The following is a 66,225-nucleotide window of genomic DNA, read 5'->3' as shown; positions in this document are numbered from 1 at the left end:
AGAATGGAAGTTTTTTTTTACTGAATGGGACATCCAAAATGTTCATTAGAATAAAGAAAGTGGGATTTTCAATATTAAATATGAACAATAAAACATTGAATATAAACAACATACCTGCTCAGTGGCCTTGTAGTTAGAGTGTCCACCCTGAGATCGGTAGGTCGTGAGTTCAAACCCCCGGCCGAGTCATACCAAAGACTATAAATATGGGACCCATTACCTCCCTGCTTGGCACTCAGCATCAAGGGTTGGAATTGGGGGTTACATCACCAAGAGTTGGAAATGGGGGTTAAATCACCAAAATGATTCCGGAGCGTGGCCATCACTGCTGCTCACAGCTCCCCTCACATCCTAGGGGGTGGAACAAGGGGATGGGTGAAATGCAAAGGGTAATTTCACCACTCCTAGTGTGTGTGACTATCAGTGGTACTTTAACTTCAACATATGAACATCGCTCCTCGATAGACATCTTTTTTATCATTTCCTTCCTTACCCTTTGTAACTGAGCTATACTGTGTGGAACAATTTCCCATGTGGATCAAGAAAGTTTGTCTAAGTCTAACATGGCTCCTCCATAGACATATTTTACAATCAAGCAAAACACAACAAAAATGTAACAAACAGCAAAATATGAATGCAAAGCGTAATAAACACCTACAATATGATATATTATCACTATTATGCAGAAATTTGTTGTAAAAATTAACTTCAGCATCTGTTCCTGACACATGCGTTTCGGGTTAGCTGCCCTGAAAACAAACCCCGCCCACTCTGCTTTGTTCTTGATTGAGCTGCTAAATGGTAAATAGGTTATACCATACTTGCCAACCTTGAGACCTCCGATTTCGGGAGGTGGGGGTTGGGGGTGCGTGGTCGGGGGTGGGGTGGAGGCGTGGTTGGGGGCGCGGTTGGGGCGGGGGGCGTGGTTAAGAGGGGAGGAGTATAATTCACCAACTCTAGTATTTCATATATATATGTAAGAAATACTTGATTTTCAGTGAATTCTAGCTATATATATTTATTTTATTATATATATAAATAAAAGAAATAGTTGAATTTCAGACGGCACCTATCAAATACACAGTAATAAAAACACAGTTCTTCTACTAACTGTACTGTGCTTGCTGGTTACTAAAAAAAACTAAACACTTACCTTTCACTATTTGAGTAACCTTTGTTCTGCCATTTGCGTACATCTGCACAACCCCACGTAAATCGTTGGCCAATCAAAAAGCAACCCCATAACGCTATAGCCAACATTCACCAGGAGATGGCAACAGACAACATAGAATGACTCTATTACAGACGGCGTCGCCATGGTTGTAACTTCCTCGTTCTTCCGCTTCGTCTCTTTGTGTGTGCAGTTTATTATTAAAATCCGTAGATGTTGTAATTTGATTGGGCAGGCAAGCTGTTTATATATCAGGAAAGCGGACGTCAAAACAGGCTGTTCTCACTCATGTCCGCAAGGAGCTGGAGGGGGCGTGGCCTCTAGCTCCGGCTGAATTTCGGGAGAAAATTTCTTCCGGGAGATTTTCGGGAGAGGCGCTGAATTTCGGGAGTCTCCCGGAAAATACAGGAGGGTTGGCAAGTATGACGGTTATACTTGTATAGCGCTTTTCTACCTTCAAGGTACTTAAAGCGCTTTGACACGATTTCCACATTCACCCATTCACACACACATTCACACATTGATGACAGGAGTTGCCATGCAAGGCCTTAATCACGACCCATCAGAAGCAAGGGTGAAGTGTTTTACCCAAGGACGCAACGGACGAAGTTGGTAGAAGGTGGGGATCAAACCAGGAACCCTCAGGTTGCTGGCAAGGCCACTCTCAACTGTGCCACACCGTCAGCTGCTGTGACGTAGATTATCGTAATAACTCATACAACACTCAAAAGCGCAGATTCCAACCACTGAAACACTTTCTATGGTTCAAGACTTACAGTAATTCAAAAACACCATAATGGTGGCTACAGTTTTGATTTGAAAGGTTTAAAAAAATGATTAAGTACATCCAGCAGGCCGGATTGAAAGTCTTATTGGGCCGCACGTGGCCTGCGGGCCGTATTTTGCCCAAGTCTGTTTTAGACTTTATCGCCGTGGGATTATCTTTTCCAATTAAGTGAACTCCAATAGCTTAAAGAAACCATACTTATGTACAAAATACAGATTTTAAAACAAAATTCTAAATATACAATATCTTGTATGGAAGCCACTAAAAAGTACGTCTAGAACCGTACACAATACTTCTGTTGCTAGAATATTTTTTTGCCTGTCATTCTGCGAACAAGGTTTGTGTTGTGGTTTGTGCAGCCCTTTGAGACACTAGTGATTTAGGGCTATATAAGTTAACTGATTGATTGATTGATTGATAATGGCAAGTCATAATTATGACGGTCAAAAAAAGTTGAACTCATGAGATGAGTTAATTAATTATGAGATTAAAGACTAAGCATGACTTTATATTTCAAAATTTTGATTTGCATTGAGGTATTTTTTAGTGGCAGAAACGGGCTTCCATTCAAGTACGTTACAGGAGTATACTCCTGAAGTTTTGGTATGTTTACATGCACTACAAAAAAAAATATTGCATGGTTTTGGTTGAAACAGCTTTTTAAAACACATGCAAAAACCTTAATTAGGTTTTTTACTTTTAAAAGGTGTGTTGAACGAACATAGAAAACTCCCTTAAGTAATTAAGTAATGTGTTTTTTTTTTTTTTTTAAAAGAACAAAAAAAAAAAACGCCAAAGTGTCAAACAATTCCTCATGAAGTGGACTGAATTATTTTTTTAAAATCATTTAACGTGGCATTATTATTATCATATATATCAAGTTTCCCTTTACTTCAGAGCAATACAATATTAATATATTACAATATTAATTACAATATTTTTTCCAAGATGGCGCTGCTGTAGTGGCTGCTGTAGGCAGGAGCTCTGTGCTCTTGTGTCATCCTTTTGTGTTTCCCTCTTGTTTTCATGTGGTATTATCTTTTTTTGCATTTTGGTCCGGGACCCTTTGGGACTGTGTGACAAGGGGTGGCACTTTCGTGACCTCTGTGGTGCTTTTTTTTGTGGACTTCTAGATCTGCCTCCAGGGAGCCTTTTGGCCATGGAGACCAGCTGCAGGGTCTCTGCTACACCAGAGTCTGTTTGGATGTACTGGAGGAGATGCGGATGAGGGGACAGGACTGTGGAGCTAGCACTGAGCTACTGGGACGGAGAGGCTTCGCGGTGTCTTGGCTGGGTGAGCAGGTGTCGGACACCTCAGTCACCTTGGACGTATCCTCGCTCATCCATGCGGACTGGACACTGGCCGAGAGTGGAGTCGGCTGTCTTGGTTGCCTTGTTGGATCTGCTTCTGTCTCTGTCCATGCTCCCTCCTCCCCAGCGGACGATGGCGTGGAACACCGTAGAGGCCACCACAGTGGATATGTTTCTTTTACTTTTTATTCATAGCTGTAGGTAGAAGTGTCTGCTTGTATCTGCTGCTTTAATGTCTTTAATGTCCTCTGTGTTCTTTGATGTTTGATGTTTCCCTCTTACACACATGGAAGAGGGATGTGTACTATGGCTATGAGTTGTTGGTTTTTTTTTCCCTTGGCCTCAGTCTGCACCCCCACTCCAGGGCCTAGGCTAAGACCGATTTTTTAATTTTATTTTAATCTTCTATTTTTTTCTTCCCCCCAACTCCCCTTGTTTACCTGTATGTCATCTTTTTTGTAAGGGGCGCTGGAAGCCGGCAGACCCGTCAGCGATCCTGTTCTGTCTCCCTGTAATGTTTGTCTGATCTTGAATGGGATTGTGCTGAAAATTTTAATTTTCCTGAAGGAACTCTCCTGACGGAATAAATAAAGTACTATCTATCTATCTATCTATCTATCTATCTATCTATCTATTAATTTAAAACCTCTTCTCACTCCTGCACTTACCAAAGGCATGCGGTAAAAGTAACCATGCGCTAATTATTTCAAAACCTCTTCTCACGCCGGCACTTACCAAAGGCATGCAGTAAAAAGTTGAGTGTGATGTAAGCCTGGACCTTAAATCCTACTAAATAGCTCTTAATCTTCTTCCCTTTATGCGATTTCAAATTACCAGTATTGAAATCAGCCTCCTCCATTTTGAAAATGATGACAGAGGAAGTGTCACTCGTGACGTCACGAGTTTGACTAGGCGGTAATACTAAGCATGCGCTAATTATTTTGGGAAGCGAGTTTGACCTGGCAGTAATTCAAGGCAGGCGCATACTATATGCCCTGCGGCAATTCAAGGAAATACGGTAATTTTTATTCATATGATTTATGACCTAGTGTCAGGCTTGGATTAAAGAGTGGACTCAGATGCAGAGAGAAGGTTCTTAGTAAGGCTTTTATTTTGAAAAACTCTTAAACCTCCAGAGCCAGAGTAATACGCATACTATGAATAACCAAAAACTGTCAGTTCCAAAAGGGGTCAATCGAAAATCACTCCTAAAAAGGAGAAAAATACCAACAAAAAGACGAACTATAATTAGTGTCGTATCTGCTATGAAAAACTTAGACGCCCCTGAGTATATACAAATGTACATACAGGACATAAGATCAAATCAAAAATACATGTTTCTATCTTTTTCTCTATCGAATCGATTCTTTAGCCCTTTATGTTAACAATAAAACAAAACCCTCGAAACAATAATGTTAACCAAAACGAGAAAACGCAGTATCACCTCCAAGCCACTACGGGCGCTGTGGAATCATCACGCTTACTGATAGCGCTTCCGGGTACACGTCATGTCAACTGGAGTTTTTAAGTTCTGCGCCTGCGCGTCGCCAACTCCTTTGCTGTTTAGGACTGGAAGAGACTACAGACGGTAACAATCTCACCTTCTTTTTCTCGGTTTCTTACCAAACTGCGCTTTTATTTAACGCTAGTATTTTATGAACGGATATTTAAACGTTATTGTTGGATGGTTTGGCGTCGGAGAGTGTTGTTATATTAGAGTAACAGTGCGGCATTGCAGGATAGCGTAGGTCCACGTAAGCGTCGTCTGACATTGAAGTGTATCCTATGTTATGTTATGTTAGCCACCTCAACTTTGACCAGACACTCTTAATAAAGTCACTTAAATTTTAAATGTAAACTATACAATGTGGTCAGGCTTGCTTAAAATGCTATATGTTTTTGGTGGGAGTTTGTTACACATCTATGACACTGTATTATTCAATGTCAATCAATCAATCAATGTTTATTTATATAGCCCTAAGTCACAAGTGCCTCAAAGGGCTGCACAAACCACAAGGACCTCCTCAGTAGGGCCTACATAAAGGCAAGGAAAAACTCACCCCAGTGGGACGTTGACCATGATGACTATGAGAAACCTTGGAGAGGACCACATATGTGAGCAAACCCCCTCTCCCCCTAGGGCAGGAGTCGGCAACCCGCGGCTCCGTCTTTGGCAACTCTGATGCGGCTCAGTTGCATAAACACCGACCCCCCAGACTGTTACGGGGGGATTCCGAATTCCGGGGTCAACGTTCTCCGATTTTCACTCGGACTACAACTTTGAGGGCATGCCGTGATGGCTTTACTTTTAACGTCCTCTACCACTTGTCATCGCGCCTGCCTTTCACGCAATGCTATCTGCGTGCCGACCAGACGCATGCATTTCGCTGCTCCTATCTTCACATGTACAAGATTGCAAGGCATACTAGGTGATACAGTTTACACTGAAGGTTGTGATACAAACAACTTTAACACTCTTACTAATATGCACCACACTGTGAACCCACACCAAACAAGAATGCAAACACATTTCGGGAGAACATCCTCACAGTAACACAACATAAACGCAACACAACAAATACCCAGAATCCTTTGCATCCACGACTCTTCCTGACTATATTTTACACCTCCGCGCCCCCAAACCCGCCCGCCTCAACCGACGCATGGAGGGGGGGAGGGTGGCGGTTTGTTGTTAGTGGGGTGTATAATATAGTCAAGAATAGTCATGGATGCAAAGGATTATGGGTATTTGTTGTGTTGCGTTTATGTTGTTACTGTGAGGATGTTCTCCCGAAATGTGTTTGTCATTCTTGTTTGGTGTGGGTTCACAGTGTGGTGCATATTAGTAAGAGTGTTAAAGTTGTTTATATCACAACCTTCAGTGTAACCTGTATCACCCAGTATGCCTTGCGGCCGTGTAGGTGTACCTATGGAGGCCACATACAGCATGTTACTGGACTAGCAAGGTGTTTGTACATGTTGTAGAAGGTGTCTAAGGCAATGGCTTCACATCAAGCCCTTATCATTGTTATCTGGGTGACCACCAGCAGAGATTCACGAGAATGGTTGCGGCTCCCATTGTCTTCATTATTTTGTGAAACGGATCAAAATGGCTCTTTGAGTGGTAAAGGTTGCCGACCCCTGGCCTAGGGGATCGAAAGCAATGGATGTCGAGCGGATATAACATGATATCGTGAAAGTCCAATCCATAGTGGATCTAACGTAACCGTGAGAATCAAGTCCAAAGTGGATCCAATATAGTAGCGAGACTCCCATCCAAAGTGGAGCCAGCAGGAAACCATCCCAAACGGAGGGGGTTTAGCAGCGCAGAGATGTCCCCAACCGATACACAGGCCAGCGGTCCATCTTGGGTCCCGACTCTGGACGAGCGGTCCATCCTGGGTCCCGATTTTGGACAGCCAGTACTTCATCCATGGCCACCGGACCGGACCCACTCCACAAGGGAGGGGGGGACATAGGAGAAAAAGAAAATAAATGGCAGATCAACTGGTCTAAAAAGGGGGTCTATTTAAAGGCTAGAATATACAAATAAGTTTTAAGATGAGACTTAAATGCTTCTACTGAGGTAGCATCTCGAACTGTTACCAGGAGGGCATTCCAGAGTACTGGAGCCGGAACAGAAAACGCTCTATAGCCCGCAGCCTTTTTTTTGGGCTCTGGGAATCACTAATAAGCCGGAGTCCTTTGAACGCAGATTTATGCCGGTACAAATGGTACAATACAATCGGCAAGATAGGATGGAGCTAGACCGTGTAGTATTTTATATGTAAGTAGTAAAACCTTAAAGTCACATCTTAAGTGCACAGGAAGCCAGTGCAGGTGAGCCATTATAGGCGTAATATGATCAAACTTTCTTGTTCTTGTCAAAAGTCTAGCAGCCGCATTTTGTACCAACTGTAATCTTTTAATGCTAGATATGGGGAGACCCGAAAATAATACCTTACAGTAATCTTAACCGCCTTTAGCATCATGTTGCCATGTTGTTGTTGTTTTTTGCAGACCATGAAGACGCTGCACGTCTTGTTGCTTCTGGCCCTGCTCGCCTTGGGCTCCGGAGAAGAAGGAGCCCGTTTGCTGGCGTCCAAATCCTTGCTCAACCGTTATGCCGTGGAGGGTCGTGACCTGACCCTGCAATATAACATCTACAACGTGGGCTCCAGGTTGAAACATTATTAGCCCGGTGCTATTTTCCCCACGACGTGGAATGCAAGCGTACGACTGATGTTTGTATTCTTTTGCAGTGCCGCCCTGGAGGTAGAGCTGTCGGACGATTCCTTCCCTCCTGAGGACTTTGGAATCGTTTCGGGAATGCTGAACGTGAAATGGGACAGGATTGCACCGTATCCTTTGCATATTTTTTTTTGGTCCTGTCCAGGTTCTCAGGTAAATCATATAGTTGATGTAGATGACCATATCGGCTGTTCAGATTTACTTTACAAAAGAGTAGTGTAGGATACTTCTCTTGTTGCCTTATTTGAATTTGACTTTATTAAATGTATTTATATTATCATTTGGTGCAGCAGGGCTGGAGCAGGAGGGGATAGAAAGAGAAAAAAAGGAAGACAGAGGGGGAAATTGTGGGGATAAGAGGGGGATTAGACAGAAAGACAAAAACAACAGCAATCACAACAAAAACAACAACAACAACAATAGAACAACACCAGCACATACGATATGTACAAATATGATAGTAAAAGTGATAGCATAGAAGCAGTTAGTGAAATAAATAATGATATAGAAATGACAATGAGCATTTTTACTCTACAACTGGAGCAATACAAATACCAATAGAAAAAGCGCTATTGATCATGAACAATACCAATAGTTTACCTCTATTATCAACAATACAGTTGTTCAAATGCAACAATACCAGGCATGGGATTTTTCCGTATAAAGTCGGAATTCCATCTTTTTTAATCTCGGGGGGGGAAAAATTTTTATCGACCCATCAACTACGGCGTAATATATTACGCCGTAGTTGATGGGTCGATATGTTCCTTGTGACCAATCAGAACATCTGTTATCACCGCCATTTTCCAAATGTAAAAGATGTCGGTTCTCGAGAGAAAGGACGCTTCACGAGTAAAAGAAATTGATAAACATGTCAAAAATAAGTTTCGATGGGACTGGATGGAAAGGGAAATCACTGATACTGTTGGGAAGAAGGAAGTTACGACTTTGTTCGGCGATTTTATTCGGAAAATCGATCGTCCCGGAAAAGTTTTGTGCACGTGATGTCATGATAATATTGACTATGGATCACAAGGTTTCAAGGCTTTGGAAGTATATGCAAAACGGCAAAAACATATGAAACAACTTGAAGCAAGGAAAACGAACTTTTCACTAGCTGGTACTTTTGGATGTCAACCGAAAGTGAGCAAACCTTACGGACTTGATCCTTTGTTTACATCGACAACTGCCGTGGAAATCGAGAGGAAAGATCCACCCAAACGACCCACTTCAGTTGCAGACAGGGTAGTTAATAATGAGGTAAGCTAAAAAATATTTGCTTGCGAAATACGCATGTTTGTTTTAAATATTAACCAATTATTGCTTTGCGAAATATAAATGGGTTTTTCTAAAAATAAAAAGCCACGTGAAAATATATTATGAAATTACAAAAATTCAAAGAGACGCATTATTGATTCCAGTTAACAATTTATTTGAAATAAATTTGCATATAATACTATTTTGTAATATAAAGTTCTTATTGTATTATTCTTATGTAGTCTCATGTTAGGGAATGTTAGGGCTCTCCGAGCAAGTAAATGTGTGAAGTGAACTGAAGTAATCTGGAATAATGTAGATAACACTGATCAATGTGACACCTGAGGATGTGAAATGAACACAAGATGTTAATATTAGTGACTAAATACTGTTGGGACTGAACCATATACAGTGATTCATTAGGATAATTGGGGTATGTATGTTCTATTAATGATGTTTTCATGTTTTTAAACACTAAAATATTTTCTTCAAATGGTGCTGTTTTTGTTCATTTTAGAATGGTGAAAACCATGAGCTTCGGGGGACGTTGCCCCCCTTGTCTCCACACCAGGGCACCGCCCTGCACCTGGTGTGGAGACAATTTTCCGGGGGTCTTCGTCCCCCAGACCCCCGGAAATTTTTTCAGTCTTTTTCATTGTGGTCAAATCACATGCCTGCAATATGGTAACTAGAGGGATAAAAAAAAAAAAAAGGAATACCGAAAGATGGAGGGGAAGAGAGAGAGGTAACCTATATTAATCTTGTAGATTGTTATAGTAACAATGGGTTAAGCTTTGTCAGTATGCCATGTTGTACCCAGTTTACCCTAGGGCAACAACATTGATATATGTTTGATGAAACGTGATTATGAGTGTATTGTATATGAACAGAATGTGGATATGAATGTTTGTACAGTAAATGTATATGTAAAGTATATGTATGTTTGTTTGTACAGTGAATGTATATGTACAGTATGTGTATGTTTGTACCGTGAATGTGCGTGTAGATGGACGAACTTGGAGTATGTAGGTATGTACTGTATCTGGGAGTGTTTTAGGATGTTATTTTTAGGTTTGAGGAGTCAAATCTGTGATGACAGCTCGTCAAACACACCTTGGCTCCACATTGTGACAGATTTTCTTAACCATCATTAATTTGTTTTGTACCTGCTCTGCAGTAACTTCACTGTGCGAGCTGTTGTTGTCATGGCCTGGGGTGTTTGTTTACTTCCTCAACTTCAGAGAGTATCAGGTATCAATTAGTTGTAATTAGACATGTCTGATAATATCAAGCCGATAAATGCTTTGAAATGTGATTTCTGAAATTATCGGTATCGGTTTCAAAAAGTAAAATTTATGACTTTTTAAAACGCCTCTGTACGGAGTGGTACACGGACGTAGGGAGAAGTACAGAGCGCCAATAAACCTTAAAGGCACTGCCTTTGCGTGCCGTTCCAATCACTTTATATCTACTGCTTTTCACACACACACGAGTGAATGCAACGCATACTTGGTCAACAGCCATACAGGTCACACTGAGGGTGGCCGTATAAACAACTTTAACACTGTTACAAATATGCGGCACACAGTGAACCCACACCAAACAAAAATGTCAAAACACATTTCGGGAGAACATACGCACCATAACACAACAGAACAAATAACCATAATCCCTTGCAGCACTAACTCTTCCGGGACGCTACAGTATACACCCCCCACGCTATCTCCTAAGCTCTAACCCCGCCCACCTCAACCTCCTCATGCTCTCTCACGGAGAGCATGTCTCAAATTCCAAGCTGCTTTTTTGAAGCATGTTAAAAAAAATAATGCACTTTGTGACTTCAGTTATAAATATGGCAGTGCCATGTGGCATTTTTTTCCATAACTTCAGTTGATTTATTTTGGAAAACTTTCTTACATTGTTTAATGCATCCAGCGGGGGCGTCACAACAAAATTAGGCATAATAATGTGATAATTCCGCGACTGCATATATCGGTATCGGTTGATATCGGAATCGGTAATTAAGAGTTGGACAATATCAGATATCGGCAAAAAAGCCATTATCGGACATCTATAGTTGTAATACTTGTATGATATTTTTAATCATTGCTTTTACGTGTTTTAAACAAGCACAACTGAACTGATCCAATGCCCAATGCACATGTTTGATTGAGTGCAGAGTTGCGCGATATAAATTATACATATAGATTTAGCCAATGACAGTTTGTAATACCATCGCCATATCGTGATAATGCATGTTAATGACACATTCTAGCTCTGTCCTGGAAATTTGAAAGCAACAAGCAAACAAAAGCGTTCTCAACGTAACGTAGCATCCTCGATGGCGAGCTAGAGCCTCATGTCCCTCCACAGTGCAGCTCCTAAATCACCAATCTAAACTTAAAGTTTTTTTTATAGAGGTATTATTATCAATAGCTAAACATGCTACACTACACACCATTGAAGGATACATAAAAAGCAAAGCTAACTGCTAAGCCGGAGCCCTTGAATGTAAACGGGGGTGTGCTGATTGATACAGATATCAACAGTAACGATACCATTACCAATATCAGGTAATGGTCGATACAATGTTTTATTATCACAACATTTTTGTGTGGTTTTTGTTATTGTTTACAAACTCAGAAAAAAAGAGCCGATAATAGTTTTCGCTTTTGTGTACCTATTTTGCACTAATGACTTTATTATAAATGTATGGAATAGAAGGGAATAAGGAAATTGTATAAATATTAATTCATATTGTTACACTGCCTTTTTGTTTTTGTGGGATTACAAAAATGTAAGTTAATGATACTTTTAAATATATGAACATTGCTATGACCAATACTGCGCCTGTGACTACTTGGTGTTGGATCGATACCCAAATTTGTAGTATTGCCCAAAACTAATGTTCAATATCCAAGCAGCAGAAGAATATGTGTTTTGTTAAATTTTAGCAGAAGTGTAGATGGATCCGCATTAAAGAAGAAAGTAACCAGATATTAACAGTAAATAAGCAATTAGGTGAATAAATACAGCTTGAAATAACACAGTATGTTATGGCTTAATTAGGAGCCTTTGTTTTGGCGTTGAAATAATTATATTATAATTTATTCATCCATCCATTTTCTACCGCTTATTCCCTTCGGGGTCGCGGGGTGTGCTGGAGCTTATCTCAGCTACAATCGGGCGGAAGGCGGGACACACCCTGGACAAGTTGCTACATCATCGCATGCCAACACAGATAGACAGACAACATTCACACTCACATTCACACTAGGGCCTTATATGCAAAATTATATGTTGTTTTTGCAGAAGGTTGCAATGTATATCGCAATATAGATTTTAGGCCATGTCGCCCATCCCTGATTGAGGCTGTTGTCCTTAACGTGAGGACATTCAGAGCCAGCAACGTGTCTCACACCGTTGTGTTGCGACCCCTAAAGGCCGGCTACTTTAACTTCACCTCGGCCTCCGTCAGCTACCTCGCTCAGGAGGGCGGGCAAGTTGTGGTAAAGATCACCTTTATTTTTGGGGGATTTATTCAAATGAAAGCGTACAGTGAGGTGACGATGATTTGTCTCAGGTTGGCTACACCAGTGCACCCGGTCAAGGCGGCATCCTCGCTCAAAGGGAGTTCGATCGTCGCTTTTCCCCGCATTATGTAAGTTTCACAGTCTCACGCAACACTTTTCTGTACTCTGATGCTCCATGCTTTCGTGTTTGCTCTGTTTTAGTTGGACTGGGCCGCCTTCGGTGTGATGACGTTGCCCTCCATCGGCATCCCGCTCCTCCTCTGGTACTCCAGCAAGAGGAAGTACGACTCTCCAAAGGCGAAGAAGAACTGAGAGGACTGGGGGAGATGAGGGGGAGGGCAGATCTATAAAGGGTTAATAAAGTGGGCGCAGGATCTTTGAGAAGCTTAATAACCCATATTGGGGGTGAAAGGTGAACGCAAAAGTACAGCGACCGTTTTGTGTAATTTGATCAAGTAAATTGATGACGTCATGTGGAGGCGAACAATTACAGTGTCAGTTATTTACTATAACTGTAATGTATTTTTTTTGAAGTTATTGGACTTCAATATTAATAAAAACGAGATGTTTTTTTAACAAAACAGGTCCGTTTTTTTTTTTACTCAATTTACTGGATTGAAATAATAAATGGCTGCATTTAATGATATATATTCATGTACGTATAAAAAACTAAACTCTGAGCTACTGTAAATACTATCTTAGTATATACAATCATCTTTCGGCACAACGCGCTTTCAATTTTGCAGCCTCACTCTCGGTTTTTCAAAATACTGTATATTTAAATATTACATTTTACTATGGCCTTTTAAAGGCCTACTGAAATTAGATTTTCCTATTCAAACGGGGATAGCAGGTCCATTCTATGAGTCATACTTGATCATTTTGCGATATTGCCATATTTTTGCTGAAAGGATTTAGTAGAGAACAACGACGATTAAGTTCGCAACTTTCGGTCGCTAATAAAAAAGCCTTGCCTAGACGATGTGCGCGTGACGTCACCGGTGTGAGGGCTCCTCACATTGTTTATAATGTGAGCCACCAGCAGTAAGAGCAATTCGGACCGAGAAAGCGACGATTTCCCCATTAATTTGAGCGAGGATGAAAGATTCGTGGATGAGGAAAGTTAGAGTGAAGCACTAAAAAAAAAAAAGGCGGCGGCAGTGGGAGCGTTTCAGATGTAGTTAGACACATTTACTAGGATAATTCTGGAAAATCCCTTATCTGCTTATTGTGTTAATAGTGAGATTACAAAGTCATACCTGAAAGTCGGATGGCTGCGGTGAACGCCAGTGTCTCTGAGAGAAGCCGAGGAGCCAAGATCACAGCTGCCTTTTTGAGCTGCAGGATGAGGTCGCGTAATCCACTCAAGTCTTCGGTAAGAGCCGACGTAATATCACAATTTTCCCATCCAAAAACTTGCAGGTTGACGAAGAGAAACATGTTCGCTTGACCGCTCTGTGTTAAAGCTTCACAACAAACAAAAAACAACGGCTGTGTCTCGGTTGCTAATGGCAGCTGCAATCCACCGCTTCCTACCAACAGCATTCTTATTTCATGTGTCCATTATTAATTGAACACATTGCAAAAGATTCAGCAACACAGATGTCCAAAATACTGTGTAATTGCGCGATGAAAAGAGACGACTTTTAGCCGTAAGTGGCATCATACGCGTCATCATTCCGCAACGTTTTCAATAGGAAACTCAGCGGGAAATTTTTTATTGTAATTTAGTAAACTAAAAAGGCCGTGTTGGCATGTGTTGCAATGTTAATATTTCATCATTGATATATAAACTATCAGACTGCGTGGTCGGTAGTAGTGGGTTTCAGTAGGCCTTTAATTAAAAGTATGCGTATTTGGGCAAATGTTTCTTGTTTGGCCCAAATAAAGCATTTAAGGATAAAAAATTAATTAACTTCAATGAACCTCCTGCATTTGAAACAATTGTATTGTTGATAATTGATAATTATCAATAGTGTTATATCTATTTGTATTTATATTGTTCCATTCATAATACAATAATGTTCATTGTCATTTCTGTGTTATTACTAATTACTTCACCAACTGGCTCTTTGCTATCATTTTTAATATCATATTCAGCCTTCCTGGTAAGGTCTATTCAGGTGTACTGGAGAGGAGAATACGCCGGATAGTTGAACCTCGGATTCAGGAGGAATAGTGTGGTTTTCATCCTGGTCGTGGAACTGTGGACCAGCTCTATACTCTCGGCAGGGTCCTTGAGGGTGCATGGGAGTTTGCCCAACCAGTCTACATGTGCTTTGTGGACTTGGAGAAGGCATTCGAACGTGTACCCTGGGAAGTCCTGTGGGGAGTGCTCAGAGAGTATGGGGTATCGGACTGTCTTATTGTGGCGGTCCGCTCCCTATACGATCAGTGTCAGAGCTTGGTCCGCATTGCCGGCAGTAAGTCGAACACATTTCCAGTGAGGGTTGGACTGCGCCAAGGCTGTCCTTTGTCACCGATTCTGTTCATAACTTTTATGGACAGAATTTCTAGGCGCAGTCAAGGCGTTGAGGGGATCTGGTTTGGTGGCTGCAGGATTAGGTCTCTGCTTTTTCCAGATGATGTGGTCCTGATGGCTTCATCTGGCCAGGATCTTCAGCTCTCACAGGATCGGCGACTGAAGCGAAGCATGAAGCGACTGGGATGAGAATCAGCACCTCCAAGTCCGAGTCCACGATTTTCGCACGGAAAAGGGTGGAGTGCGATTTCTGGCTTGGGGAGGAGACCCTGCCCCAAGTGGAGGAGTTCAAGTACCTCAGAGTCTTGTTCACGAGTGAACAAGACGGACCGGACAGGCGGATCGGTGCGGCGTCTTCAGTAATGCGGACGCCGAATCGATCCGTTGTGGTGAAGAAGGAGCTGAGCCGGAAGACAAAGCTCTCAATTTACCGGTCGATCTACGATCCCATCCTCACCTATGGTCATGAGCTTTGGGTTATGACTGAAAGGACAAGATCACGGGTACAAGCGGCCGAAATTAGTTTGCTCCGCCGTCTGGCGGGGCTCTTCCTTAGAGATAGGGTGAGAAGCTCTGTCATCTGGGAGGAACTCAAAGTAAGGCCGCTGCTCCTCCACATTTAGAGGAGCCAGATAAGGTGGTTCAGGCATCTGGTCAGGATGCCCCCCGGAAGCCTCCCTAGGGAGGTGTTTAGGGCACGTCCGACCGTTAGGGGGCCACGGGGAAGACCCAGGTCACGTTGGGTAGACTATGTCTCCCAGCTGGCCTGGGAACGCCTCGGGATCCCCCAGGAAGAGTTGGACGAAGTTGCTGGGGAGAGGAAAGTCTGGGCTTCCCTGCTTAGGCTGCTGCCCCCGCGACCTGACCTCGGGTAAGCAGAAGAAGATGGATGGATGTATTTCCTGATGTTTTTTTTTTGTTTTGTTTTTGTTCTCTCTCTGTCTTATCTCCTACTTTCTCCCTCTGTCTTTTTGTGTCTTCTTTCTATCCCCTGCTGCTCCGGTCTGGCTGGGCAAAAGTCAAATACTTTTGTAAAGTAAATCTGTACATCACATATGGACATCTACATCAAGAATATGATTTGCCTGAGTAGCTGGACAGGACAAAAAAACAACAACCCTAGCATCAAATAAGTTGCAGTATTTCCACAGGTTAGTGTGAGTCAATATTACTGTATGATATGCCTTATGTTTAATATGTATTGCAACATAGCATATGTGTTACTTTATATTATGTCTATACTATATATGGGCTGTTTAAAATTGATTTTTAATAAGAATTCCTACTTTGTAGAATTTCTATTATTGCAGTGGGTTGTAGAACAACTGTAAAATACTGCATTCTCAAACTATGGCAGTTAGCAGGCATCATGTTATGCTACTCGGGAATACTGTCACGCACTTCTTCTATCAGAGGCGACAGAAGATGTCAATTGAAGGTAACAGCTTGAGAAAAGTAAAGAAATGTAAGTTTCAAACCCCTTAAAGGCCTACTGAAATGAGATTGTCTTATTCAAACAGGGATAGCAGGTTCATTCTATGTGTCATATTTGATCATTTTGCGATATTGCCATTTTTTTTGCTGAAAGGATTCAGTAGAGAAAATTTTTGGTCGCTAACAAAAAAGCCTTGCCTGTACCGGAAGTAGCAGAAGATGTGCGCGTGACATCACGGGTTGTGGAGCTCCTCACATCCTCACATTGTTTATAATCATGGCCACCAGCAGCGAGAGCGATTCGGACTGAGAAAGCGATGATTTCCCCATTAATTTGAGCGAGGATAAAAGATTTGTGGATGAGGATAGTGAGAGTGAAGGACTAGAAAAAAAAAAAGACAGTGCAGTGGGAGTGATTCAGATGTTATTAGACACATTTACCAGGATAATTCTGGAAAATTCCTTATCTGCTTATTGTGTTACTAGTGTTTTAGTGAGATTATATAGTCGTACCTGAAAGTCGGAGGGGTGTGGTGACCGCCAGTGTCTCTGAGGGAAGCCACGTTTCTCGACGAGGTGAGAAACATGGGATGCTTCCACAATGGAAGCATCCCACGTTCGGGGGCGACCGGTCGGAGGAGGCAAGAGAGTCGACGCAGGTGCCTCTTTGACAGCTGCACGAGGAACCACGCAAGCTCCGCTCATGTCTACGGTAAGAGCCGACTTATCACCACAATTTTCTCACCGAAACCTGCCGGTTGAAATGTAGAGAACCATGTTCGCTTCACCACTCCGTTCCATAGTAAAGCTTCACCTTCAGGAATGTAAACAAGGAAACACCGGCTGTGTTTGTGTTGCTAAAGGCAGCTGCAATACACCGCTTCCCACTTACATCTTTCTTCTTTGACGTCTCCATTATTAATTGAGCAAATTGCAAAAGATTCAGCAACACAGATGTCCATAATACGGTGTAATTATGCGATTAAAGCAGACTACTTATAGCTGGGATCGGGCTGGAACAAAATGTCCGATACAATCTGTGACATCACGCGCACGCGTCCTCATACCGCAACGTTTTCAACAGGATACTTTGTGCGGAATTTACAATTGCAATTTTGTGAACTAAAAAGGCCGTATTGGCATGTGTTGAAATGTTAATATTTCATCATTGATATATAAACTATCAGACTGCGTGGTCGGTAGTAGTGGGTTTCAGTAGGCCTTTAAGCTAACTTGAATTATGTTTACTAATATAGATCAAATTTTTTTGGGAGGGGCGGTGAGGGGGGGGGGGTTAACTTATATATTTGGTAGGCAGCTCTGTCACATTTTGGGAATCACATACACTGCAAGTGCATTTGCATTTTTCTAAAATCCTATGCAGTATATACTAAAATTATACCACAGTTTAATGTTTCAAGCTTGAATTTAAGTCACAATACATTTTATGGAGGAACAGTTTATACATTTTTAACTATTTCCTCTGTTTTATTGCAGCTGTAAACTACAGTCACCAACATTAACACACTAAGACAGTGGTTCTCAAATGGGGGTACGCGTACCCTGGGGGTACTTGAAGGTATGCCAAGGGGTACGTGAGATCTAAAAAAAAAAAAATATTCTAAAAATAGCAACAATTCAAAAATCCTTTATGAATATATTTATTGAATAATACTTCAGCAAAATATGAATGTAAGTTCATAAACTTTGAAAAGAAATGCAACAATGCAATATTCAGTGTTGACAGCTAGATTTTTTGTGGACATGTTTCATAAATATTAAAGATTTCCTTTTTTTTGTGAAGAAATGTTTAGAATTAAGTTCATGAATCCAGATGGATCTCTATTACAATCCCCAAAGAGGGCACTTTAAGTTGATGATTACTTCTGTGTGTAGAAATCTTTATTTATAATTGAATCACTTGTTTATTTTTCAACAAGTTTTTAGTTATTTTTATATATTTTTTTCCTAAATAGTTCAAGAAAGACCACTACAAATGAGCAATATTTAGCACTGTGTATACAATTTAATAAACCAGAAACTGATGACATAGTGCTGTATTTTACTTAATCTCTTTTTTTCCACCAAAAAATGCTTTGCTCTGATTAGGGTGTACTTGAATTCAAAATATGCTCACAGGGAGTACATCACTGAAAAAAGGTTGAGAACCACTGCACTAAGAAATACAAACATTTCACAGTGTTGTGAATCTGTAAAGTAACTTTTCTAATTGAATTAATAAAATGTATCAACTGGTAAAATATATTTAAATTTACCGAGATGCGTTCATATTTTTTTAAAGGCCTGCTGAAATGAGATTTTCTTATTCAAACGGATATAGCAGGTCCATTCTATGTGTCATTCTTGATAATTTTGCGATATTGCCATATTTTTGCTGAAAGGATTTAGTAGAGAACATCCACGATAAAGTTTGCAACTTTCGGTGCTAAAAGAAATGCTCTGCCTCTACTGGAAGTCGCAGACGATGACGTCACATGTTTGATGGCTCCTTGCATCTTCACATTGTTTTTAATGGGAGCCTCCAACAAAAACAGCTATTGGGACCGAGAAAACGACAATTTCCCCATTAATTTGAGCGAGGATGAACGATTTCGTGTTTGAGGATATTGATAGCGACAGACTAGAAAAAAAACGCGATTGCATTGGGACGATCCGATGTTTTTAGAGACATTTACTAGGTTAATTGTGGGAAATCCCGTTTTCTTTCTATTGTGTTGCTAGTGTTTTAGTGAGTTTAATAGTACCTGATAGTCGGAGGTGTGTCTCCACGGGTGTCTTGACGCGCAGTGTATCAGGGAAGTCGACGGCAGCTATGGACAAGCTCAGCGTTTCTCCGGTAAGAACTGACTTTTTAACCACCATTTTCAAACCGAAAAATGCTGGTTGACATGTGACCGGGATCCATGTTCTTTTGACCGCGCTCTGATCCATAGTAAAGTTTCACCTCCGTGAATTTTAAACAAGGAATCACCGTGTGTTTGTGTGGCTAAAGGCTAAAGCTTCCCAACTCCATCTTTCTACTGTGACTTCTCCAATATTAATTGCAAAAGATTCAGCAACACAGATGTCCAAAACACTGTATAATTATGCCGTTAACGCAAACGACATTTAGCTGTGTGTGTGCGCAGCGCTCATACTTCCTATAAACCCGTGACGTCTTGTGTACACGTCATTACATGACTTTTCGAAGACGAAACTCCCGGGAAATTTAAAATTGTAATTTAGTAAACTAAAAAGGCCGTATTGGCATGTGTTGCAATGTTAATATTTCATCATTGATATATAAACTATCAGACTGCGTGGTCGGTAGTAGTGGGTTTGATCCATCCATCCATCCATTTTCTACCGCTTATTCCCTTTCGGGGTCGCGGGGGGCGCTGGCGCCTATCTCAGCTACAATCGGGCGGAAGGCAGGGTACACACTGGACAAGTCGCCACCTCATCGCAGGGCCAACACAGATAGACAACATTCACACTCACATTCACACACTAGGGCCAATTTAGTGTTGCCAATCAACCTATCCCCAGGTGCATGTCTTTGGAAGTGGGAGGAAGCCGGAGTACCCGGAGGGAACCCACGCATTCACGGGGAGAACATGCAAACTCCACACAGAAAGATCCCGAGCCTGGATTTGAACCCAGGACTGCAGGAACTTCGTATTGTGAGGCAGACGCACTAACCCCTCTGCCACCGTGAAGCCCTAGTGGGTTTCAGTAGGCCTTTAAAACTCAATAATAGTATTTCTCTCACTGCGTTGTCCTGCGTTAAAGCACTTCCGGATTTATTTTGAAAGCGCGACTCTATTCCGGATGTGGAAGTTACTCACGCACTCAACAGACAGAAGTGGCGGGTCTGACACAATTCTTTTAACGGAAATAAGGAACGGCGGCTTGGTTCACGGGAGGGGCGGGAAGGTTTGCCCTTAATAACGCCCATTATTCGAAACTCGCGGCGTGGGATGCTAATTCCGTGGACATGACACCGACGGAGTGTCACGACATGCGCACCTTTTCCGCATTCCCAGCGAACAAGTCGTGACGGCGACCAGCGTGAACACAAGCGACTGTCAGCGGGAACCAAGTCGAGGAGAGCGCTCCTCTTCCCGGGTGAGTACAGCCTGTTTATCGGCACTCTTCCACATGGTCGTAATGCACACCGGACCCTTCTTGGGGTTTCAGGTGCTCTTCCCGATTGGTATTACGGTAGGGAGTGATGGCTGTGATTTGTTTATGGGCCATTTTATCAACTTGTCACAACAGGTTGGGATCCACAAAGCTGGAGGGTGTTTTGATGAGATGGAGCAGAGCATGCGCAGACAGCACACAGTTACATATTTATTTGAATTAAATCTAAAGACGCACTATTACCTGAAAGCAGCAAAAGTGACATGTCCTTTGCCATCATGTGCACAGTGACGCATAAAGTGACTGCGTTCTTCAGTAAAAAAAATAATAATAAAAGAGACAGTGCAGTAATGTGCTCCTACTAAAGAGACTTCCTGGATTGTGTTTCATCATCATCTTCCTACCCAGCACACCTCCAAGGGGTGTAAAATATGCCAAGAGAATAAACCAGTTAACTCCAGGATTACTCAAACTTCTTTTGTAGATTATCATCTGAAATGCCTGCAGCTTTTTCATTAAGTTGCAAAGTTTTGGGATTTTGTTCTTCTTCTAAAACAGTGGTTCCCAACCTTTTTTCGGTGATGTAACCCCTGTGAACATTTTTTTAATTCAAGTACCCCCCTAATCAGAGCAAAGCATGTTTGGTTGAAAAAAAGAGATAAAGAAGTAAAATACAGCACTATGTCATCAGTTTCTGATTTATTCAATTGCATAACAGTGCAAAATATTGCTCATTTGTAGTGGTCTTTACTGAACTATTTTGAAAAAAAGATATAAAAATGACTAAAAACTTGGGGAAAAATAAACAAGTGATTCAATTATAAAAAAAGATTTCTACACATAGAAGTAATCAACTTAAAGTGCCCTCTTTGGGGATTGGAATAGAGATCCATCTGGATTCATGAACTTAATTCTAAACATTTTTTCACAAAAAAAGAAATTTTAAACATCAATATTTATGGAACATGTCCACAAAAAAATCTAGCTGTCAACACTGAATATTGCATTGTTGCATTTCTTTTCACAGTTTATGAACTTACATTCATATTTTGTACCAGTCTCATTAATTATTTTGTATAAATATACTTATAAAGGATTTTTGAATTCTTGCTATTTTTAGAATATTTAAAAAAAATCTCACGTACATCTTGGCGTACCTTCAAGTACCCCCAGGGGTACGCCTACCCCCATTTGAGAACCACTGTTCTAAAACACATGCGTTATGTTTGACCTAAGAGCAACACGATTGATTATTCATTTTTTTCTTCTACTTACAATGTAAGAAAAAAAATCTGTAGATTTTACAACAAAACGGGCAGCTCGGCACTGTAAAATGTACAGTGTTTTTTGTTACTGTAAATCAGGGGTTCCCAAACTTTTTGACGCATTGGGTTAAAACAATTTGGCAGAGGGTCGGGTTGTGTGTGTATATATATATATATATATATATACATATATATATGTATGTGTGTGTAGATTATATATATATATATATATATATATATATATATATATATATATATATATATATATCTACACACACACACATACATATATATATATGTATATATATATATATATATATATATATATATATATATATATATATATATATATATATATATATATCCTTCCATCCATCTTCTTCCGCTTGTCCGAGGTCGGGTCGTGGGGGCAGCAGCCTAAGCAGGGAAGCCCGGACTTACCTCACCCCAGCCACTTCGTCCAGCTCTTCCCGGGGGATCCCGAGGCCTATAAAAATGGGACCCATTACCTCCCTGCTTGGCACTCAGCATCAAGGGTAGGAATTGAGGGTTAGCTCACCAAAAATGATTCCCGAGCGCGGCACCGCTGCTGCCCACTGCTCCCCTCACCTCCCAGGGGGTGAACACGGGGTATTCTTCTTCCCCCAAACACGATGAGTTGAGTTTATACCAAAATGGATATATGGATGATACAGCAGAGGATTGGGAGAATGTCATGTGGTCAGATGAAACCAAAATAGAACTTAAGGTATAAACTCAACTCGTGGTGTTTGGAGGAAGAAGAATACTGAGTTGCATCCCAAGAACACCAAACCTAATGTGAAGCATGGGGGTGGAAACATCATGCTTTGGGGCTGTTTTTCTGCTAAGGGGACGTCCGCATTATTGATCCGTGTTAAGGAAAGAATGAATGGGGCCATGTATCGTGAGATTTTGAGCCAAAACCTCCTTCCATCAGTGAGAGCTTTGAATGGTTGACCAAATACTTATTTTCCACCATAATTTACAAATGATTTAAAATTCCTGCAATGTGAATTCCTGGATTTTTTTTCACATTCTGTCTCTCACAGTTGAAGTGTACCTATGATGAAAATGACAGACCTCTGTCATCATTTTAAGTGGGAGAACTTGCACAATCGGTGGCTGACTAAATACTTTTTTGCCCCACTGTATATACAGTATATATATATATATATATATATATATATATATACACACACACACACACATATATATGTACACACACATATATACAGTATATATATATATATATATATATATATATATATATATATATATATAAAACGTGTAGTAGTCTTGTTACACAATTTGCAAAGGCAACAGTTTTTTATTATTATATGTTTTACAGATTGACAGATACCTTGCTTTGAAATTGTAAGTCAAGGTGACATGCAGATATTTAAGTATTTTTAATTTTTATTTCAAATGATGTAACGGGTGTGGTTTGGCATGCTAGATGGGTGGGTGGGCCACGATAAATGGTGTAGTATGCCACATTAAATGGTGTGGCAAGCCACCTTAACTGACGTGGCAAACCACATTAAGGGTTTGGCATGATCCATTGAGTGGTGTGGTGAGCCTCATTGAATAGTGTCCTCAGCCTTCCTTAACCGACACACCACATCACATGGCGTGGTATGCCACATTAGATCATGTGGCAGGCGACATTAAATGTTATGGGGGGCCAATTTGAATAGCTTGGCAGGCCACTTTAATTGACGTAGCGGGTCAAATCTGACCCCCGGGCCTTGAGTTTGACACAGTGCAATACACTCACAAGTTAATAGCAACATCATGCTAGGCTCGCGTGGCATGATGCTGAAAAGAAAATCCAATTTACAGCTTCCACATTTGTTGCGGACTGACTGATATTTGGCAGAGATCTATGCTCTATTTTTAGATGTTAAAGTTCCAGTGATTGTCACACACACTAGGTGTAGCGAAATTATTCTCTGCATTTGACTTATCACCCTTGATCACCCCCTGGGAGGTGAGGGGAGCAGTGAGCAGCAGCGGTGGCTGCGCCGGGTAATTTAACCACCAAAGTCAACCCTTAATGCTGAGTGCCAAGCAGGGAGGTAATGGGTCCCATTTTTATAGTCTTTGGTAGACTCGGTCGGGGTTTGAACTCACAACCTATCGATCTCAAGGCGGACACTTGTGGCGAAGCCTGTTTTTTTTGAGACAGCAGAGGCCAGAACGTTTCTAGAAAGTTGAACATGGAGGACAACATATTTATTAGGTAGTAAGTCAGTTGGAAATATTCCACTAGGAATCTTCCGAGATGCAGAGCATTCCAGTCCAAATTAAACAAAAAACATGGCTGATGTCCAAAACATTCTGTTTACTGGAACTGGAAGCGAGGGTAGAACTTTGGACATTGCTTTATTCCCACCACCGATAACAAAAAAACCCTCAAAAGTTGAACCATGACCAATCTTGTTACTTCCAAAATAAGCCGGAATTGTTTTATAACAGGAACCAGTCTCAACGTTCGAGCAACATTCACACTGAAGTGAAAGTAAAATCTGGTATCTGGAAAGCAACCGTTGACCATATTTAGTATGTAGTTCTAAAACCATTCTGAAAGTATTGTTCTTGGTTCTCAGGTAAGTTTTGAAAGTCAAACTGTAGCAGACTCACTGCACTGACAACTAATTTGGTAGTGTGTCAAGTGGGGAAGTCTGGCACAGGAAGTGGATGTTAAACAGCTGATGTCATAATACTTTCAAGGCGGGGTTGCACTATGATAACAGAGGTCATTGGGAGAGGGAAAGATCTAATAAAAGAGCTGGAAAATCAAAAATATATTTCATTATCAGCATGATTTAGTGCGGTAGACTACAACTAAGACAGATGTTTTTTTTACGCTTTAGGTACATCTGGCGTAGAGGACCATGAACCACTTGAGGTTTAACATGAACTAAGTGGATTTAAGAAACAACCTGAAGAAAATTGCTATGGCTGTGTTCAAACCTGAGAATGTAGAGGACTTCTACGAAATCGGAGAAGTACTGGGAAGGTAGGTTTATAAACTTTACCCTGACATTTAATGCCAAACGAAGGACATACCCCTGTGGTACGCCATACGTATTATGTCTTTACCCTTTGCAGTGGACATTTCGGTCAAGTCCGAAAAGTTTGCGAGTTGGCCACCGGCACGCATTGGGCGGCGAAGTTCATAAAGCTTCGCAAGACCTCGTGCAGCCGACTGGGCCTAGAAAGGAGCCGCGTGGAGCAGGAGGTGGAGGTGATCCAGGTTCTGCAGCACCCCAACATTGTCGCTCTCAAAGACGTCTTCGAGTGTCGGTCAGAGGTGGTGCTCATTTTGGAGATGTGAGTTTATGAGACGGCTTCTTGTTAATGAGAATGAGATGCGTGGCTCCCCCTATGGGTTTGTGTCTAAATGCTTTGTAAGACGTGTTTGCATTGATATAATACAGATATACTCAAAGGGTAGGGGTGTAACGGTACACTAAAATTTTGGTTCGGTACGTACCTCGGTTTAGAGTTCACGGTTCGGTTCATTTTCGGTACAGTAAGAAAACAACAAAATATAAATTTTTGGGTTATTTATTTACCAAATTTGTAAACAATGGCTTGATCCTTTTAACATTAAGAACACTATAATAGTTCTGCCCACGTTAATCCACATTAAACTGCCTCAAGTTGTTGCTTGGATGAAATAAAATGACAACTTTTTTTCTACATATAAAAGTGCAACATTAAAAAGTTTCAAGTCAACTCATCATGCTTAAGTTATTACAGCATTGGGGAAGCCTGTAGTTGATTTTTATTATGTAAATGTTATATTTGTATCAACATGTGATAGCAGGGACACTGCCATTCAAAACCAGGTGGCTACATTACTAATGATTAATGTAACTATTGCTGAAAAAATAGTACAAAAGCAATAGGAGAGACTATTCATCCCTGAACACCATGGACTTCATGTAGGCTTTATGATGCACTTATATTATTATATACATTATCAGAGACAGAAACTCTTCATTTAATATAATGTCCTTTTTTGCTGCTTCAACACACCTTAATCAACACTGTCCGTAACACACACGCACACACACACCGCAAAATGAGCTAACATTACGCTAAAAGCTAACTAGCCTTCACCTCAAACCAGGACTGCGAGTGAGCTGAGATGCAGTTTGTTTCTAGAAGGTCAACAGGCTCATTCTGATGTTTAGAAAGTAGTTGACTTGAAAGTGTTTAGTATAATTTGGGGAGAGTCCGTTGCTCCCCTGCTAAAGACCTATCTGCTCGACGCTGAGGTGCTGACGACATGCGCTCTGAATACGCACTGCTGATTGGCTTGTTACCGCTACCGTTTTAACCAATCAGATGGTTGTGTGGAAGGGACAATGCAGGGTGCTGTGTACAGACAGAGACGGAGGCCGAACGGAGCGGAGCAGCGTGTTAAGACTTTAGCATAGGCGGCTACTTCATATGTTCGTGTGGAACTCGTTCGGTACTCCTCCGCACCGAACCGGAACCCCCGTACCGAAACGGTTCAATACAAATACACGTACCGTTACACCCCTATCAAAGGGTTATCGTCATTAGACTAATAGCCAATGACTTAAAGGACCCATAGCGTCCAGATGACCAAAATTTCACCAAATGGGTTGTCTTTATGTATTTTTTGCTCCTACAATTAATCTGGCAGTCATTTCCCATGATGTCTTAGTTTTTGAATAATGCGTATATAATTAACTGAAATTGAAACGTCCCCTTTCCATTACAAGACTCGATATGTCGCCGCCCTGTAGTCCATTTCCACTGTGTGGATAAAAGAATGTCAAATTATTTTTCATCACTTCTTTGCATGTTTTGTGGCCATGGTTCATGATTACTTCAAAACTGTTAAGGTTAACATTATGAACATGAAATAAATATAAAAGGATCTCCATTTCTGGACTTCCTTGCTCTTTAATAGACACCGTAGCCTGTGTTTCCTAAGGGTCTTTCAGCATTTCCTCATGCATCTTGAGGAAAACATCAGTAGAAGAGGATGCCAAATACAAAACCAGTAGTTTACCTTTTTTGGTCTCGTTTTTGAGCTGCTCTTCTTTCTCCTTTTTTCCCTCGAGGGTGCTCCTGATTCCCGGGATGGCAATTGGCTTAAATCATTTTTTCCATTCAAAGTTAAATGCAAATGACACTCCTCTTGGTCCATGTTTCCTCATCATTTGGAAATATATGAAGGCTCCTTCTTTAGTTGTTTTGCTACAACCTGCAACAAAGCATCTGGCGGGCATATTTCATCATACCTTCAAATTTTGTGCAAACATAACATATTTCAGGGTGACGATGCTCCCAAACTCAAACTATGCAAAAGGAAATTACTTCCAGTCTTCTATAGGTGACTTCAGCAGGCCCACATTTTAGAGCTAAAAGTGGGCAGTGCAAAATGTGCTGATATCCGTTAGTAATGATATCAAGCTTGTTTTCTGAGTGTACTGCCATACTCGACAGTATGGCAGTTTTTTGCATTTTTTTTAAACAAACTGTAGTCGGACCAATGTGGTATGTCAATTATGCAAGGCGATCGTCTCCACCAAGACCAGTAATACCACACCACACCACCTTAGCTGCGCTCACCCAACCACTTCCTTGCACTAAAAATGCGGAAATAATTGTTCTCATGTTTTTCTATGTTTACATTTTCACACTTTGCACTATTTGTTAGATTTATGTAGCATTTCTTTTTTATTCCTTATTTTTGCACCTTTGTTTTAAGAGGTTATTGTTAAGTGATTGCACATGGTTTTACAATTGTGTTTGTATTGATTGTTTTCCATGGTTGTGTTGACATTTTCATTTTTTTCTCCTTGATAGTTGAGGGCATTTTAATCAAAGGAAGGTTACATTTGAAATAAAAATGTTTGTCGAATTTCCTAAAGAAAAATTAATAACTTTCGATATTGTGGAACATTATCACCAGCCCTATGTAAGCGTCAATATATACCTTGATGTTGCAGAAAAAAGACCATATATTTTTTTAACCTATTTCCGAACTCTTAAATGGGTGAATTTTGGCAAATTAAACGCCTTTCTATTATTCGCTCTTGGAGCGATGATGTCACAACTTGACGTCACATAGGTAGGCAATCCGCCATTTTCTCAAACACATTACAAACAACGAGTCAAATCATCTCTGTTATTTTCTGTTTTTTCGACTGTTTTCTGTACCTTGGAGACATCATGCCTCGTCGGTGTGCTTTCGGAGGGTGTAACAACACGATCAGGGACGGATTCAAGTTGATTTACGTGGAGTATGCATCGATTAGCACGGCATGCTAATCGATGCTAACATGCTATTTAGGCTAGCTGTATGTACATTTGTAGCTATATTTGCATCCAGCCTTTCCCTCCACCCACATATAATGCCAAACAAACACTTACCAATCGACATATTTAAGTTGCTCCAGTGTCAAAAGATGCGAAAGTCCCTCGTTTGGTCTGCACATTTTACCGGCGATGCTAAGACAGACATGGCACAGAGATGTATGGATATCCTGCGACACTCAATCGTTGGTTGGAAGGCGATCGCCGAGTAGCTTCAATAGCTATTCACTCAATAGCTTCAGTTTCTTCTTCAATTTCCTTGTCGCTATCTGCTTCCATAGTCCAACCATCTGTTTCAATACATGCGTAATCTGTTGAATCGCTTAAGCCGCTGATATCAGAGTCTGAATCCGAGCTAATGTCGCTATATCTTGCTGTGCTATCCGCCATGTTGGCATCACTAGATGACGTCACAGGAAAATGGACGGTGGATTTACAGATAGCGAAAATCAGGCACTTTAAAGCCTTTTTTCGGGATATTCCATGATGGGTAAAATTTTGAAAACTTCGAAAAATAAAATAAGCCACTGGGAACTGATTTGTATTGGTTTTAACCCTTCTGAAATTGAGATAATGTTCCCTTTTAAGCCGTATCGCTCAACTCTATTAGAAGGGCTTGCTAACGTTTTGGTTGATGTTTTTTGACAAATCTTGCGCAAATTTGTGCACAACATTTTGTGGTGATTGGGCTAAAAACCTGAAAATTACACAAGGTGTTTTGTAGTGTGGTTTGAGAAATTCCATAATGGCGAAAACCATGTGGTGTATTTGTCATAAACATAATAGCACAAATTGCCACCCTTGTGTCTCTTTATAAAACCACATTTTTGTAGGTTCTTCTGACTTCTGTTTTGAAATGGCAGTGTTGGCGGCGGCGAACTGTTCGACTTCATCGCAGAGAAGGAGAACCTGACGGAGGACGATGCCATCCAGTTCATGAAGCAGATCCTGGACGGACTGGGCTTCATGCACAGCAAGAACATCGCCCACTTCGACCTCAAGGTTTCTAACATTGTTTACACAACTTTGAAGACATTAGTGATGGGTCCGGCAAAACCGATGCATCGGTGTTTGCATGGAGCTCGTAGAGCAAAACCCTGTCGGTGCGCGTACCGCTTTTCGAAAGTCACGTGACCGATAATGAGCTGTTTCGGTCACACGACCGATACGCGAACCGTGTTGCACTGACGTCAAAATGTGTTTCTAAGGAAGCGCGTCTGTCAACAAGATGCTGCTGCCAACAGATTCGCCGCACTTCTGTCGTTGGTCATTTGTCATTTATCGTCATCGGAGATCATTTCCGCCGTGTGGGAATATTTTGATCATATATCGGAAAAAAAGGTATTTGTGTTAATTTCCTTGTCGTTTCATACTGTTCTCTCAAAGTTTCCAGCACTATCCCACCCACTCAACCATCCTATTGGTTACATTTAAAGGCAGTAGTAACCACTCTTTTCGATAGCTCAGTTGGTAGAGTGGAGGACTGTAGTGGTTCATGCTCCTTAGGGCACTAGTTCGAATCCAGCTCAAAGCCATTACCTTTTTACCATGAATTGATTTAACGAGGGCCCCGATTTAAACACGTTGAAAAACTGGGGTGTTACCATTTAGTGGTCAATTGTACGGAATATGTACTGTACTGTGCAATCTGCTAATAAAAGTTTCAATCAACAGTGCGTATTCAGAGCGCATGTAAAAAATAAAAATTAAAAAAAATTCCCAGTCCACAAGTATCCTCATTCACAACACGTTCACTTAGATTTCCATGTTATGACACATGTGCATACCATTTAGTGGTCAATTGTAGGGAATATGTACTGAACTGTGCAATCTACTGATAAAAGTTTCAATCAATCAATCATGTTCACATTATTTGTTGACTGTATCTAAAAAATATAAAAATATATTTTTATTTAAATGAAGATATGAAATAATCCTAAATGAAATACAATGATTTGGTTTGTATTATACACCTTCCGCCCGATTGTAGCTGAGATAGGCGCCAGTGCCCCCCGTGACCCCGAAAGGGAATAAGCGGTAGAAAATGGATGGATGGATGGATTATTGTATATACTAGGTCATAAAATCAGTGTCAGTTGAGTCGGTCCACAGGTTGCCTGTAGGGATTTTTAATGTCCAGTAGATGTCAGTATTTAGTGACACAGTATCAATACAGTTTTGCAATGTGTCGAAATTATACATGACGCCTCATATTGGAGGACTCTGATGTCTTCACTAGAAAACATCATAGCTAGCTGTCTAACAACGTTGTCTCCATCCAGCCAGAAAACATCATGCTGTCGGACAAAGCGTGTCCAAATCCTATCATCAAACTCATTGACTTTGGCCTTGCGCACCGTTTTAACTCAGGGGAGGAGTACAAGAGCTCAAGTGGAACCCCTCAGTACATCGGTGAGACAAAAAAACTTGTCTGCTTAGTTAATCCATTTCTAATGGTGTCACACTAATTGGATTTAACGCTAAGATCCTCGTTGCACAATTCTGCATACACAACTTCAAATTCTTCACGCCGGTCTTGCTCTTGCAGCTCCCGAGATGATTAATGGAGAAGCCCTGAGCACAGCGGCTGATATGTGGTGAATATGCTGCACTTTGTGTTCTTGCACATTGTGTGTCCCGCACTACAACACATTAATTGGGATTCTCTGAGCACTTTTCCTCACCTTCCCCCGTTGTCCCCTGCAGGAGCATAGGAGTTATTACTTACATACTGTAAGTGCTTCACACGGCACGTAAATACAATCTGACTGGATCCTATCTGATAATGTCCATATATGCTGTGTCCGCAGCTTGAGCGGCATGTCGCCGTTCCAGGGAGACTCCGATGAAGAGACTCTGAAGAACGTCCTAGCTATAAACTACCAGCTTGATATGCGGTACTTTAGCACCACCAGCTCCACGGCTAAAGACTTCATCCAGAAACTTCTGGTAAATAATCCCAGGTATGTGTCTTTATATATTGTTTTGATTTGTTTTATTTTAGCAATTGTTGTATCATTCAACTTTATTTATTTATAAACTGTACAGGGAGCTGTAAAGGAAAATAACACTAATGGGCACCTCTAATGGTCAAGTTACAAACTGCATTTCTTTTTTTTCTCTTACAGTATTTATGATTTATTTTGCTCAATTATCCTCTTAATTCTTCTCTATTTAATTTTAAGAAAGTCAAAATTTAAGGATGAATTTGTCTTATTTTAGTTATTGAAACTGTTGTTATTATAGCCCTTAATCACAAGAATGTCAAAGTGCTACACAAACTCAGGACATTCCATGATCCAAACCCACATCTGAGCAAGGACAAACTAAATAAATCACCATTTGGGGAAAAAAGACAAAACCTTGAGAAGGTATCACAGATTTAGGCACCCCCTAACCTAGGCATACTTGCCAACCTTGAGACCTCCGATTTCGGGAGGTGGGGGGCGTGGTTAAGAGGAGAGTATATTCACAGCCAATTCACCAACTCGAGTATTTCATATATATGTATGAAATACTTTCAGGGAAATTTAGCTATATATATTTATTTTATTATATATATATATATATATATATATATATATATATATAAAATAAATAGTTGAATTTCAGACGGCACCTATCAAATACACAGTAATAAAAACACAGTTCTACTAACTGTACTGTGCTTGCTGGTTACTAAAAGAAAAACAACACTTACCTTTCACTATTTGAGTAACGTCATTTACGAGTTTCCAGAAGATGGCGCCAGTATGTGCTTTACCTTGCCGTCTCTAGCTGTCAGCTCTGTTCGTTTTTGTGTTGTTTGCGTCTATTTTCGTATCTGTCAGCTCACTGCTCACCGCCAAACACTGTTGGATCTTTGCCCCTTACCCATTGATATGATCAACTTCGACGTTGGTTTTTAGACGTCACAGTCAGCTTTTTCACCTGGCCGGATTCCTGCCTTCCTTTCCCGCTTCGTGGCTCCTCTCCCCCGCCACCTGCGGGCTGTGTGTCGGGCCCCACCTGGATTAGCTGCGCCCTTGGACGTGCTGGCCCCCGCCAGGTTCGGTCTTGTGAACGCAAGATCTTTGACAAACAAAACTTTTATCCTGAAGGATTTCTTCACTTCCCGCGGACTTGACTTCCTCTGTGTGACGGAAACATGGCTGAGAGCCGTTGAGTCTGCCCCTCTTAATGAACTTCTGCCTCCGGAGTGTTCCTACTTTAATTCTCCGCGGTCGTATGGTCGAAAAGGAGGAGGATTAGCAGTCGTTTTTAAAAATGACTTTAAATGCTGTCAGATCCGCCTGCAATCCTCCTTTTCAAGCTTCGAACTGTGCATGTTTGAGCTGGAGGGGGCATGGCCTCCAGTTCCAGCTCATTTTCGGGTGAAAATTCCTTCCGGGAGAGGCGCTGAATTTCGTGAGTCTCCCTGAAAATCCGGGAGGGTTGGCAAGTATGAACCTAGGTTCCATCGTAACAAGCTGCATTTGATGCTGAGTGTATACAGTTCTTAGATTGTGAAATTAATATTGCTAAATTAATTATTTGTTAAATTATTAGATAAAGTGGAAGTCCAGTCCATCGTATTAGTAATACATGTTTATATGCATTGATATTAAGAAGAAAAAAGGTTAGACATTTTTAAGCAAGCTTTTGTTGATCTTTTTAAACTTGGTTCTTAAATTTGATTCTGTTACTTTCTATTTTATTTATTACTACTATTACTGTCACTGTTTTATGTATTGGTTTATTATCAATTTTATTTTTACACATACTTTGAAATGTATGTAATATTTTTTAGAGGTGGTTCTCTTAATTTGTATTCTATTATTTGTTATTTTATTTATTGCTATTGTTACTATTATTCTCACTACTTTGTTCTTATTTATTTATTAATTTATGATTTAAATTTTCTTTTCACACATCTGAAAATATATGTAAAATATTTTAGAGGTGGTGTTCTTAATTTTTTATTTCTATTTTATTTATTATTACTATTTTTCTCAAAATGTTATGTTTTTTTTTAAATTTCAAATATTTTTTTACAAGTTTTAAAATATATTTTTTTAGATCAGGCATTCTTAACCTTTTTTACCCTGGGGCACTAAGGCCCACTCAAATAATAATACTGAAATAGTAATCTTACTCTTGATTTTAATCCAATTCAATAATTATGTCTAACCCACTTACAGTTTACAACAGTGTCAAATGATATGAAACCATGTGTTATTACAAAAATTGTTATTTATTTAACACATGAACCTTGGGCTTAGGTTAGGCTGATTACAAAAAAGTAGTCATCTAATAAACTGCATAATTAACTGAAAACAAATAAATGTACAAATAATTATGTTGTGCTAAAATAAACCCAATTCAAAATGAATATGTTTACCTAAACTGTCAATAAATTTTAAGTGCAAATGAAAATACAGCTTCACCACTTTATTCATACTTTTTGCACTTAAAAACTATGACTTTAGCTCCCTGCGATGAGGTGGCGACTTGTCCAGGGTGTACACCGCCTTCTGCCCGATTGTAGCTGAGATAGGCACCAGCACCCCCCGCGACCCCAAAAAGGGAATAAGCGGTAGAAAAATGGATGGATGGTCTTTAGCTCCAGACTTCTTCTGTTTGTTTGGTATTGTCAATACTGCCACAAGTGGTGGAAAACTGGATTACAAGTTATCGCTGCGGCCCATATGGACTACAGCTGAAAAAAAAACTATTTTTGGCGACCCTCTAGGGAGCGCTCGTGACCCAACAATGGGCCCTGGCCCTATCTTCAAAGGCCTACTGAAACCCACTACTACCGACCACGCAGTCTGATAATATTTCATCATTGATATATAAACTAACATTGCAACACATGCCAATACGGCCTTTTTAGTTTACAAAATTGCAATTTTAAATTTCCCGCGTATTTCTTGTTGAAAACGTCACGGAATGATGACGCGTACGCTTGACGTCACGGACTGACAGGAAATATTAGCGTGCACAAAACATGGCTAAAAGTCGTCTGCTTTAATCGCATAATTACACAGTATTTTGGACATCTGTGTTGCTGAATCTTTTGCAATTTGTTCATTTAATAATGGAGACTATAAAGAACAATGCTGTTGGTGGAAAGCGGTGGATTGCAGCTGTCTTTAGCACCGAGACACAGCCCGTGTTTCTTTGTTTGTTGTGAAGCAGAGCGGTCAAGCGAACCTTTTTTTTTTCTACGTCAGCCAGCATGTTTTTGGATTGGGAAATTGTGATATATATTTTACCGAATAAATCTTTGGATTATTCGTCGTCCTGCAGCAGCTGTTTAAAAGGCAGCTGTGAGCTTGGCTCCTCGGCTTCTCTCTGAGACACTTCGTGTTCACCGCAGCCATCCGACCTCGAGGTAGGTCTTTACAATCTCACTTTTAAAACAATAAGCAGATAAGGGATCTTCCAGAATTATCCTAGTAAATGTGTCTAATTACATCTGAAACGCTCACACTGCCGGAGCCGTCGCTTTTTTTTTCCTTTTTTTTTTTCTAGTCCTTCACTATCAATATCGTAACTCAGGAATCTTTCATCCTCGTTCAAAATAATGGGGAAATTGTCGCTTTCTCGGTCCGAATTGCACTTACTGGTGGTGGCTCCCATTATAAACAATGTGAATATGTGTGGAGCCCTGCAACTCTTGACGTCACGCGCACATACTTCCGGTAAAGGCAGGGCTTTTCTATTAGCAACCAAAAGTTGCGAACATTATTGTCGATGTTATCTACTAAATCCTTTCAGCAAATAATGGCAATATCGCGAAATGATCAAGTATGACACATAGAATGGACCTGCTATTCCCGTTTAAATAAAAAAATCTCATTTCAGTAGGCCTTTAAGACTGTTTAAGATGACTTAAATTGACAGTTCTTAGCCAGTGTGGACACCTGAAAGATGGGTGTTTTTTTCTCAATCCTCAGTGCCGTGACATATCTTGTTATTGTCAATAATGCTGTGTGTGAGTGTGTTGCAACTTACCTGTACATAACAAGATGCTATATAAATAAAATTTGACTTATTGATATGTATGTTAATGACATTAAACTTTCAGTGACAGATTGACAGCTGCAGAGTGTCTTCTTCATCCATGGATCAAGGTTACTATTCCATCCTCCATCTTTTAATTTTTTTAATCCTTTTTTTAACCCGGCTGTGTTGCACCAAGTGTTAACTACTTTTTGTTTTGTTGCAGCCCATTACACGCAAACAAATGGCCCACAGGAATCGATCCTCAATCAATATGAAGAATTTTAAGAAGTTCAACGCCAAAAGGAAATGGAAGGTATATTTTGTGTGTAACTATATATTTTGGCGCACTACTGTCATAATATAACACGGTTTCTCCCATCGCAAGATGTCTTACAACATGGTGCGGATGTGTAACCGCCTGGTCAGCTTAAGACTTCTGTGCAAAGGCAGCTCAGATCCACCTGAGGTAAGTCAAATCTCACTCATCCCAACAAATAGGCGCTTAAAGGGGAACATTATCACAATTTCTGAAGGGTTAAAACCAATAAAAATCAGTTCCCAGTGGCTTATTTTTTTTTTCGAAATTTTTCTCAAAATTTTACCCATCACGCAATATCCCGAAACATGGCTTCAAAGTGCCATCGCTATATCCACCTGTCCATTGTCCTGTGACGTCACAGCATGAAGCCACCAGAAACAAACATAGCGAATAGCACAGAAAGGTATAGCATAGTAGCTCGGATTCAGACTCGAATTTCAGCTGCGCAAGCGATTCAACAGATTACGCATGTATTGAAACGGATGGTTGGAGTGTGCAGGCAGGTAGCGAAAACGAAATTAAAGAATAAACAGAAGCTTTTGAGCCATATCACGACAGACAGTGGCATGGGAGGTAGCACGGACAAATTTGGCGATCGCCTTCTAACCAACGATTGGTATGTGTTTGTTTGGCATTAAATGTGGGTGGAGGGAAAGGCTGGATGCAAATATAGTTACAAATGAGGCATAATGATGCAATATGTACATACAGCTAGCCTAAATAGCATGTTAGCATCGATTAGCTCGCAGTCAGGCTGTGACCAAATATGTCTGATTAGCACACTCCACATAAGTCAATAACATCAACAAAACTCACCTTTGTGATTTCGTTGACTTTATCGTTGGAAATGCATCTGCTTTTAGTGTCGCAGGATATCCACACATTCTTGCCATCTCTGCCGTAGCATAGCTGTCGTCGATAAAGTGTGCAGAACAAACGAGGGAGTTTCGCATCTTTTGACCACTGTTGCAACTTGAAACCGTCTCTGTTCGTGTTGTTACACCCTCCGACAACACACCGACGAGGCTTAATGTCTGTCTCCAAGGTACCGGAAAACAGTCGAAAAAACGGAAAATAACAGAGCTGATTTGACATGGTGTGTGTAATGTGTTTGAGAAAATGGCGGGTCGCTTCACGACGTGACGTCACAGGTGAAAGGTCATTGCTCCAACAGGCGAACATTTGAATCGCCAAATTCACCCTTTTAGAGTTTGGAAAATCGGTTCAAAAAACATGTGGTCTTTTTTCTGCAACATCAAGGTATATATTGAGGCTTACATAGGTCTGGTGATAATGTTCCCCTTTAAAAGTAGCGCGCTGTTTTGCAGAGACAGTGCGAGAGCGACGTGGAGGACCTCGAAAGCAAGCCCGCCTCTCTGCTGCGGCGAAGGCTCAGTAGCAATTAGTAGTCTGTCCAGCGTCTTCAGCATTGTTGGGATGAACTGCTTTTATTTTAGAATTTATTCTCACTGTTATACAATGAAAGTGGAAATATATGTGCATTTATGGACCTTTTTTTTTAAACAAAAATAGCATGTAATTCAATGTTTGATGTGTTTCCTGCATGCAAGGCCAGCCTTAAATGCACTTATTGTGTCCAATGATGGCACAAACTTGTGAAAAAAAAAACATGTTTTGCTGCAATTTAAACACATTTTAGTGCACTGTGTACGCCAAATTACAGTTTTGAGTCTTCAGACAAGCAGTCCTACCTCGATGGGATTTTAGTAGCATGATGGCTGCCACTCCCAGTGTAAGGAAATGTAATTTACTACTTCTTATTTTAAAAACATCCTGTTTGGCTTTCAAGGATAATCTGACATTATCATGTCATCATTGTTGAAGTCTGCCGTCTAGACATAATCACTAAGAGCATTTATTACTTGTGGTCTCATGTGTTTTATTAATGTTTTCATATGCTCCTATAAATTGTGTCCATGGTCCTTTTAAAATAAGCTGCTGTTTGTTGCCTGATTCTCTTTCTGTGCGATGCAATTTAAAGAGCATTGTCAGTTTATTTGTGTTAGTCTGAAATATATATATTTTTTAAAAATCACTGCAAGTTATGGTGTATTTTTATTTTATTTTATTTTATTTGATGCTATGTATTGAGGTTAATTTGTGTGTTTATGTAACTGAATGCTTTTACGTTTGAATTTAGTGAACTGTTTTAATTTTTTTTTTCACATCAAATTATACCGACAATGTCTTTGATTTAAAAAAAAAAAAAAGTGTGACCAAAATTTGTGTGCTTAAAAATTCAGTTTGGTAAAATTCAGTGTAAAAAAAAAAAAAGATTGATTGCTTCAGGCATTATTTACCAGATGAGAGTGTTGAAACCACACGTTTTACCCAGAATTCTTTTGCACTGAATTTTTAAACAGTGAATTTTTACACGCGGAATTTTTCAACACAAAAATGTTGCCCGCACATTTTTATTGAATGGAATTTTCAGCATAATTAGATTTTGTTCACAACATTCAATCACAAAAAAATTCAGTTGCATAAATTCAGTGTCCAAAAGACATAAAAGTATTTAGTCAGCCACCGATTGTGCAAGTTCTCCCACTTAAAATGATGATAGAGGTCTGTAATTTTCTCCATAGGTACATTTCAGTTGTGAGAGACAGAATGTGGGGAAAAAAATCCAGGAATTCACATTGTAGGAATTTTAAATAATTTATTTGTAAATTATGGTGGAAAATAAGTATTTGGTCAACCATTCTAAGCTCTCACTGATGGAAGGAGGTTTTGGCTCAAAATCTCACGATACATGGCCCCATTCATTCTTTCCTTAACACGGATCAATCGTCCTGTCCCCTTAGCAGAAAAACAGCCCCAAAGCATGATGTTTCCACCCCCATGCTTCACAGTAGGTGTGGTGTTCTTGAGATGCAACTCAGTAGTATTCTTCCTCAGACCAAGACGAGTTGAGTTTATACCAAAATGGATACATGGATGATACAGCAAAGGATTGGGAGAATGTCATGTGGTCAGATGAAACCAAAATAGAACTTTTTGGTATAAACTCAACTCGTCGTGTTTGGAGGAAGAAGAATACTGAGTTGCATCCCAAGAACACCATATCTACTGTGAAGCATGGGGGTGGGAACATCATGCTTTGGGGCTGTTTTTCTGCTAAGGGGACAGGACGATTGATCCGTGTTAAGGACAGAATGAATGGGGACATGTATCGTGAGATTTTGAGCCAAAACCTCCTTACATCAGTGGGAGCTTTGAATAGTTGACCAAATACTTATTTTCCACCATAATTTACAAATAAATTCTTTAAAATTCCTACAATGTGAGTTACTGGATTTTTTTTCCACATTCTGTCTCTCACAGTTGAAGTGTACCTATGATAAAAATTACAGACCTCTGTCATCATTTTAAGTGGGAGAACTTGCACAATCGGTGGCTGACTAAATACTTTTGTGCCCCACTGTATATGAACCTTCATACTATGTTAAGCCGATTTAAGGCCTCTTGTAATGCATAGCAGTCTAAAACAAGCATGCTGGGAAACGTTCCCCCAGTGACAAATAAATTAAGTGTGTTCTGTTCTAAATAGCATGCGCAGCAAAAACAGACACAGACAGGTTACTTTGTGTTTGTTAACCATGTTTAAACGGGGGAAGAAATGCTCAAAGTATAATTAAAGGGTGGATTTGCACAGAGTAAACTGCTGCTGCGTGTTTGAAAAGGTGTGCAAGTGCAGCATAAAACGGACAGTTACGAGGAATGGAGGAAGAGAAGAAAATAAGGGTCAGATTTGAGCTGAGAGTGAGAAAGGTGGCAGGCAGGACTTCCAGTGGCGATTTAGCTACAAAAACAAACAAAAAAAAGTTGAAATAAATGAATTGCTGTTACTTATTTTTGTTAAATATTTGGATTATTGCGCGTTAGGATACAATTTTTTAATGAAATACATTTTAAAGGGTGATGGATGCTTACATGGATGTCATGTCATTGAGCGCGTGGTCCAATTCCTCGCTGATGGCTTTGTATTTCAGTTTCTGTGCATAGAGCTCATCTGTGCAAGGAGACAATACAACATGCTCGGATTAATTAAGCAACATGGCACCAAGACAACAATATACAGTAAATGCACACCTATTTGTGATTCAGTATTCACAGCTTTTTTTATTGTGATAAAACACACCCATTACTGCATTTTCCCTCCAGAAAATAAGAGTTTTTGTAGACAGACCATTTAATATAGGGGTAGGGAACCTATGGCTCTAGACCAGATGTGGCTCTTTTGATGACTGCATCTGGCTCTAAGATACATCTTAGCTGACATTGCTTAACACCACACCTGCCGGACATTCCCAAATAATTTTTTTAGATCTTCAGTATGGAAATTATAGCTTCCATTATGGTGTGCAGTGATGTTTTCAAATTACCGTGAGTCTTGAACTATACAAAGTATTTCATTGCTTGAAATCTGCTCTTTTGCACGATACACTAGTTACTATGGTAATCTAATTAGTTACTATGCCAATCTAAATTGTTACTGTGGTAATAATCTAAGTCATGGCAGCTCGGACGAGGCACCAATCAGTGTGGGTGGGGAGCGTTTCCACAGTGTTTCCAGAGCAGTCAACCTGAAATGCGGGTGTCAGGGACGGATGCGGAAAGACATTTTTACAACAAAGTTCTAAAGCTTGGTGATGTATCAGATTGTGTTTTTTTTTTACCCTTCACTTTCATATTTCGCTATTTTTGTTGCATTGTTTGATTGTAAAATATGTCGATCAAGAGGTGGTGTGACGTTCATATGTTGTCAATATTCAGTGTTTTATCGTTCATAGTTTATATCGTAAATCCCACATGCTTTATTTTCATGTACATTCTGGGTGTCTCGTTCAGTAAAAAAAATGTAAAATACCATTGTTTTTTTTAAGACAGTCTCTCATAACTTTTTAGGATTCAATCAGACATTATTGTGAGTTTTTGTATTAGTGTTCCTAAAAGTCAGATAAACCGGCCCTCAGACACATTTTTTTCTCTAATTCCGCTGGTAATCAGTATTAAAAATAACGTTGAAAATATAAAACATTTTCATGCATTCTAATCCATCCATCCGTTTTTTACCACACCTGTTCAAGAAGTCGCATCAATGGTATAAAGCAGTGGTCGGGAACCTTTTTGACTGAGAGAGCCATGAAAGCCAAATATTTCAAAATGTATTTCAGTGAGAGCCATATCATATTTTTTAACACTGAATACAACTAAATGTGTGCATTTTTAAGTAGGACTAACATTTTTTGAGTATAATAGGTCTTTTATTCTTTTTAAAAACATTGTTATTCTGAAGCTAACCAATAATAAATAAAATGTCATGTCTGTTGATCATGTTTTTGTTTGGCCATGTGCTGTTTGTCCTTTGGACTCTTTAAGTTCCTGTTTTTTTCCACTCCCTTGTCTGGTTTCCTTGGTTACTCATTTTGTCCACCTGTCTCTGGTGGACAAAATGCCCGCTCACCTGCTTCCCGAGCATTAATCAGAGGCAGTATTTAAGCTCGTCTTTGCCTGTCAGTCGCCCTGGCGTCAATGTGATCTTTTCTTGCTCTGTGCTGACTTGTTTCATGCCTTGCCATAGTTTCGTGCTTCATGCCATGCCAAGTAAGTTTTGTTTGATTTATGTTCATAGTCTGTTTATGCGTTAGCTTTGTTCCTTAGCCCAAGTTGTGCCTCCACTGTGAGCGATTTTTGTTTTTATCTTTTTTTAGTTTAAATTAAATCATGTTTTTACCTAAATGCCATGTCCCGAGTAGTCCGTCTGCCTTCCTGGGGGAACGACCCTGCAGCAAGCTGCGACCCCCTCATCGTGACATAAAATACTTCTTACCATTAATGCGACTTCTTGAACAGGTGCGGTAGAAATTGGATGGATGGATTTAAATGCATGAGAATGTTTTATATTTTGCACGTTATTTTTTAGCACTGTGATTACCAGCGAAATGATTCATAATTATCGTGTTAAGCAATGTCAGCTAAGATTTATCTGAGAGCCAGATGCAGTCATCAAAAGAGCCACATCTGGCTCTAGAGCCATAGGTTCCCTACCCCTGGTTTAAATTATTTTATTTATTATTGGTTAGCTTAAGAATAAAAATGTTATAAAACAAAAATAAGACTTATTAAACTCTAAAAATGTTGGTCTGACTTAAAAATGCATACATTTTTTTTTTTTCAGTGTTAAAAAATATTAAATGGCTCTCACGGTTATACACTTTATAATATTTGGCTTTAATGGCTCTCTCAGCCAAAAAGGTTCCCGACCCCTGATTTAATCCAACCTAAGTCAGTTATAATTCATAAATACGTGTTAAAGTGTGAAATGTACGACACCGAAGATGGAAGTACGCAGTTGTCAATCAGGCTAAAGGCCGGACCGTGACTCTGATTCTACATGTTTATCATTTGTGATGAGCAGGGACACAGAACCAAATTCTGGGCCCCCATACACAAGACGCCTGAAGTTCCTTTACCGCATCCCAAACCAAATATCGGAACCCCAAACAAACACACACTACAAAAAAAAATTTGCTTCAATCTCCCCGTGAATACGTGGGTTCCCTCCGGGTACTCCGGCTTCCTCCCACTTCCAAAGACATGCACCTGGGGATAGGTTGATTGGCAACACTAAAATTGGCCCTAGTGTGTGAATGTGAGTGTGAATGTTGTCTGTCTATCTGTGTTGGCCCTGCGATGAGGTGGCGACTTGTCCAGGGTGTACCCCGCCTTCTGCCCGATTGTAGCTGAGATAGGCGCCAGCGCCCCCCGCGACCCCGAAAGGGAATAAGCGGTAGAAAATGGATGGATGGATGGTTGAAAGAAGTTTTTCAAAACGCGTGTAAAAAACCTTAGATTTGTTTAGAACAGCTAAATGAGGGGTGTCCACATTGCGGCCCGCAGATAACTTTTAAATGGCCTGCAGCGCATTTTAAAAATAATATCACAAAAAAAAAGATTACAATGTGTAACAAAAGAGCTAACAGGTGTAATGTAATGAGAAAATGTTGAAATATTGACACTGATAACACTAAGCTGCCATGTAGGCAGTTTTTCTACTTTAAAACTCTCATTGCTCAAATAATATCCAAATCAATGTTGGTATGAATTAGTGACATATTCAAGGCTCCAATTACTTATCAAATATTCCACTTTTTAAGGATTTTGCATATTTTGTGTTTGACATGTAAATAAAACAAGGGTTTCTTTGACAAAAAGGGCATAAAACATGGAGAGATCTGAAATTGTTTTAAAGCAGTGATTCTCAAACTAGTGTTACACCAAAAAAATAACCCGATTCAATACTCAAACTCAATGTAACTGTTCAATCTGTGTAATATTTTAATGATTTAGGCCTACAACGCTACTGTATTTTGATCTTTGTCATTTGGTGGTTTTCTGAGTTCGAGAACCACCGAAGTAGAGATCGAAGCGTAGAAAGTAAAAAAATATATTTATGTATGATTTATTTTTAACACTTTCATGAGTGGGACCCTTTTAGATCTCAAATACCTTTAGTGAGATGTTTCTTTTAAACTGTCATCGCTCAAAAATGATAATGAAACAAAAGCAATGTTGTTATGAATTATTTGCCTAATTAAAGGGGAACTTTTTTCTAAAGATACAGTTGTGATCAAAATTATTCAACCCCCACACAATTTTGGCGTTTTAGCAAGTTGGACATTTATTCCGTATTTTGTTTATAGTCATATCAAATAAAGATGCGTTAAATAGAAAAATGCAACTTGAATTACAACATTATATTTTGTAACATACCAAACAGTGTCATTTCTCTTAATATCTCATTAACAAAAATATTCAACCCCTTGAAGATCAGAACTCTTAAGAACAGAATTTGAAAAAGGTATTTTCAATCAGGTGTTGAAATGTGATTGGAACCATAACGAGCAACAATTAAACTGATTGAAAAAGACTGACGCTCAGCTTCTTGTAGATGGTCAATGATGTATTTGCAACATGGTGAAGTCCAGGGAGTGGTCAAAGAAGTCAAGAGAGGAGGTAATTTCTCTTCATAAGAAAGGATATGGATATAAGAAAATAGCAAACACATTACACATTCCAAGAGACACGGTTGGGAGCATAATTCGCAAGTTTAAAGCTAAAGGCACAGTGGAAACACTACCTGGGCGTGGTAGAAAGAGGATGCTGAGTGCGTACAGTGGTGAAAAACCCCGGGTAACAGCTGAGGAACTACAACAGGACATTGCAGAGGGGGGAATGTAGGTTTCGTCCCAGACAATAAGGCACGCACTACGAGATGAAGGCCTCCATGCCAGAACTCCCAGGCGCACCCCACTTCTGACTACCAGGCACAAGGAAAATAGACTCCAGTATGCCAAAAATCTTCTGGACAAACCCCAAAGGTTTTGGGAAACTGTTCTATGGAGTGATGAGACAAAACTGGAACTCTTTGGGCCTATGAATCAACGTTATGTCTGGAGAAGAAAAAATGAAGCTTACAAAGAGAAGAACACCTTTCCTACTGTTAAGCATGGTGGGGGGTCAATCATGCTCTGGGGCTGTTTCTCTGCCTCAGGTACCGGGAATCTCCAGCATGTTCAAGGCATTATGAATTCTATTTCCTACCAGGATATATTAGCTGCAAATGTCAAGAAGTCAGTGACGAAGCTGAGGCTTAGGAGACGTTGGACCTTCCAACAGGACAACGATCCCAAGCATACCTCCAAATCAACATCAGAGTGGTTGCAGAAGAAGGGCTGGAAGACTCTGGAGTGGCCTTCACAGTCGCCAGACCTAAATCCTATAGAAAACCTGTGGTGGGACTTGAAGAAGGCAGTTGCAGCACGCAAGCCCGAGAATATGAATGAACTGGAGGCCTTTGCCCAAGAGGAATGGGCTAAAATACCTGTAGATGGTTGCAAGAAGCTTGTGTCCGGTTATGTATCACATTTGAAGGATGTCATTACTGCCAAAGGGTGTTCTACTAAGATGCATGTAACTAGGGGGTTGAATAATTTTGTCAATGAGATATTAAGAAAAATGTCCTTTTTTGGTATTTTATAAAATACAGTGTTACAATTTAAGTTGCATTTGTCTATTTGACCCATCTTTATTTGATATGACTATAAACAAAATACGGAATAAATGTCCAACTTGCTAAAACACCAAAATTGTGTGGGCAGTTGAATAATTTTGATCACAACTGTAATAAATAAACACTTGCATAATGTGGCATAAGGGAGTCACCGTTGTAGCCTTTAAAGCACTCTGACCACTAGGCCACTTACTCAGTGGGCTAGTGGTTGGAGTGTCCGCCCTGAGATCAGTAGGTTGTGAGTTCAAACCCCAGCCGAGTCATGCCAAAGACTATAAAAAAAAAAATGGGACCCATTGCCTCCCTGCTTGGCACTCAGCATCAAAGGTTGGAATTGGGGGTTAAATCACCATAAATGATTCCTGGGCGCGGCACCACTGCTCCCCTCACCTATATATATATATATATTTATATATATGTATATACTCCTCTCTGAGCTGCTACCTTACCGTGGTAGAGGAGTTTGCGTGTCCCGATGATCCTAGGAGCTATGTTGTCTGGGGGCTTTCATGCCCCCTGGTAGGGTCTCCCAAGACAAACAGGTCCTAGGTGAGTGACCAGACAAAGAGCAGCTCAAAGACTTCTATGGAATTACAACAAAATGAACCCAGATTTCCCTCGCCCGGACGTGGGTCACCGGGGCCCCGCTCTGGAGCCAGGCCCGGAGTTGGGGCACGATGGCGAGCGCCTGGTGGTCGGGCCTGCCCCCATGGGGCCCGGCCGGGCACAGCCCGAAGAGGCAACGTGGGTCATCCCTCCAATGGGCTCACCACTCATAGGAGGGGCCATAGAGGTCGGGTGCATTGTGAGCTGGGCGGCAGCCGAAGGCAAGGCACTTGGCGGTCCGATCCTCGGCTACAGAAGCTAGCTCTTGGGACGTGGAACGTCACCTCACTGGGGGGGAAGGAGCCTGAGCTAGTGCGCGAGGTAGAGAAGTTCCGGCTGGATATAGTCGGACTCACCTCGACGCACAGCAAGGGCTCTGGAACCAGTTCTCTCGAGAGGGACTGGACCCTCTTCCACTCTGGCGTTGCCGGCAGTGAGACGCGACGGGCTGGGGTGGCAATTCTCGTTGCCCCCCGGCTCAAAGCCTGCACGTTTGAGTTCAACCCAGTGGACGAGAGGGTAGCTTCCCTTCGCCTTCGGGTGGGGGGACGGGTCCTGACTGTTGTTTGTGCTTACGCACCAAACAGCAGTTCAGAATACCCACCCTTTTTGGGTACAATCGAGGGAGTACTGGAAAGTGCTCCTCCGGGTGATTCCCTTGTCCTACTGGGAGACTTCAACGCTCATGTTGGCAACGACAGTGAAACCTGGAGAGGCGTGATTGGGAAGAATGGTCGCCCGGATCTAAACCCGAGTGGTGTTTTGTTATTGGACTTTTGTGCTCGTCACGGATTGTCCATAACAAACACCATGTTCAAACATAAGGGTGTCCATATGTGCACTTGGCACCAGGACACCCTAGGCCGCAGTTCCATGATCGACTTTGTAGTTGTGTCATCGGATTTGCGGCCTTATGTTTTGGACACTCGGGTGAAGAGAGGGGCGGAGCTTTCTACCGATCACCACCTGGTGGTGAGTTGGCTGCGATGGTGGGGGAGGATGCCGGACAGACCTGGCAGGCCCAAGCGCATTGTGAGGGTCTGCTGGGAACGTCTGGCAGAGTCTCCTGTCAGAGAGAGTTTCAATTCACACCTCCGGGAGAACTTTGAACATGTCACGAGGGAGGTGCGGGACATTGAGTCCGAGTGGACCATGTTCCGAACCTCTATTGTCGAGGCGGCTGATTGGAGCTGTGGCCGCAAGGTTGTTGGTGCCTGTCGTGGCGGTAATCCCAGAACCCGTTGGTGGACACCAGCAGTAAGGGATGCCGTCAAGCTGAAGAAGGAGTCCTATCGGGTTCTTTTGGCTCATAGGACTCCGGAGGCAGTGGACGGGTACCGACGGGCCAAGCGGTGTGCAGCTTTAGCGGTCGCGGAGGCAAAAACTCGGACATGGGAAGAGTTCGGGGAAGCCATGGAAAACGACTTCCGGACGGCTTCGAAGCGATTCTGGACCACCATACGGCGCCTCAGGAAGGGGAAGCAGTGCACTATCAACACCGTGTATGGTGCGGATGGTGTTCTGCTGACTTCGACTGCGGATGTTGTGGATCGGTGGAGGGAATACTTCAAAGATCTCCTCAATCCCACCAACACGTCTTTCTTTGAGGAAGCGGTGCCTGGGGAATCTGTGGTGGACTCTCCTATTTCTGGGGCTGAGGTCGCTGAGGTAGTTAAAAAGCTCCTCTATTGCTAACGATGGATTCTGATGCGTCATCTATGTTGCTGCTCCTCGATCTTAGCGCTGCTTTCGATACCGTCGATCATAATATTTTATTAGAACGTATCAAAACACGAATTGGTATGTCAGACTTAGCCCTGTCTTGGTTTAACTCTTATCTTACTGATAGGATGCAGTGTGTCTCCCATAACAATGTGACCTCGGACTACGTTAAGGTAACGTGTGGAGTTCCCCAGGGTTCGGTCCTTGGCCCTGCACTCTTCAGCATCTACATGCTGCCGCTAGGTGACATCATACGCAAATACGGTGTTAGCTTTCACTGTTATGCTGATGACACCCAACTCTACATGCCCCTAAAGCTGACCAACACGCCGGATTGTAGTCAGCTGGAGGCGTGTCTTAATGAAATTAAACAATGGATGTCCGCTAACTTTTTGCAACTCAATGCCAAAAAAACGGAAATGCTGATTATCGGTCCTGCTAGACACCGAACTCTATTTAATAATACAACTCTAACATTTGACAACCAAACAATTAAACAAGGCGACACGGTAAAGAATCTGGGTATTATCTTCGACCCAACTCTCTCCTTTGAGGCACACATTAAAAGCGTTACTAAAACGGCCTTCTTTCATCTCCGTAATATCGCTAAAATTCGCTCCATTCTGTCCACTAAGGACGCTGAGATCATTATCCATGCGTTTGTTACGTCTCGCCTCGACTACTGTAACGTATTATTTTCGGGTCTCCCCATGTCTAGCATTAAAAGATTACAGTTGGTACAAAATGCGGCTGCTAGACTTTTGACAAGAACAAGAAAGTTTGATCACATTACGCCTGTACTGGCTCACCTGCACTGGCTTCCTGTGCACTTAAGATGTGACTTTAAGGTTTTACTACTTACGTATAAAATACTACACGGTCTAGCTCCATCCTATCTTGCCGATTGTATTGTACCATATGTCCCGGCAAGAAATCTGCGTTCAAAGGATTCCGGCTTGTTAGTGATTCCCAAAGCCCAAAAAAAGTCTGCGGGCTATAGAGCGTTTTCCGTTCGGGCTCCAGTACTCTGGAATGCCCTCCCGGTAACAGTTCGAGATGCCACCTCAGTAGAAGCATTTAAGTCTCACCTTAAAACTCATTTGTATACTGTAGCCTTTAAATAGACTCCCTTTTTAGACCAGTTGATCTGCTGTTTCTTTTCTTTTTCTTCTATGTCCCACTCTCCCCTGTGGAGGGGGTCCGGTCCGATCCGGTGGCCATGTACTGCTTGCCTGTGTATCGGCTGGGGACATCTCTGCGCTGCTGATCCGCCTCGACATCTCTGCGCTGCTGATCCGCCTCCGCTTGGGATGGTTTCCTGCTGGCTCCGCTGTGAACGGGACTCTCGCTGCTGAGTTGGAACCGCTTTGGACTGGACTCTCGCGACTGTGTTGGATCCATTGTGGATTGAACTTTCACAGTATCATGTTAGACCCGCTCGACATCCATTGCTTTCCTCCTCTCTAAGGTTCTCATAATCATTATTGTCACAGACGTCCCACTGGATCATTATTGTCACCGATGTCCCACTGGGTGTGAGTTTTCCTTGCCCTTATGTGGGCCTACCGAGGATGTCGTGGTGGTTTGTGCAGCCCTTTGAGACACTAGTGATTTAGGGCTATATAAGTAAACATTGATTGATTGATTGATTGAAGGCCCCGGGGGTGGATGAGATCCGCCCGGAGTTCCTTAAGGCTCTGGATGCTGTGGGGCTGTCTTGGTTGACAAGACTCTGCAGCATCGCGTGGACATCGGGGGCGGTACCTCTGGATTGGCAGACCGGGGTGGTGGTCCCTCTCTTTAAGAAGGGGGACCGGAGGGTGTGTTCCAACTATCGTGGGATCACACTCCTCAGCCTTCCCGGTAAGGTTTATTCAGGTGTACTGGAGAGGAGGCTTCGCCGGATAGTCGAACCTCGGATTCAGGAGGAACAGTGTGGTTTTCGTCCTGGTCGTGGAACTGTGGACCAGCTCTATACTCTCGGCAGGGTTCTTGAGGGTGCATGGGAGTTTGCCCAACCAGTCTACATGTGCTTTGTGGACTTGGAGAAGGCATTCGACCGTGTCCCTCGGGAAGTCCTGTGGGGAGTGCTCAGAGAGTATGGGGTGTCGGAATGTCTTATTGTGGCAGTCCGCTCCCTGTATGATCAGTGTCAGAGCTTGGTCCGCATTGCTGGCAGTAAGTCGGACACGTTTCCAGTGAGGGTTGTCCTTTGTCACCGATTCTGTTCATAACTTTTATGGACAGAATTTCTAGGCGCAGCCAAAGCGTTGAGGGGTTCCGGTTTGGTGGCCACGGGATTAGGTCTCTGCTTTTTGCAGATGATGTAGTCCTGATGGCTTCATCTGGCCGGGATCTTCAGCTCTCACTGGATCGGTTCGCAGCCGAGTGTGAAGCGACCGGAATGAGAATCAGCACCTCCAAGTCCGAGTCCATGGTTCTCGCCCGGAAAAGGGTGGAGTGCCATCTCCGGTTGGGGAGGAGACCCTGCCCCAAGTGGAGGAGTTCAAGTACCTAGGAGTCTTGTTCACGAGTGGGGGAAGAGTGGATCGTGAGATCGACAGGCGGATCGGTGCGGCGTCTTCAGTAATGCGGACGTTGTATCGATCCGTTGTGGTGAAGAAGGAGCTGAGCCGGAAGGCAAAGCTCTCAATTTACCGGTCGATCTACGTTCCCATCCTCACCTATGGTCATGAGCTTTGGGTCATGACCGAAAGGATAAGATCACGGGTACAAGCGGCCGAAATGAGTTTCCTCCGCCGGGTGGCGGGGCTCTCCCTTAGAGATAGGGTGAGAAGCTCTGCCATCCGGGAGGAGCTCAACGTAAAGCCGCTGCTCCTCCACATCGAGAGGAGCCAGATGAAGTGGTTCGGGCATCTGGTCAGGATGCCACCCGAACGCCTCCCTAGGGATGTGTTTAGGGCACGTCCAGCTGGTGGGAGGCCACGGGGAAGACCCAGGACACGTTGGGAAGACTATGTCTCCCGGCTGGCCTGGGAACGCCTCGGGATCCCCCGGGAAGAGCTAGACGAAGTGGCTGGAGATAGGGAAGTCTGGGCTTCCCTGCTTAGGCTGCTGCCCCCACGACCCGACCTCGGATAAGCGGAAGATGATGGATGGATGGATATATGTATATATATACTCCAGCACCCCCCCACGACCCCAAAAGGGACAAGCGATAGAAAATTTATGGATGGACGGATTTATTTATCATATATGTACATCATATATTAATATAATATGTACATATACATATGTACGTACACGTATATATGTATGGGCTACATATATAAATGTGTGTATCAGTGTTAATTTTGACAGCAAAATTTGATTTAGTTTTAGTCATAGTCTTTTGAATAAAATGTAATTTAGTTTTAGTCATAATTTAGTTATTTAAATTGTTTTAGTCTAGTTTTAGTTGACGAAATATAAGATTATAGTCGACGAAAACTACAGTAGATTTAGTCGACTAAAGTGTAATATGTAAACTTTCCCTTCAATTTCTGAAAGTCAAAGCAAAACAGCGGAAAAATCACCGATACAAGTCGTATTTTGATGAAAATCATGTCTCAGTTTTAGCATTTCACGAGTAAGCCGTGTAATAAACGGGATAACGTCGAGTGAGTTGTATGTTGTGGAAAAAATGCTTACCTGTGTGTGGATTTCTGGGTGATTCGACTGTAAATGTCGCTTCAAGTTTGCTGTGTTTTTCCCCGCAATCCTCGCGCTGCATTTCTTACACTGCGTCTTGTTATCTTTGACGTCAAATATAAAATTTCCCCATATGTCCTCTCTCCTCTTCCTCCCCGGCGTTGGCATGTTGTCTTCCTCAGCACATTCCCGGGTCAGTCTCAAACGCAAATTACGTTTACGTAACTTCCTTACCACGTCGCTCTGATTGGTTCTCTTCCCAACTCCTCCCGCCTCTTCCTAACGAAATGAGTTCCGATTGGATCTCGTCTCTGGCAGACATTTTCGTTGACGAATATGTCAATACACCTCGTTATCGTCTTAGTCCACGTAAATTATTTTTTATTTAGTTATTGTCTCGTTTTAGTCAGAAAAAAGGTCGTTGACGATAACTATGACGAAAATGTTTCGTCAACAAAATTAACACTGGTGTGTATATATGTTGTTGCTTTACATGCAGTCGGCTTTTGGCCACCGGCCAAATTTTTTGTATCCTCATGCGGCCCCCGAGTCAAAAAGTTTGGAAACCCCTACCCTGCGAGTTAAAATATATATTGTATTTATTTTGAAGATGAAAAATATCAAAATGTTCCGCGCAATCTTTTTTCAGTGTCAAGTTTGCACATCCCTGATATATATGAAACCCCCTAAATCAGTGGTCCCCATGGTACCGTAAAAAAAAAATAAAAAATTGTTTTTTTGTTGTTGTATTAAATCAACATAAAAACACAATATACACTTACAATTAGTGCACCAACCACAAAAACCTCCCTTTTTCATGACAAAAACGTCCCTTTTTCATGACAAAGGAAAAAAATAAAAATAAAATAAAAAAAAAGACCCCCCCCCCCTCCCGGGCCGCGGGACAAATTATTAAGCGTTGACCGGTCCGTGGATACAAAAAGGTTGGGGACCACTGCCCTAAATCATATCAATCAAACATTTTTTCCCCCACAAAAAAGTGCCAACAAATTCAATAAAAAGTGTCAAGAGTATGAATTTAAAAAGATCATTCACTTAAATATAATAATAAATATGACACATTTCTCTTCATCTCCGAGACATTATTTTGCATTATTATGTCCTGCGATGAGGTGGCGACTTGTCCAGGTGTATCTTGCCTTCCGCCCGATTGTAGCTGAGATAGGCGCCAGCGCCCCCGAAAGGTAATAAGCGGTAGAAAATGGATGGATGGATGATTACATTATTATTAGTGTATTACCTGGGGGTTAAGCCTCCCCTGTCTTTAAAACATAGTGCGTCTTTGTTTCCGACTTTAATCAGGAGACCTTGAACGCACCACAATTATGTGCAATGAGCTGCAGAAGTGAAACTTATACATAACATTCTCCATGCTGTCAAAAATAAGATTTATTAGTCTCATTGAGGTGGCGACTTGTCCAGGGTGTAAGCGCTTTCCGCCCGAATGCAGCTGAGAAAGGCTCCAGCCCCCCCGCCATCTCAAAAGGGACAAGCGGTAGGAAATGGATGGATGGGTTTGTCACTTTCCAGGTGGAACAAACTATTTTATATATTTCATAATGGGGTTAAAGGTAATTTTAGACATTTTTCCTTTGATCCAAGCAAACTATTATTGAACATTGACTTTGCAAAAATCCCCTTGTGCCTGAGGCCTCAGAAAAATGTACTTCTCTACTTTGTCGCCCCCTAGTGGTGAGTTACTTTACATTTAACAATCCAAAGCACAGTCGTCAAACTTAAGGCCCCGGGGCCAGATCTGGCCCGAGACATCATTTGATCTGGCCCTCAAACACCTGGAAATGATATTTGTCAATAAAGTACTTAAAATTTTATGTCTAAATGTAATTGTTTTTTTTCATTTTGACATAAAAATATATTTACTGCTTGAAATTGCATACCTTATAAACTGTATTGGTATCCAATATTGCAACAAATATTACAGTATATCATACGTTCCAAAAATGTTTTCGTCTAAATAATAAAGAAATAAAAATACTTAACTTTACAGCAAACTACCCATCAAATTTATAAAAATTAAAATACATTTTATGTGGTCCTTTACAGCATATGACTGAAAAAAACTACTTCTGTTTTTTGCATCAAAATTCTGTTTACTGAGCTGCCAGTTTTTGACTGTAAAATCTACCGTTGTTGTTTTTAACGGTGTATTACTGTAAATGGCAAGAGGGTACATTAAGTTTACAGTAAGAAAAAAAACTGCCAAGTAAATTGCCAAAATAAGAAAATAACTTGGATTGTTTTTCCATTAACAATATAATGTTGTAAAACGGGGGTGTCAAACTCAAATACAGAGTGGGCCAAAATCTAAAACCGAACAAAGCCCCGGGCCGAGGTTGAACAAATTAACCTTTTAATAGGGACCCAAACAAGTTTTGCATTGAATATTGAACAAGCAAGGCTGATATGACTTTATAGTGACATGCAAAATCGCGTTTCAAATAATAATAATAATTAAAAAACATCAATGGCATATCAAATTAAATTTAAATAAAAATTGAATGCCTCTTTTTGGCGGGATGAGGTTTGGTGGTAGCGGGGGGTGTATATTGTAGCGTCCCAGAAGAGTTAGTGCTGCAAGGCGTTCTGGGTATTTGTTCTGTTGTGTTTATGTTGTGTTACGGTGCGGATGTTCTACCGAAATGTGTCATTCTTGTTTGGTGTGGGTTGACAGTGTGGCGCATATTTGTAACAGTGTTAAAGTTATTTATACGGCCACCCTCAGTGTGACCTGTATGGCTGTTGACCAAGTATGCCTTGCATTCACTTGTGTGTGTGTATAAGCCGCATGTATTATGTGACTGGGCCGGCACGCTGTTTGTATAGAGCAGGGGTCGGCAACCCAAAATGTTGAAAGAGCCATATTGGACCAAAAATACAAAAACAAATCTGTGTGGAGCCATATTCCATAGAGCTAGTGTGTCATGAGATATACATTGAATTGTGAGGACTTAAAGGAAACAAAATGAACTCAAATATAGCTACAAATGAGGCATAATGATGCAATATGTACATACAGATAGCCTAAATAGCATTTTAGCATCGATTTGTGACCAAATATGTCTGATTAGCACACTCCACATAAGTCAATAACATCAACAAAACTCACCTTTTAAGTTTATAAGTTTGGTGGACAAAATGAGACGGAAAAAGAAGTGGCATAAATCACGTCTTAGAAAGTCGGAGAAAGTTATACATGTAAACAAACTATGGTGAGTTCAAGGACCGCCAAATTTAGTAGGACAAAACGGCGCTCGCCAAATACTCGAATCAGTGAAGCATATAAACTGTGTGCTTTATAACAATTAGGGAGGTTTGTGTCATGTTTGTCTTCCTTACAGAAACCAAATTAAAACAAAAAATATGTTTTTTCCCCTCATCATTTCCATTTTTCATATATTTTTGAAAAAGCTCCAGAGAGCCACTAGGGCGGCGCTAAAGAGCCGCATGCGGCTCCAGAGCCGCGGGTTGCCGACCCCTGGTATAGAGGAAAAGCGGACGTGGAGACAGGTTGTAGAGAACGCCAAAGGCAGTGCCTTTAAAGCCCACACCAAATATTCTTGTCCGGGATGAAATTCGGGAGGGGCACTGAACTTCAGGAGTCTCCCGGGAAAATCGAGTAAGAGTGTTAGCGGTGAATGCGGTGTTACAGCGGCGGCCCAGCTCTAATGTTAATTTGATATTGCCTCAAGGGCCAAGTGAAATTACACGGCGGGCCAAATTTGGCCCGCGGGCCAGAGTTTGACACCCATGTTGTAAAACAACAATGTGAATTTTACACACAAATTCTGGCAACTAAGCTGCTAGCTTTTTCCGTAAATAATCTCTCTAAAACACTAGCAACACGATAGAAAGATAAGGGATTTCCCAGAATTATCCTAGTAAATGTGTCTAAAAACATCTGAATCCGTCCCAATGCAATCAACTTTTTTTTTTTGTTACTTTATTTTAATTTTTTTCTAGTCCTTCGCTATCAATATCATCATCCACGCATCTTTCATCCTCGCTTAAATTAATGGGGAAATTGTCGTTTTCTCGATCCGAATAGCTGTTTTTGTTGGAGGCTCCCATTGTAAACAATGTGAGGATGTGAGGAGCCCTCATCCTTGTGACGTAATCGTAAAGGCAAGGCTTTTTTATTAGCGACCAAAAGTTGCGAACTTTATCGTGGATGTTCTCTACTAAATCCTTTCAGCAAAAATATGGCAATATCGCGAAATAATCAAATATGACACATAGAAAGGACCTGCTATCCCCGTTTAAATAAGAAAATCTCATTTCAGTAGGCCTTTAAAGTGTGCATTTTTTTGGGTGGCTGCATTATTTGTGTAAGGTTGAGGCGGGACGTAACCTCTGCAACCGAAATCTACTGTACAGTTTTTCGGGGGCAAGCATAGAGGAAGAATGTGGTCCGTACCTTCCAGATCATCAATGGTCTTCTCTAGCTTGGCCACAGACCTCTCAGCAAACTCCGCTCTGGTCTCAGCCTGACATTAAATCAACGCAAATGTCAACATGTTTTAGACTCAAAGTGAAAAAACTATGATCTTTTTACCTCTTTCAGCTTGTCTGTCAGAATCTTGATCTCTTCCTCGTATTTGTCCTCCTTCTGAGAGTACTGTGTGGACAAATAGCTCCAATTAGTGAGCAAAAACGCACTGAACAATTTACTTTTGGATTCATTTTGATGTTTGTGCAAAAAAATAAGTCAAAAATCGAGCACCTTCTCGGCCTGGGCCTCCAGGGACTTCAGGTTATTTGTCACGGTCTTCAGTTCCTCCTCCAGCTCGGCACATTTTCTGGTGTAATGTTTGGTTTAACACAACAAAAGGGAAGAGAGAAGGGGAAGCAAGTGCATTAGAAAAGCAAACCTGTTTCCCAAAAACAAACAGACTCCAAGATAGTTAGCCTAAGTATGCTACCTCTTTCTACAAAAATTCTAGGTTTTAGAATAGTTAGTTAAGGTAGAGCACAAAATCATTACAACATTTGTTACTAAAAAAACAAACACAGCTTTTAAAAGGGGAACTGCATGTTTGTTTTAGGAATTTTGCACATGGCTTACAATTGTTAACACATTTTTTTTTTTAGCATTCTAAAGATGATTAAAAAAAAAGCTGGCAAAATGCAGCTAATGTCACCGTTGTCACCTTCAAAGCCCTATAACGCAACTACATGCTGTACAAACAGACACATTCATAACAATATGTAATAAGTACAATACTGTATTTACTATCTTTTGGTCATTTTATGCATTACCAGAACATCTTTCCTCAGCTCATTTATTTCCGTTTCCATAGCAGTGTACTTCCAACTTCCGTAAACAAACATGAGTGTTTGTGGAGGGGGGCGTGGCCTACAGGCCTGCCACAGAGCAGGGTGTGTAAGGACCCGCCTCGAAGCCAGGGGCAGGTGAGTGGATTGCCCAGCTGGGACTGGTTATCTAATCACTGGTCGCCCTTATTAGCAGCAGCCGGCAGAGACACGTCGTTGGAGTTGGTGCTAGTGATCGGACACAGATGCTGCACAATGCAAGAGAGAGAAGGCCAGAAAGTCGACATGCCAAAAAGACTGAAAAGTCACGGAGCAAAGACTGTCCTGTGTGTTGAACCCTGAATACCGGACTATCGTGCAAATGTGTGGTGAGCCGAAGAACCCACTAGAGAGTAACCTCCACAGTGTTCTAATCATAGCAGACTTGGTAACAGACAACAAAGGCCACTATTTTTGGACAAAAGAGGATTCACAACCTTCTGTTTTTTAATCTGAATATATGGAGGATGAACTGCTGGTTATGCAAGCGAGCACGAAAGAAGCCGAAAGATTGAGGTAAAAGTGACTTGCCGGTGTAAATGTGGAACTTGGAGCAAAGCTATGCCTACATAAATGGCGTGCTTACCCAAAGTCAAACTTCCATGGCCAGCTGGACCAAACAGTGAGTGAGTCAGTGTAATATTGATCATGCTACTACTACAGACTAACTACATACACTGTCGAGCTAGCTGTGTACAAACAAAACATACTAATTACTCAATGGCCTAGTGGTTAGAGTGTCTGCCCTGAGATCGGTAGGTTGTGAGTTCAAACCCCGGCCGAGTCATACCAAAGACTATAAAAAAATGGGACCCATTGTCTCCCTGCTTGGCACTCAGCATCAAGGGTTGGAATTGGGGGTTAAATCGCCATAAATGATTCCCGGGCGCGGCACCGCTGCTGCCCACTGCTCCCCTCACTTCCCAGGGGGTGATCAAGGGGATGGGTCAAATGCAGAGGACAAATTTCACCACACCTAGTGTGTGTGTGACAATCATTGGTACTTTAACTTGAAATTTAACATGAAATGTGGGCTAATTGTGAAAACCTACATCAGCTAAGGTCTTGATCTTATTTTTTAAATGTGTAATATTAAAATATGACTTTTGTTTTTAAGTGTCGACTGGTTCCTGGCGGTTACTTTTTGTAGTACAATCGAAAATAGCTCATTTCTGTTAAGGTTGTGTAAAGTACAAGGATTTTGTCTTTTTGAAGAGATTACAGTGAGATGTTCTTTTACATGGCGCAGTGGAAGAGTGGCCGTGCGCAACCCGAGGGTCCCTGGTTCAATCCCCGCCTAGTACCAACCTCGTCACGTCCGTTGTGTCCTGAGCAAGACACTTCACTCTTGCTCCTGATGGGAGCTGGTTAGCGCCTTGCATGGCAGCTCCCTCCATCAGTGTGTGAATATGTGTGTTATTGGAAGTAGTGTCAAAGCGCTTTGAGTACCTTGAAGGTAGAAAAGCGCTATACAAGTACAACCCATTTATTATTTATTTATTTAATACTTTGACTTTGACGCTGTAAATGTGAAACTTGGAGCCAAGCTTATTTTGATATAAATGGAGTGCTTACCCAAAATCTACTTGAAACAACTTCACCAATAAGCTGGACCAAACAGGCAACCGTCCATCAAGTGACTTTGATATTTATCATGATACACATAGCACATCATGCTGGTTATTACAACTTAATACACACAACATGACATGTGGGCTAATACTTTACAGATACTGTAACATAATTATGTTTTTCAGTAAGTACAGATTGGTGTCCTATCGCATTGGGTTGTGCATTACTAACTCAAAAGCCATTCAGCTGTTGACGCAAAAGCTAGCTTACCTTCTGCTGTAGCGATGTGTTACTACGATGGATAATAAGTTCCTCAGTGTTCGCTCTTACATAAACAATGTCGCTACATCTGTCACAACCAGGAAATCATGTTTTGTTTTGGTCATGTTATGTTTTGTTTTTTGGACACTCAGTTCCTGTTTTGCACTTCATGGTTTGTTTTTGTTACCATGACTACTCAGTTTTCACCTGTCACGCACCTTTCTCATGCTCACCTGTTTTCAATAATCATGTCACTGCTATTTAAGCCATTCTGTTTCTGTTCTTCATCCTGGCAACATCACCTCCTTCACGCCCTCGATCACCTGCTACGCACCTTGATATCCATGCTGCTTTTCTTATACCCTAGTCACAGTAAGTTTTTCTTGTTATTTATGCCACAGTGCAAGTTTTTGTTTCATGTTAATAGTTCATTGCCTTTGTGCTAGTCTTTTGTTTTCATAGCCCAGTTTTTGTACCGTCATTGTGCGCGCCTTTAGTTTGTTCCTGTTTTTTAGTTAAAATAAAGATGTCTTTACCTACGCGTCATCGCCGTTTCCACTCCATTCGCTTGACAATATCTTGGTTATTATACAGGTTACGGAACGTAAATAAAGTATTGTTGGCGGTTTTGCAGTTCCCCTTTAAGGAAGCCAAGAAAATATGTCTGATATAGGACCGGGCGATATGGTCTTTTTTTAATATCTCGATATTATTAGGCCATATCGCGATACACGAAATATATCTCGATATTTTGCCTTAGCCTTGAATGAACACTTGATGCATGTAATCACAGCAGTATGATGATTCTATGTGTCTACATTAAAACATTCTTCTTCATACTGCATTAATATGTGCTACTTTTAAACTTTCATGCAGAGAGGGAAATCACAACTAAGTCAATTGAGCAAAACTGTATTTATTAAACAGTTTTTAAGCAATGGCAAAAACGTTCATGTCATTTCCAAAACAGAAAGTGCAAGATTGTCAGAGACATTTTAAGTGTCAAATAAAAATGAGCTACATAATAGGAAATCAAATAGTGTTTGTCCTTCGCTATGTGGTAGGTTACTACGGACGTTATTAAATTCTGATGTTGACTATTTTTTTCATACGGTGTTGATTTGGAAATGTTTGCATCTGCATTTTGATGGTGTGGGCCTGTGGCACCGAATGGAGATGTTGACATGTGGAATAAGCACTCTTCATTCTCTAGCAGGGGACCTTTCAAAGGATGCTACATATTAGCAGTAATGCTACTTTTGTAGCAACGCTGTTGGCCCACACTTGACAAATTACGGTTGTCTGTTCGACATATTCCCGCTTGAAGCCAAACCACCGCCAGATGATGGACCCCCTGCTCTTTTTCTTGGGAATTAATTCTTCCTTCATTTGCACCTTCTCTCTCGTATCACCACTCGCACAGCTCCGCTATCATCACAGCTAACGTTACCCATGATGCTACGTCTCTGCTCCACTGGGCATATACGTATGTGACGTATGACGTGAAAGTATGTGACGTGTGTAAGAAGGTGCGCCTGCTGTCTCTGAGAAGAAGAGACAAGAAGGAGTGGGAAGAGCCTTTAGTGTAATGCCCGCAGCTAAAAGCAACTGCGTGAGAATGTATACTTGAATATCACGATATAGTCATTTTCTACAAACCCCGTTTCCACATGAGTTGGGAAATTGTGTTAGATGTAAATAAAAAAGGAATACAATGATTTGCAAATCATTTTCAACCCATATTGAGTTGAATATGCTACAAAGACAACATATTTGATGTTCAAACTGATAAACATGTTGTTTTTTTTGCAAATAATCATTAGCTTTAGAATTTGATGCCAGCAACAATGACAAGGAAGTTGGGAAAGGTGGCAATAAATACTGATAAAGTTGAGGAATGCTCATCAAACACTTATATGGTACATCCCACAGGTGTGCAGGCTAATTGGGGAACAGTTGGGTGCCATGATTTGATATAAAAGCAGCTTCCATGAAATGATAAGTAATTCACACACAAGGATCGGGTGAGGGTCACTACTTTGTTAGCAAATTGCCGAACAGTTTTAGAACAACATTTCTCAACGAGCTATTGCAAGGAATTTAGGGATTTTACCATCTACGGTCCGTAAAATCATCAAAAAGTTCAGAGAACCTGGAGAAATCACTGCACGTAAGCGATGATATTACGGACTTTTTATCCCTCAGGCGGTACTGCATCAAAAACCGACATCAGTGTGTAAAGGATATCACCACATGGGCTCAGGAATACTTCATAAAACCACTGTCAGTAACTACAGTTAGTTGCTACATCTGTAAGTGCAAGTTAAAACTCTACTATGCAAAGCAAAACCCATTTATCAACAACACCAAGGAACGCCGCTGGCTTCGCTGGGCCCGAGCTCATCTAAGATGGACTGATGCAAAGTGGAAAGGTGTTCTGTGGTCTGACGAGTCCACATTTCAAATTATATTTGGAAACAGAGGACGTGGTGTCCTCCTGAACAAAGAGGAAAATAACCATTCGGATTGTTATAGGTGCAAAGTTCAAAATCCAGCATCTGTGATGGTATGGGGGTGTATTATTGCCCAAGGCATGGGTAACTTACACAACTGTGAAGGCACCATTAATGCTGAAAGGTTTTGGAGCAACATATGTTGTCATCCAAGCAACGTTATCATGGACGCCCCTGCTTATTTCAGCAAGTCAAGAGTTACAACAGCGTGGCTTCGTAAAAAAAAGAGTGCGGGTACTTTCCTGGCCCGCCTGCAGTCCAGACCTGTCGCCCATTGAAAATGTGTGGCGCATAATGAAGCGTAAAATACGACAGCGGAGACCCTGGACTGTTGAACGACTGAAGCTCTACATAAAACAAGAATAGGAAAGAATTCCACTTTCAAAGCTTCAACAATTAGTTTCCTCAGTTCCTAAACATTTATTGAGTGTTGTTAAAAGAAAAGGTGATGTAATACAGTGGTGAACATGCCCTTTCCCAACTACTTTGGCACGTGTTGCAGCCATGAAATTCTAAGTTAATTAATTTTTTCCAAAAAAAAAAAAGTTTATGAGTTTGAACATCAAATATTTTGTCTTTGTAGTGCATTTAGCTGAATATGGGTTGAAAATGATTTGCAAATAATTCTATTCCGTTTATATTTACATCTAACAAAATTTCCCAACTCCTATGGAAACGGGGTTTGTATAAATGAATGTTGACTTTCCCAGTGAGTGTTTTAGTCAGGCCTATTTGATTCTCACAGCTTTAAAAAAAGCAAATTCAAGACAAAATCAAGCCAAAAGCTATATTAAGTTGTGTCAATAAAACTCACCCCTCTGCCAGCTCAGCCCTCTCCTCCGTGCGCTCCAGCTCGCCTTCCACTATCACCAGCTTACGAGCCACCTGAACGCACCACCACGCTCTTAATATCCAACGCTCCCCGCGACCTTCGACCTCCAACAGGGAATACGAACTCACCTCTTCGTACTTGCGGTCGGAATCCTCCGCGATGTGCTTGGCCTCCTTCAGCTGGATCTCTTGGAGCTCCATCTTCTCCTCGTCTTTGAGGGCCCTGTTCTCGATCACCTTCATGGCTCTGCACGCACATGAGAAGTCCATCATGTTGGCCATCGTTAAAGTAACGCTTAAAAAATAACATTTGCATGCTTTGAATGGTAAAAAAATGGCGCCGTCTGGTGGACAAGTATTAAAAACTGAATGCGTGTTGTCAAAATAGCAAATTTAACCGAAATGATTGCACTAGTTACAGTGGGGCAAAAAAGTATTTAGTCAGCCACCGATTGTGCAATTTCTCCCACTTAAAATGATGACAGAAGTCTGTAATTTTCATCATAGGTACACTTCAACTGTGAGAGACAGAATGTGAAAAAAAAATCCAGGAATTCACATTGTAGGAATTTTAAAGAATTTATATGTAGATTATGGTGGAAAACAAGTATTTGGTCAACCACTCAAAGCTCTCACTGATGGAAGGAGGTTTTGGCTCAAAATCTCACGATACATGGCCCCATTCATTCTTTCCTTAACACGGATCAATCGTCCTGTCCCCGTAGCAGAAAAACAGCCCCAAATCATGATGTTTCCACCCCCATGCTTCACAGTAGGTGTGGTGTTCTTGGGATGCAACTCAGTATTCTTCTTCCTCCAAACACGACGAGTTGAGTTTATACCAAAATGGATACATGGATGATACAGCAGAGGATTGGGAGAATGTCATGTGGTCAGATGAAACCAAAATAGAACTTTTTGGTATAAACTCAACTCGTCGTGTTTGGAGGAAGAATACTGAGTTGCATCCCAAGAACACCATCCCTACTGTGAAGCATGGGGGTGGAAACATCATGCTTTGGGGCTGTTTTTCTGCTAAGGGGACAGGACGATTGATCCGTGTTAAGAAAAGAATGAATGGGGCCATGTATCGTGAGATTTTGAGCCAAAACCTCCTTCCATCAGTGAGAGCTTTGAATGGTTGACCAAATACTTATTTTCCACCATAATTTACAAATAAATTCTGTAAAATTCCTACAATGTGATTTCCTGGGGGTTTTTTTCACATTCTGTCTCTCACAGTTGAAGTGTACCTATGATGAAAATTACAGACCTCTGTCATCATTTTAAGTGGGAGAACTTGCACAATCGGTGGCTGACTAAATATTTTTTTGCCCCACTGTATGTTATGTTAGGTGTGATCTTTATGTCATTATATGTTCTTTGTGTACCGTTGCTGATTTTTCAAAGAAAAAAGAAAAAAAAACCTCTCGCTTTCGTCGGCTGCCTTCTCGGCCTCCTCCAACTTCTGCAGAGCGGTCGCCAGCCTCTCCTGAGCTCGGTCCAACTCTTCCTCCACCAGCTGGATGCGCCTGTTCAAGGAGGCGACCTCCGCCTCCGCCTGGTTGCATGCACACACGCACGCACACACACACACACACACACACACACACACACACACACACACACACACACACACACACACACACACACACACACACACACACACACACACACACACACACACACACACACACACACACACACACACACACACACACACACACAGGATGCAGGTTGAGTCAAACTGATGTGAAAAAACTGATGTTTCAGAGGGATGATGCACATATTAACTAACCCTAGTGGCAATGTTGCTAATGAATCAAGAAATGTTAATCACAGTCATGGGGCTTATCATGTGACTTATTAGCTTTTTATTTTTAGCTTTAATCAGTAGCTTTTTAAAATGTTTTTTTTTTTAATACCAAATGTTGCCAATTTCAACACAAAGGCCCTGTCCTGTATTCATTGTTTTTTATTATCACTTTGATGTTGAAATGTATTAATAAGACTTCAAATATTATTTATCCTCAATTTCTCCTCATTCAATATTATTATTGAATTTTGTATTGATATACTGTGATGAGGTGGTGACTTGTCCAGGGTGTATTCCGCCTTCCGCCCGATTGTAGCTGAGATGGGCGCCATCGCCCCCCGCGACCCCAAAAGGGAATAAGCGGTAGAAAATGGATGGATGGATGGATAGATTATATAAATATTTGTATAGTAGATACACTCCCGTATGTGCATATAATCTATATACAACTATCCATCCATCCATCCATTTCCTACCGCTTGTCCCTTTTGGGGTGATGGGGGGTGTTGGAGCCTATCTCAGCTACATTTACATTTTTTTATTTCTAAATACTGTCTAATCATAATTTATAAAATGTAACGGTGGCAGAGGGGTTAGTGCGTCTGCCTCACAATACGAAGTTCCTGCAGTCCTGGGTTCAAATCCAGGCTCGGGATCTTTCTGTGTGGAGTTTGCATGTTCTCCCCGTGAATGCGTGGGTTCCCTCCGGGTACTCCGGCTTCCTCCCACCTCCAAAGACATGCACCTGGGGCTAGGTTGATTGGCAAGACTAAAATTGGCCGTAGTGTGTGAATGTGAGTGTGAATGTTGTCTGTCTATCTGTGTTGGCCCTGCGATGAGGTGGCGACTTGTCCAGGGTGTACCCCGCCTTCCGCCCGATTGTAGCTGAGATAGGCGCCAGCGCCCCCCGCTACCCCAAAAGGGAATAAGCGGTAGAAAATGGATGGATGGATGGGTAATTAAATGATCAAATTCAAATAAATAATTTAAAATATACTATATTTACAAACATATATAATTTTAACCATCACATTTTTTTGCTTAATTTTATATAAATACAATATACAAAAGCAACATTGTATACTAAAAATTTGTAATGAAGCCATAAAAAAATCTATCATTATAATGCTAAAAAGGTGACACCTACTCAGTCAGGGCATTAACCAAAATGTATTGATTTATTAATATTATTTAATTGTAATTATTATTTTTACTTACGTTTTTACTATATGAATTATAATATTTGTTGTGTTAAGGCAATAATTGGATACATTTGACCTTCAACAATATATATACATATATATATATATATTAGGGCTGTGAATCTTTGGGTGTACCACGATTCGATTCAATATCGATTCTTGGGGTCACGATTTGATAATATATCGATTTTTTCGATTCGATTCGATTCAAAAACGATTTTTTTCGATTCAAAACGATTCTGTATTCATTCAATACATAGGATTTCAGCAGGATCTACCCCAGTCTGCTGACATGCTAGCAGAGTAGTAGATTTTTTTTTTTCAAACTTTTATAATCAACCAATTGCAATAATGTAAATTTGTTTTAACTATTAAACAAACCAAAAATGTGACTTATTTTATCTTTGTGAAAACATTGGACACAGTGTGTTGTCAAGCTTATGAGATGCGATGCAAGTGTAAGCCAGTGACACTATTGTTCTTTTTTTTTTTTTTTTTTAAATGCCTAATGATAATGTCGATGAGGGATTTTTAATCACTGCTATGCTGAAATTATAACTAATATTGATACTGTTGTTGATAATATTCATTTTTGTTTCGCTACTTTTGGCTTGTTCCGTGTCGTGTTTGTGTCTTTATTGCAGTTGTGAGTGTTGCTGGGTCAGGTTTGGTTTTGGAATTGGATTGCATTGTTATGGTATTGCTGTGTATTGTTTTGTTGGATTGATTAAAAAATGAAAAAAATTAAAAAACATTTTTTTAAAAAGTAGATTTTTTAAAAATGAGAATCGATTCTGAATCGCACAACGTATTCGAATCGATTTTTTCTAACACCCCTAATATATATACATATTTATATATATATATATATATATATATATATATATATATATATATATATATATATATATATATATATATATATATATATATATTTTATATATTTTTGGAGGGGGGGGGAGGATTTTAGAGACAAAGACATGAAATAATTGCCCAAAGATTATGTCACTACATAACGAGGGGAACGTAGGGATGTTGAAAAACGTTACTTGCAAAGACATTATATGGTACTTAGCGTTTGGGGAACTTTTTTTGACAATAACATGAATATTACTACCATTTAATTTACACATTTATTTTACAAACTAACCCACATTTAAAACAATACTGTTGTGTCCCACCTATTGGGTAGCGGATGCTGAAGGATGCACCTAAAAAGGAGTGGGGCCATTGTTAAGCGAAGAGTCAAGGTTTAGCGCCTGACATCATGGCCTAAAGCAGGCTCCTCAATCCTTGTACCCTCCCCATACACAGCTGTCAGTTTGGCGGGGAGTTGGGGGTGGGGGGTGGGGGGTCTCCATTCAGAGCATGAGGAGAATGGAATGCAGTGGAGTGGATCTGCTTGATTTACACCGGTGGCTTTTATCTTACAGTGCCGACCATAATAGCCCCCAGTACGACCTTTCCCTGTGTTACTGGGCAAAAAAACAAAAGCGACTACTCACATCAGCGGCCTTCTTGTCGGCCACCTCCAGCTTCTCCTGAGCATCCTTCAGCGCCTCGGAGTATTTGTCCAGCTCGTCCTCTGTCCCCTTCAGCTTCTTCTGCATCTGCAGGAGCTCGTCTTCGTGCTAGGAGAACACACGACAGTTAAAAGAGGAGCTCATGTTTGTCATTTTGTAAATCTCGGGCCTACCTGTTTGCTTCTATCCTCCGCTGCTTTCTTGTCCGCCTCCGCCTGCTCCGCCTGGTCCAGAGCGTTCTCCTTGTCCAGCTTGAGCATGAGCATCTTCTTCTTGATGGCCTCCATCTTGGCGGTCGGTTCTTCTTCTTCTTGTTTTTGGTTTTAAGTTAAAAAAAGGACGACGGGATGAGGACGGGCAGACGGGCCTGGCAAAGTGGACGAGGCACCAAACTCTGACCAAGATGGAGGGAGAGCTTTTATACGCCGCGGTTGAAGTGACACGCCCACTTTGGAGAAGCCTGGGGATCATCACCAATGCCGCACCCTCCGTTTGTCCACGCAAATTATGCACTTTTCACACCCCGACACAAAACCGCCACAGAGTTCCACCGATAACTTCGGCCCTCATTTCCAAACTTCATCAAAACATCTCCTTACAAACAAAAAGAAAGCATTTTGTCTCTAATCCCTCGTAATGCTGCTGCTTTAGCGTGTAGACTCACAGCTGTTGCCGCCGTCAAGCGAGCAGCTCTAATCTCATCTGACACCAAGTGAGTTTACACTGGCACATAATTCAGATCTGGT

At 41.1% G+C, this 66,225-nt stretch overlaps 3 protein-coding genes across 3 annotated transcripts; 2 read left to right on the top strand and 1 right to left on the bottom strand.

Annotated features, from left to right (window-relative positions):
* The first annotated feature begins 4,734 nt into the window (after positions 1–4,734).
* Positions 4,735–12,891, top strand: ssr2 (signal sequence receptor, beta). Its single transcript, XM_061897408.1, has 6 exons — positions 4,735–4,857; positions 7,290–7,450; positions 7,532–7,630; positions 12,178–12,286; positions 12,361–12,438; positions 12,512–12,891. The coding sequence occupies exons 2-6, from the start codon at positions 7,293–7,295 to the stop codon at positions 12,620–12,622; spliced, it is 555 nt and encodes a 184-aa protein (XP_061753392.1). The 5' UTR covers positions 4,735–4,857; positions 7,290–7,292; the 3' UTR covers positions 12,623–12,891.
* Positions 12,892–20,065: 7,174 nt separating this feature from the next.
* si:dkey-240h12.4 (death-associated protein kinase 2) lies at positions 20,066–37,389 on the top strand. Its single transcript, XM_061897405.1, has 12 exons — positions 20,066–20,354; positions 24,535–24,680; positions 24,773–24,994; positions 28,888–29,026; positions 30,307–30,436; positions 30,573–30,621; positions 30,731–30,757; positions 30,835–30,987; positions 35,097–35,142; positions 35,238–35,327; positions 35,400–35,480; positions 36,662–37,389. The coding sequence occupies exons 2-12, from the start codon at positions 24,619–24,621 to the stop codon at positions 36,737–36,739; spliced, it is 1,077 nt and encodes a 358-aa protein (XP_061753389.1). The 5' UTR covers positions 20,066–20,354; positions 24,535–24,618; the 3' UTR covers positions 36,740–37,389.
* A 1,548-nt stretch (positions 37,390–38,937) lies between these two features.
* Positions 38,938–65,892, bottom strand: LOC133551086 (tropomyosin alpha-3 chain-like). Its single transcript, XM_061897407.1, has 10 exons — positions 65,653–65,892; positions 65,462–65,587; positions 62,366–62,499; positions 61,068–61,185; positions 60,922–60,992; positions 55,172–55,247; positions 55,004–55,066; positions 54,866–54,935; positions 39,288–39,366; positions 38,938–39,156 (listed from the first exon to the last, which is right to left on the bottom strand). The coding sequence occupies exons 1-10, from the start codon at positions 65,764–65,766 to the stop codon at positions 39,153–39,155; spliced, it is 855 nt and encodes a 284-aa protein (XP_061753391.1). The 5' UTR covers positions 65,767–65,892; the 3' UTR covers positions 38,938–39,152.
* Between the last annotated feature and the right edge of the window lie 333 nt (positions 65,893–66,225).

This window comes from Nerophis ophidion, linkage group LG04 (assembly GCF_033978795.1).
Source record: "Nerophis ophidion isolate RoL-2023_Sa linkage group LG04, RoL_Noph_v1.0, whole genome shotgun sequence".
NCBI classification, from domain to species: Eukaryota; Metazoa; Chordata; class Actinopteri; order Syngnathiformes; family Syngnathidae; genus Nerophis; species Nerophis ophidion.
Note: the sequence above shows the minus strand (reverse complement) of the source record. Positions and strands in the feature narration are given on the sequence as shown.

Coding starts and splice junctions, on each gene's coding strand:
- ssr2 (XM_061897408.1), top strand. CDS start 7,293: ATGAAGACGCTGCACGTCTTGTTGCTTCTGGCCCTGCTCGCCTTGGGC. Junction 12,287..12,360: donor AGGAGGGCGGGCAAGTTGTG/GTAAAGATCACC, acceptor GATTTGTCTCAG/GTTGGCTACACCAGTGCACC. Junction 12,439..12,511: donor GTCGCTTTTCCCCGCATTAT/GTAAGTTTCACA, acceptor GCTCTGTTTTAG/TTGGACTGGGCCGCCTTCGG.
- si:dkey-240h12.4 (XM_061897405.1), top strand. CDS start 24,619: ATGGCTGTGTTCAAACCTGAGAATGTAGAGGACTTCTACGAAATCGGA. Junction 29,027..30,306: donor TCGCCCACTTCGACCTCAAG/GTTTCTAACATT, acceptor GTCTCCATCCAG/CCAGAAAACATCATGCTGTC. Junction 35,481..36,661: donor GCAGCTCAGATCCACCTGAG/GTAAGTCAAATC, acceptor GCTGTTTTGCAG/AGACAGTGCGAGAGCGACGT.
- LOC133551086 (XM_061897407.1), bottom strand. CDS start 65,766: ATGGAGGCCATCAAGAAGAAGATGCTCATGCTCAAGCTGGACAAGGAG. Junction 61,186..62,365: donor GCAGCCGACGAAAGCGAGAG/GTTTTTTTTTCT, acceptor ATGTGCGTGCAG/AGCCATGAAGGTGATCGAGA. Junction 54,936..55,003: donor TGACAGACAAGCTGAAAGAG/GTAAAAAGATCA, acceptor ATTTAATGTCAG/GCTGAGACCAGAGCGGAGTT.